The sequence below is a fragment of the Rhizophagus irregularis genome, chromosome 22 (genome assembly GCF_026210795.1).
Source record: "Rhizophagus irregularis chromosome 22, complete sequence".
Lineage (NCBI taxonomy): Eukaryota > Fungi > Glomeromycota > Glomeromycetes > Glomerales > Glomeraceae > Rhizophagus > Rhizophagus irregularis.
In genome coordinates, this window is record NC_089450.1 from 1,736,458 (window position 1) to 1,808,546 (window position 72,089).

The 72,089-nt window shown below is 24.7% G+C and overlaps 12 protein-coding genes across 12 annotated transcripts in view; 4 read left to right on the forward strand and 8 right to left on the reverse strand.

Moving 5' to 3' along the window:
* Nucleotides 1-9,659: 9,659 nt before the first annotated feature.
* Nucleotides 9,660-12,026, reverse strand: OCT59_014644 (uncharacterized protein; the record flags this gene model as incomplete). The annotated part of the gene is made up of 5 exons (XM_025312252.2): nt 9,660-10,291; nt 10,377-10,417; nt 10,499-10,731; nt 10,821-11,823; nt 11,897-12,026. The coding sequence occupies 5 exons, from the start codon at nt 12,024-12,026 to the stop codon at nt 10,055-10,057; spliced, it is 1,644 nt and encodes a 547-aa protein (XP_025190096.1). The 3' UTR covers nt 9,660-10,054.
* A 12,287-nt stretch (nt 12,027-24,313) lies between these two features.
* On the reverse strand, nt 24,314-25,252 carry OCT59_014645 (uncharacterized protein; the record flags this gene model as incomplete). The annotated part of the gene is made up of 2 exons (XM_025309728.1): nt 24,314-25,137; nt 25,207-25,252. The coding sequence occupies 2 exons, from the start codon at nt 25,250-25,252 to the stop codon at nt 24,314-24,316; spliced, it is 870 nt and encodes a 289-aa protein (XP_025190095.1).
* Nucleotides 25,253-27,960: 2,708 nt separating this feature from the next.
* Nucleotides 27,961-29,680, reverse strand: OCT59_014646 (uncharacterized protein). Its single transcript, XM_066150156.1, has 6 exons — nt 29,595-29,680; nt 29,314-29,522; nt 29,115-29,211; nt 28,818-29,055; nt 28,688-28,745; nt 27,961-28,615 (listed from the first exon to the last, which is right to left on the reverse strand). The coding sequence occupies exons 1-6, from the start codon at nt 29,673-29,675 to the stop codon at nt 28,099-28,101; spliced, it is 1,200 nt and encodes a 399-aa protein (XP_066002351.1). The 5' UTR covers nt 29,676-29,680; the 3' UTR covers nt 27,961-28,098.
* A 562-nt stretch (nt 29,681-30,242) lies between these two features.
* On the forward strand, nt 30,243-31,535 carry OCT59_014647 (uncharacterized protein; the record flags this gene model as incomplete). The annotated part of the gene is made up of 5 exons (XM_025312250.2): nt 30,243-30,398; nt 30,466-30,604; nt 30,673-31,207; nt 31,282-31,380; nt 31,466-31,535. The coding sequence occupies 5 exons, from the start codon at nt 30,243-30,245 to the stop codon at nt 31,533-31,535; spliced, it is 999 nt and encodes a 332-aa protein (XP_025190093.1).
* Nucleotides 31,536-32,093: 558 nt separating this feature from the next.
* OCT59_014648 (uncharacterized protein) lies at nt 32,094-33,161 on the reverse strand (the record flags this gene model as incomplete). Its single annotated transcript, XM_025309727.1, has 2 exons — nt 32,094-32,965; nt 33,053-33,161. 2 exons carry the CDS (start codon nt 33,159-33,161, stop codon nt 32,094-32,096), a joined length of 981 nt encoding a protein of 326 aa, XP_025190092.1.
* A 1,805-nt stretch (nt 33,162-34,966) lies between these two features.
* Nucleotides 34,967-35,962, reverse strand: OCT59_014649 (uncharacterized protein; the record flags this gene model as incomplete). Its single annotated transcript, XM_025309726.1, has 3 exons — nt 34,967-35,195; nt 35,402-35,713; nt 35,796-35,962. The coding sequence occupies 3 exons, from the start codon at nt 35,960-35,962 to the stop codon at nt 34,967-34,969; spliced, it is 708 nt and encodes a 235-aa protein (XP_025190091.1).
* Nucleotides 35,963-36,338: 376 nt separating this feature from the next.
* On the reverse strand, nt 36,339-39,803 carry OCT59_014650 (uncharacterized protein; the record flags this gene model as incomplete). The annotated part of the gene is made up of 10 exons (XM_025323723.2): nt 36,339-36,854; nt 36,926-37,472; nt 37,537-37,620; nt 37,823-38,101; nt 38,184-38,332; nt 38,433-38,655; nt 38,719-38,891; nt 38,964-39,095; nt 39,171-39,384; nt 39,465-39,803. 10 exons carry the CDS (start codon nt 39,801-39,803, stop codon nt 36,379-36,381), a joined length of 2,616 nt encoding a protein of 871 aa, XP_025190090.1. The 3' UTR covers nt 36,339-36,378.
* A 211-nt stretch (nt 39,804-40,014) lies between these two features.
* OCT59_014651 (uncharacterized protein) lies at nt 40,015-42,551 on the reverse strand. The gene is made up of 9 exons (XM_025312249.2): nt 42,540-42,551; nt 42,319-42,442; nt 41,814-42,225; nt 41,443-41,603; nt 41,283-41,361; nt 40,817-41,180; nt 40,714-40,735; nt 40,554-40,644; nt 40,015-40,470 (listed from the first exon to the last, which is right to left on the reverse strand). Exons 3-9 carry the CDS (start codon nt 42,189-42,191, stop codon nt 40,372-40,374), a joined length of 1,194 nt encoding a protein of 397 aa, XP_025190089.1. The 5' UTR covers nt 42,192-42,225; nt 42,319-42,442; nt 42,540-42,551; the 3' UTR covers nt 40,015-40,371.
* Nucleotides 42,552-42,818: 267 nt separating this feature from the next.
* OCT59_014652 (uncharacterized protein) lies at nt 42,819-43,699 on the forward strand. Its single transcript, XM_025331017.2, has 3 exons — nt 42,819-42,919; nt 43,008-43,254; nt 43,351-43,699. Exons 1-3 carry the CDS (start codon nt 42,827-42,829, stop codon nt 43,362-43,364), a joined length of 354 nt encoding a protein of 117 aa, XP_025190088.1. The 5' UTR covers nt 42,819-42,826; the 3' UTR covers nt 43,365-43,699.
* Nucleotides 43,700-56,309: 12,610 nt separating this feature from the next.
* Nucleotides 56,310-58,235, forward strand: OCT59_014653 (uncharacterized protein; the record flags this gene model as incomplete). Its single annotated transcript, XM_066150157.1, has 10 exons — nt 56,310-56,370; nt 56,573-56,606; nt 57,406-57,440; nt 57,529-57,562; nt 57,649-57,682; nt 57,770-57,803; nt 57,890-57,902; nt 57,973-58,006; nt 58,086-58,114; nt 58,193-58,235. 10 exons carry the CDS (start codon nt 56,310-56,312, stop codon nt 58,233-58,235), a joined length of 351 nt encoding a protein of 116 aa, XP_066002352.1.
* A 9,921-nt stretch (nt 58,236-68,156) lies between these two features.
* Nucleotides 68,157-68,558, reverse strand: OCT59_014654 (uncharacterized protein; the record flags this gene model as incomplete). Its single annotated transcript, XM_066150158.1, has 3 exons — nt 68,157-68,176; nt 68,255-68,308; nt 68,411-68,558. 3 exons carry the CDS (start codon nt 68,556-68,558, stop codon nt 68,157-68,159), a joined length of 222 nt encoding a protein of 73 aa, XP_066002353.1.
* A 2,724-nt stretch (nt 68,559-71,282) lies between these two features.
* OCT59_014655 (uncharacterized protein) overlaps nt 71,283-72,089 on the forward strand; it is a gene marked incomplete at both ends in the record, with an annotated part of 4,893 nt that continues 4,086 nt past the window's right edge. The window contains 2 exons of the mRNA XM_025333499.2: nt 71,283-71,367; nt 71,444-72,089. The exon at nt 71,444-72,089 is cut by the window's right edge and continues 1,991 nt beyond it. Of these exons, the coding sequence (XP_025190086.2) occupies nt 71,283-71,367; nt 71,444-72,089 (731 nt within the window). The remainder of the gene's footprint in view (nt 71,368-71,443) is intronic.

Consider the following 72,089-nt stretch of genomic DNA (forward strand, 5'->3'; position numbering starts at 1 on the left):
AAATAATTATATAATTTTTTATAAATTTTTTTTTAAAGCATTTTTTTAAAAAAAACTTTTAAATATAAAATTATATTTAATAAATAAAATCAAATATATTAATAAATTTTCAAAAAAACATATAATATACTTATAATTCATAAAAAACAATTAAAATAATTATATAATTTTTTTATAAATATAAAAATTTTTTTTTAAAAAAATCAGAAAAAAAGTGATAAATTTTAAAAGTATTTTTTTTAAAAAAAACAAACTTTTAAATATAATAATTTATATATTTAATAATAGTATTAATGATGTATTATTTATTAATACTTATACTTTTTATACTTTTTTATCTTTTATACTATATTTAATAATTAGTTATAATTTTATTAAGCATTTTTTTTATAAAAAACTTTTAAACACAAAAACTTTTAAATATAAAATTATATTTAATAAAAAGTTTAATAAAATTTATTTTACAATTATTTTACAATTTATATAAAAAAATAAAATAATATTTGATAATAAAAAAATCAGAAAATAACAAAAAACTTTTGAATATAAAATTATATTTAGTAAAATAATTTAATAAAATTTATTTTACAATTATTTCATAATTTATATAAAAATAAAAGAATATTTGATAATTTATTTTTTATTAAATAAAATTTCTTATTTAATAATTTAATAAAATTTATTTTACAATTATTTCATAATTTATATAAAAAATAAAATAATATTTAATAATAATAAAAAATCAGAAAATAAAAAGTGATGAATTAAAAAACTTTTAAATATAAAATTACATTTAGTAAAATAATTTAATACAATTATTTCATAGTTCATATAAAAAATAAAAATAATATTTAATAATAAAAAGATTAGAAAATAAAAAGTGATGAATTTAAAAAACATTTTTTTTAAAAAAAATTTATAATTTATATAAAAATAAAAGAATATTTATTTTTTTATTAAATAAAATTTCTTATTTAATAATTTAATAAAATTTATAATAAAAAAATCAGAAAATAAAGAAAATAAAAAGTAATGAATTTCAAAAAACATTTTATTTAAAAAAAACTTTTAAATATAAATTTATATTTAGTAAAATAATTTAATAAATTTTATTTTACAATTATTTCATAATTTATATAAAAAAAAAAAATATTTTCCAAATTGAATCTATGTAGAATAGAATACACTGGCTGACACAGACTTTTTTAAGTCAGAAATGTTAATTCAAATGGAAGAAAATCTAATTATTTAATAAAAAAAAAATCAGAAAATAAAAAGTGATAAATTTCAAAACCATTTTTTTAAAAATATTATAAAATTATAATTATTAAATTTAAAAAAATATAAAAAAACTTGTTATAGTTTAATATATTTTAATTAATTACAAATATATTATTTAAATTATTTTAAAAGGTAAAATTTATACTTGCAATTATAATAAAATATTTTAACAAAAAATCACACATTTTTTGCTTATATATTTATATATAAAAAATTAAAAAAATAATTAAATTTATAAAAGTAACATAAATAAACAAATTAATTATACATTTATTATTTAATAATATAATTATATTATTTAAATTGTAAAATAAATTAAGGAAATAAAATTTGTGCGCACCCGCGCATGTGCGCACCCTCCATTTTTGGTAATTTTTATATAGTAAATTTGTCGATCATTATTTATCACGTGACTTTAGTAAAATCCTGATTTTTTTAAATATTCATGCCGCAACTCTTACGTACATATTATAGAGCCTTAATAATTTATTTACTATGCGTATTTTTGCCTATTCTACAACTTTACTTAATGAGCCATGAAGGGTTTAGAATGTCATTTTTGACTTTTATATATAATATATCCATGGGGGTGCGCACATGCGCAGGTGCGCACAAATTTTAAACCCATAAATTAATATATATAATAATTTTTATTTATTTTATTTAAAAAAATTAAAGTTTATTAAAACTTAAAATAAATGAAAAATAATCATTTATTAAAACTAAAATTTATTATTAAAATTAATAGTAAATTAATTTTTCTTATTAATATAAAGATTCTAAAAAAATAAATATCATTATTCAAGATTTTAAAGTATTTGGCAGATTTTTGTATTATTATCAGAATTAAAAAAAAGTAAAATTAAAATTATAAGTTTATTTTAATTAATTAAATAATAGGATTATAATAGGTAAATTTTTTTTAAAAATTTAAAGATTTAAAATAATACATAAAAACTTGATAAATTATTTTATTTAATTATATTAGATATTAAGCAGAAATTCAAAATATAAGCAGTGATATAAATTCAAAAAATTTTTATTGGCGCAAGTGCATATTATACATAAATAGCATATGCGTAAACTTTAAAATCATGTGCGCATTTTCCGCCTAAACAAATTTAAAAAATATGCGCAAAATAAAATTTTATATGTGCTTTATATATAAAAGTAAAATTATGATACGCGCACACAAAAAAATTATTTATTGCAAAAATGTTATTTACAAATGAAAATATTGAAAGTTTACATGATTTACCCTCCAAAAATGAAATTTACAAATGAATTCTAAGTATTTACAACATTTCCCACCCGCCTTACTTTTAAGTTAATCTAATGATCATATGCTCTTTCAAAATCAAAGTCTTCTACATCAGAGCCATTAATTAAAATCATCAGATGTTTATTCAAATTTTCTGTACAAAGCTTATTTCGGAACTTTGTTTTAATTAAATTCTGATGTAAAAAGATTCTTTCTACTATTACATTTGATAGTGGAACGATAAGAGCAATTTCTACCAGTAAGGAAATATTAGGGTAATTATTAATAAAATTGTTATCTACATCAAAAATATGTTTCCATATTTCTACAAAATTATAATCCTTATCTGAATAGGATTCTAAATAAAATTTGGCCGAATTCCATTCTTCCAACAGCTTTTCCTTATCAATAATTCCCGCAAAAATATTACAATCAACTACTTTACTATCTCCATAATAGTTACCTAAAAATTCAATTTCTTTTTGTCCATAAGTTGCCATTTGTCTTTCTGTTTTAGGAAACAATTTAATATCAAATACACTTAATTGCTAATTCGGTTAAGATCAGCAGTGTCCTACTATGTAAAATTGGGAAAATTAGTGCAAATAATAAAAATAATTATCATATGATCTAATAATCCAATTTTGATGAACTTTTTTTTGTTCTGTAAGTCTGGATTACCTTTATAAAATAAAAATAATTTCATTGAAATTGGACCATTAGGTTGTGAGATAATCACAAAAACATATTTTACTGACAACGATCAGATTCCATTAATAACAAAGTAGACAATTATCTCCCCTGATTCAGTGATCCAATTTCGATAAACTTTTTTTTGTTATTTAGATCTCAATAATCTCTACATAATAAAAAAATTTTGTCAAAATTGGGCCTCTAGATCGTGAGATAATTGCGAAAACATATTTTGCTAGACGATTTTTAGATTCATGATATGGCAAAATATATCTTTGTGATTATCTTCTGATCTAGCAGTCCAATATTGACAAACTTTTTTTTATTGTAAAGAAGAGGTTAAGACCTAAAAGATAAAAAAAGATTATTGAAATTGGATCACTGAATTAGGAATCAATTCTTTTTTTATGATTTACTAAAATTTAGTTATAATAATAATATGAAATACTTTTTCACGATTTTCTTATAATTTAGTATTTCAATTTCAATAAATTTTTTATTTTATTGAGGAAATCAAGATCTATAAAACAAAAAAAAGTTCATTGAAATTGGATCATTAGATCAAGAGATAATTATTTTCTTTTTTTGCCCCGATTTTACATAGTAAGACACTGCCGATCTTAACCGAATTAGCAATTAAAGCATTATATAAATCAGAATGTGAAAACCTTTCTTGCAATGCTTCAATCATTACTTTTGCATAATCTTCAATAAAAAAAAGAAAGAGATTCTCGATTAATATTATTACGGTCCATATAATTACGTAAAATAACACCATATGTAGGTTGTACATCAGTACTTCCAATAAAATATTCGGAAATAGAGTTAATTGCCGTTTTTAAATGAGGTTTAAGATGTGAAAGTGAGACATAATCAGATTGAAAAATATTAATCAACCTTTTCAATATTGTTGTTAGATCGGCTAAGAACATAGTAACTATAACAAAATCCTCATTTAATAATGAAAATAAATTCTCAGCTGCCTTATCTCCTGCCAATGAGTCCTTGTTCAGTGTTGATAAAACTGAATCAATAATTTTATAAAGGTTTCCTACAACATTTGATAGCAAAAGCCATCTAGTTTCAACAGGATTTTGTAATTCTAAATTTGGCTCATCGTTTATATCCTATTTAGCAAAAAAAAATTTAAAATTATTAATATTTTTCATGTGTGATATTAGATTATTTATATATATAAATCAACATACTATACCTGCATAAGATGTAGCATTTTTTGGCGTTTGTGAGATCGGCTAAAATATGAATAAATTTTATGTAAAATTTTTTCATACTCCTTAAAATATTCAACTTTTAAGGAAGCATCTTTGCCTGCTAAATGCAAGCAATGTGCTATACAATGGTTTGATGATATAAACGTATTCAAACTTTTCAGTTTAGCTGACACACCACTTCGATGTCCTATATAAATTAATAATTTAAATAATTAGTCAGTTATTAATTAAATTTTTAATAATTAAATTATTTAAAGAAAAATATATGTATAAATTACCTGTCATATTAGATGCACCATCCGAACCAAAATGAATTAAAGAATCAAAATTCAAATTTTTTGATTCAAGAAATGACTTTATTTGATTAAAAATATAAAGAGCGTTGGTTTCTTCTAAGTTAATCATTCCAAGATAACACATATATGGAACATTATTTATCAGATATTTAGCCACAATTGCTAAATGCTTATCATCTGATATAGTATTAAATTCATCGATCATTAAACTCCAGTAATTGGAAATATCTAGTTTTTTGAATAAATTTTCCTCAATAACGTTACAAATACTGGATAAAAATTCGGTTCCTGAATTATTGTTAGTGTAACTGCCGTATGACGCTTTCATTTTATTTTTTTCATAATATGGTGTTTTAAGGATACACATTTTGTCTGAAGTAATATATTCTTCATGATTACGAAATTGGGTTGTAACTAATTCACATAAATTAGGAAATAAATTGATAGGCAGATGATTTTTGGCATAAAAATAAACATTCCTCATAAGTGATATAATGTTTAATTTGTCAATACCCAACTGTTTCACAAAATTAGTAATAATCCTTGTTTGTTGTGACTTAGAAAGATCTTCTGATTCTTTATGCTCTATACATGCTGCCCAAATTATTTTGGGATGCCATAATTATAATTTGGGATGCCATAATTCATTCGGTTTATATATAATTTACTATGTAAAGTGCCAAAATAATTTGGGATGCCATAATTGAATTTGGGATTTTACTTATAATTACGGCAGTCCAAAATAATTTGGGTGGCATGTATATTGTGCTCAGCTGTTTTCACGTGGTTCTTAATACTTTCTAATCGATATTTTTTTGTGCCTACTGCAAATACTGTTTTCCCGTTTCTTTCTCTGCACAAAGAGCAAAATAATATAATTTTATCCTCTTCTACTTCTTTTTTTAGCCATGGATATATCTTAAACCAGTTTTGATTTGGTTCTTTGCGGACATGAGATCTTTTAGCAGATGCTTGTTCTGTATCTGATATATCTGAACTAGAAGATAATTCTTCTTGATTTTCTCCTTGATTTTTTTCTTGCGATAAACTTGTTCTTCCTCTTTTCTTATTCATTGATTCGGTAGAAGGAAAAAAACGTTTTTAAACTATTTTTGCTTTTTTTAGAACTAGACATTGTTGGTGAAAGACAAATAAAGAATTGAAAACAAAAAAAAAATGAAACAAAAAAAAATCTCGAGGTTTAATACAAGATTATCGAATTACATGGTAATTATTTATTGGATAATCAAATTACACAAAACTGAAATTATTTTATTAATTATTAGATGATCAAATTATAATTTATTATACGCATATAGGGCAAATTTTGCACATATGAGACGAATTTTACGCACATGAGGCAAATTCTGCGCATATGAGGCAAATTTTGCGCACATAAGGCAAATTTTGCGCTATATACGGTGTACACAGAGCGCCAATCATTTTTAACAAAATATGCGCAAATTTAAATTAATGTGCGCTGCGCATACTGCGCTGATCCAATTTACATCACTGTCGGTGACCTTGTTAATAAGGTCAATAATATTAGTGTATTTTCCTGTCAAACCACTTTTGAAGCTGTATACACTCATTAGAGAATATGTTTATTTATTCTGCAAAAAAAATGGTCATAGTAATCATTCCACTTATTTTTTTTTTGTATAATGATTAATTTTATCAATAAATTAAATATTATTATTAAGATTTTAGAAAAAATTCATACAAATTATATTATAAAAATTAAATTCATTTTTTTATTTGGTAATTTTAATGCTCATCCCAGGTGAAAATCACCAATCACGTGACATCAAATTTTACGTTCCAAAAAAAAAGTTTTTTTTTCATTTTTAATATAAAAAATACACATATTATTTATGTAATAAAATGTACAAATAATAATTAATAAAGTAATTACTAAAGTAAACTGTTTTATTAGATAAAAACATGTTTGAATTATATTAAAATGCGTAATTATTTATAAAAACTGTGAATTACATTAAAAATGCGTAAAAATTATTCTACTGTTCTTTTTCAATCATCCACTCCTCTATTCTTCATTCCTTTATTTGATTTTTCGAATTAAAGTTTGACATTATATGCATATGAGTAATCTTTAATATTGATTATAAAAAAACTAAACTGTTCTTAAACCAATTAGATTAACCGTTAGTACAGTAAAAATCAAATAAAAAATTGCGTTTTTATGACATTTTAATAATAAAAACAGATTACAGAAGTATAATATACCTCTATATTGATCATTTTTCTTAGCATTTGGACATTTTTTCTGATAATAACCAGATTTTCCACATAATAAGCACTTTCGTTGACTTCTTATTTGATTATTAGGTTCATTTAAGTTTTCTTGTATCAGAACTTTCTTTTTTGATAATTTTATAGCGCTCTTTAATCTCTTTTTTGAGGGTGCTCTAGTACTTCTCTTAAAGGTTTATCTGTTAGATGATTTTCTGCAGCTTGAGATCTAAAGTAATGTAAAAAACGTGAGAAATTCCAAGCAGTTTTATTGGATATTTTCAAATTCTTGATAATTGAAGAATTATATTTTGCAGTTAATCATTATTTTTATCTATAAGATATAAAGTTTTTAAGATTGTTTAAGAAAAAGAGCATTCAAAGTTAATTACGTATTATGACTTGTAAGTCAATTTAAATAAAATTACTAATATAAAATTTAACTTTGGCGAATATAAAGATGTATAAATAAAATATTTTGCATCCAAATTGAATAAACCTTGTAATAAGTTACCAAAGAATAAGGACTTACAACAGAAGCAGAACCAAGATGTAAATCTGAAGGTAATATTGAAGAATTTGAATGATAAGAAGCAGATGGAAAGATTTTTTGAAAAAACATATTACTAAAATAATAAAAACTATGAAAAAAGACTTTGAAGCTAATATTATTATTAGCTGAAATATGAAATTTACTTAATAGACTTGCTAATTAATAGGAAAACTAGACAAATTAGGAGAGTTATTGGTAGAGTAAATGGAACATTATAGTAGTTATTTCAAATTATTTTACTAATCTCATTTTTCATTTTTATATTTTTATTGGCTTTTATTTTGTTATTTCTTTTATTTTTTTTTTATTCATTAGTTAGTAGCTATAGGTTTTATGTTGCAATTATACTAGTAAGTCTTAAGGGCATTTAGACGTAGATTTGGAAGAGGAGAATTTTTCTAAAAAAGGTTAATTATACATTAAATTTATTTCACCAGTCTGAAGTTTCCTTTGATAGTGCACATATGGTTATTCCGTCATAAATTAATAGGTAGTTTAGGGTTTTATGAAATTAGATGCAATTTTTTTTCACTATATTACTTATATATTAAATTTTAAAATTCTAATAAAAATTCTTAATATGCTGCAGCCAAAAAAAAAAAGTTTGGTACATTTTACTTTTTTATTTAAAACAAAAAATAAAAAGCATGTAAAGTCAATTAATTGCCGGTTTGCCACTCAACGGTACAAAATGATCAGCAATTTATAATTAATTTTGATGGACTTTTATATATTAAATACTATTGCTTTAGAATGGTGTTTGCACTATCTTAAAAATACGTCATAACAATATAAATACTTCAAAAATTTGCTAGAAAAAGGTATTACATTACCTGGATGTGTTTTCCAAAACCGGTAGGATTAAGGTGTGCCCAAAAAAAAAACTAAAAAAGAAAAATAAAAAAATATATATTTTTTTTGTTATTTTGTTAATTTGGTAAAAAAATAATATATATTTTTCAATAGTGTAAAAAAAAACCTCGTAAAATTTGCAAAATTCGTGTATAAAAAATTTTATCTTAGCTAAAATATAAGGTGGAATGGTGACTTCCTCCAAGGTAAACTTGTTAAATTCTATATTGAACGATAAAAAAATTTTTTTTTGTGACTTATTTATGTTTAATATTGTTGATTGGTGAGTCATCGTTACATTTAAACGTGACCTTGTGAGACAAAATCGACATTAAAATATGCCAATTAATGTAATTCATATAAAATCTGCACCAGATCTACAAATTAATTTTGTACCATTGAATGACAGACCGGCAATTAAATATTTTCAATTTATAAAAGATTCTTTAATCAAAAAATTTAAAGATTTGCAATATATAAATTATTAATTTCAATTTATATCACTCTTTTGAAGTATTTGAAATTGATCTTAAAACTGAAGAATATAAAATTTTTGTAAAAGATCTTAAATGGAAATTATCAACTATAAATATTTTCTTTTTATTTGTTATACTTTAATTGTTTTAATTTGATGTTAACTATTTTAATTAAGTTACATTTATTATTACACAATTATATTAATTGATTAAAAGCAAAATAGCTAAATAGTAAAAAAATATATGAACAAATTATTAAGCCTGATGATTTTAATAAAAATAAAGTTTTAGTGTCTTTATTAACATCATTTTGAACCTATACTCAATAGAGCTATTTAAAAAATGCAGTTTTTAAGACCTGTAATTAGATAATAAAGGATCCAATATTAGCAGTTAAAATAACAAGATAAATTAGTAGATTTGAAACAACTAGATATATATAATATAGCTATAGCTAGTGTTTTGACTAATTTATGTCTACCATTGATTGGTACCAAGATGGTTTGAATACAACTTTTTTTTTCGGTTTTGTTAAATCACGTGACGTATTAATTCTGGCCAGAATTAAATGATCGGCATAATAATTTCCTTTTTTGGGATATAGTGAGATTTAAGCAATACACGTCCAATAATCTATATTTGATGAATGCTATTAGTATTTTTAATTTGTAATCTGTGAACTATTTCATTAGTCGTTATGAAATCAATGCAGATATGTAAATTAAAATTTATAATTATATCTGCTCCCAGTGAGAATAATTTAAAAAAAAAAGAATTTATAATTATATTGTAAAGTTATTATTACAAATATTATAAATTTGATCTATTGATAAAAATAGATTATAATAGTAAATTTACTTATTTTAGAAAATTTCCATTTTTGTGTTAAACAAAAATCTGTTGTACTAAAAAAAAATGAATTCATTATAAAAAGGGTTATATTTTGTACATGCGTGTTATAAAAATTACTTATACTAATGATATTCGGTATAACAAGAATTTTTTCATATGTTAATCATCGTATTGTGAAATTCGTATTACAGTATGTGATCATATGACTAAAAAAAGATGACTAAATTTTATTTTTTAAAAATTAAATATATTATAATAAAAACAATAAAATAAATTGGTTAATATTGTACATTATTAAAATGTGACTATTCTTCGGATTTATCGACCTGTTCTTCTTCCTCTTGTTGTTCCTCGTTATCAAATCTTTTTAAAGTGAATAATAGCAAGAACCCAGCTACAGCGACAATAACACTAAGTATAATATATAAAACAACAAGATGTGGATCTTTTGATAATGGCACAAAGGCAAATCCTAATGCTGAACCAAATGCCGACATCGTTAAGAATATAGCCATAACTGTAGATTTCATTTCATCAGGTGCCTTTTAAAAGAAATTTAAAAGATTAATTTTGTTATAATTAATATAACAAAACACATATAACATGATTTTTATGTTAAAAATTTACCCTTTCATACGCGTAGGATAATCCCGTGACACTAGCAAAAACTTTGAGTAAAAAATGTTTTATAAATTTTATAAATTAGTTACATAAGTGACAAAGTAAACATTCAAACAAATTTAACTAACCTTCTGAAAAACCAATTAAAACATAAGAAGGAGATTGTATCCAAACATTCACATTATTAGGAACAACTTGACCATCGAATTCACAGCCCGTATTGACAAAGCATGGACCGGTAGTATAAATGACATGCTGAATTATTGCGGTATATGCCATTGCCAATGAAGCTAACATAAATCCAATAAACATGCGTGTGATTGGACGAACTGTTATACCGAATCTTCGAAGTGTTGGATAGCTATTATAAATGTGGCAACAAGAAATTTATCAATTGTAAATTAAATAATATTTTCAGAAATTTGGCAATACAGTATACTGTATACTCACATGACATGATCGGTAAATGGAACTAAAATTATTAGACTAATAGGATTTAAATTCATAATCAAATCATTTGGAACATTTCCAGTTTGCATAACAGAAGCTTGTGAAACCAAATTACTGTTCATTTGTCCATAGCAAACCCAATAAATAGGGAAAAATACAAATACTTTACAAGCTTTAAGTGTTTTTTTCACTTGATTAATAAATTTATCATCCCAATTTACATTATATTTTGATATATCTTCATTTGATAAATTTGATGGCTTAACATTGTCAAGTTTTTTACCACGAATAAAGGCCATTTTAAGAACACGGAAAGATTTTAAAAGAATTGATCCTTGAGGAGGTGTTTTTATGTATCTACTCTTAAAAATAACAAGAACCGCAATAGCACCGAAAAACATGGCAAGCGGAATAAGAAAAGCCAACCAAAATGAATGATATTTTTCAATATAAGTTGTAAGAATAGGTGAAAGTGATCCAACATTAATTGCCAAATAAAACCAATGAAAAAGAGATTGAATTGTAATTTTTGGATCTACAATAACTTTTTTATTTCCCGTTGATTTAACATAAGGTTTAGTGCGAGTATATTGATCGGCAACTAGCGGACTAACATTGCTTTTGATACCTCCTGTTCCTAAACCAATAATTATCATGGAGACTATCAGACCTGGAAACGCAGCTTTTGCTGCGATAGCCATAGGAGTTGCTGTCGCTGTTAGGACGGTTAATCCAACCATGTAAATTATGCAGAATAACAATATCGTATTGTATCTTCCAAAATATTGATCTGCTACAATTGCACCTATTAAAGGAGTTATGTAGCAGAAAAACTGAAAAAAATATATTAAAGCCGTAGCAGTTTCTTGACCCGCTCCAATGGCTCCAGCTTGTCCAAACTTTACCGCTGGTGGAGGGTATTGTACATAATTTTGAAAAGGTCCTGATGCTCCATAATATGTAAACCTTTCACAAAGTTCACAAATTACAACCATCCATGCCACTAGATTGATAGGGATAAAAATATTATTATAATTGTAACAACATATATTTAATTCAAAAAAAAATTTAATTACTAATTGGTATTTTATCGGCAACTCTTGGTAAAGTTCTCCAATCTTCTAACGTCGGTAAGGTTTCATGTTCTTCGTCAACTGAACCTTTGGTTTTAGATTCTTCATCGGTTTTTTGAATGTGTCCTTCCATTATTTTTTTTTAATTAATTATTTTAGTTATATTAATTAATTCCAAGAGGCATAAAAAGTTGGAATTTATATCGAAATTTTAATTGAAGTCTGATATGCCGATTTACAAACCTAATTTTAGAATTCACATTTAAGATCAGACGACAAGTCCGATACTTATCGGTCATCAGTTTCTAAAAGAGTAAACCGTTTTGCCGCTTAGTTTGATAAAGAATTAAGATTACCAAAAAATATGCGACGGACTATCTATTAAGAATTATTGTTTCTTTTAAAGATAAGAAAAATTTGTGGCGACCTACATGCAATAATAGTCACGATAAACCAATTTTAGTTACTTAAATAAGTTTCAGTTTATAAATTGTTTAGCTCGGGATCGATACTGATTAACAATTTCTCTTTATTTGGCGATCAAAAAAAAAAGAATTAACCCCTTTCCCAATCAGGGAGATAAGTCAATTCAGCAATTGCAAATACCGATGACAAAATATTTGAAATAAAATAAACCGAGAAAATCATATTATATAACGTTCTTTCACTCTTTATATAATATAGCAGGAAATAAAAATATAATATTACCTTTTTTGGAATGATTTGACAAATCGAAGATCTAACACACAGCACACTGCGAGCACCCAAATCTTATTTGCATAAAGAAACAAAGTTTAACTGCTTAAATAATTTGTAAAAAATGTTTCGATTTTTTTGATATTTCAATAAAAAAAAACAACGAAACATAGTCTAATTGAATTACTTGAATTACATTTTCGCTACAAAATGATCGACATTTTGTTGAAAATGGAGTATAAAATGAACTACAAATTACATGCAGCACTTGATGTTCAAATTTTAAGTCATGCGTAACACCTGGCGTTTTTTGTGTTGTGATGGATTTGGAATATATGAATAAATAACTATCACGTTGAGAAACCTGAATAAATTCATACAAATCTGCACGGATAACGTCAGATTACTATAATTAGCAAATAGTAAAATTATCTGGAGCCAGGATTACGACACTAAAATTACGGATAAGTCCTATCAGATATGTTACCACGGAAAAATGGTTGAATACAGTTAAGGTTAAACCAGATATCCACTACATATTCAAACGCGAAAAACAAAATTAGGAATATTAAATTTAACTTTCTAATTGGAATATAATAATAAAAATACAGCGACGCCAAAACTATTGTAAATGTAATGCCTTAGTGTTCGGGCGAACCTATTTTTCAATATCCGAAATGTTTTCGCCATGCTTCGCCCGAAGCCTCCGTAACCCTAATCTAGAAAGATTATTTAAGTTGTCCCCCAGAACACCTAATTAAACTCATTCCAATTATCCAATTGTCCAGTTGAATAATTGGATATACAAAATGTCTAACAAGTGGGAAAACTGTTCGTCAAGATTGTATTAGATTATTAAGAGAAAACTATGAACCAAAAATTTATAAACGCCAAATGTGCATAACAGATAAGTAAAATATCTTAAAATTATCCTAATTGGACTGAAAGATACACTTCTGGATAACTCTTCAAAAATAATGGATTATAATTCAAATCTAAGTAAATAACAATAAAAATTGATTCCAATTCTTTCAAACTCATTATGCTATATTAATATTTAATACTTTAGAATTCATATACATTAAAATGTCAAGGATTTACAGTACAATGTTACAATGTATTGTATTATATTATACTATTCTGTACTATACTAAAATTTTGTTTTATATACTGTAACTTTTTCAATCCTCACTATAATAAATTCTTATTAAAAAGTTGGTGAAACTAAAGTTGCCTGCTGAAATTAATTTTAATATTTCAAATTATAAAAATTATATTGAATTATATAAAATTCTGTAGAATTGCTAAAACTATATGAAAATTATATACAAATACTTATATTTACAAGTTTTTTATGTTTTCTATATTTTACAAGTTTTGTTCTAAATATTCTAAATATAATTTTAATATAATTTCTATATTTCTACAATTTATAATTGTCAAAATTATTTAATGTTAACGGATAACTTTAGGTAAAATTATACTTTACAGTAAAATTAAAAGGTTATTATTAAAATATTATATTATAAATAAAATCAATTATATCAGTCATAATTATTATTAATAAAATATATAAATTATAATTAATTATAACATTATATTACATCTGTAATAATTCAAAAAATTAATTTTACTGGAAAGTATAAACAAACTAAACTATATCAGTGATCATAAAATTGGAGAAATTTTACCAAAATTACAGTAGTTCACAAAAGTAATGCATCACCTTGAAATTTAATTTCAAATTAAAGCCAATCAATATAAATTAATTTTTCAAGTATAACACAATTTATTAAAAATTAAAAAATATAAAAATCATAAAAGTAATGTATCAATTTATAAATTAGGTATTTTATAAAACTTGGGAATATGTTTATTATAAATGAAATAATAAATAAATATTAATAAATGGTTTAAATTATTAAAAAAAATTATAGTTTATAATTAATTTTATTTAGATAATATATTTAATAATGATTAATATATATATAGTGCATACAGTCTAAAGCCACCACTTTTTATTATGTAATTTCAAATGAATAGAAAAAAAAATTCAATCAATATTTTTTTAAAAAACTTTCTGTAATATTGTAGTTTAAACAATATACTTTTATGTATCAGAGAGTTTTTTCAAATTGAATTGCTGTAGCATAAGATATATAAGTTTTAATTTTAGTTATTTTACTATGTTTTGAATAAATTTGGAGGAATTTGGTCAGTTTAATACTAATATAATGCAGGCCAAAATTTATAAACTGGCCTAAATTAAGAATTAATATAAAAATATTTTTGTTTAAAATAACTGAATGAGAATTATTTATCTATAAACTTTATTTTTTTTTTTGGAACAAATTAAATATATATTTATTATTTTTAATGAATATAGAAAAAATTTAATGGGTATCACAATTTTATATATAATAAAATAACAGATTCTTTCTAATAATATAAATTTATAAATCATTTTAGCTAAAATTAATATTAATTCTGGCTAAACAATTGGTATTCTATTCTACAAACCTACCTATATATATATATATGATAAGTAAATATTGACCAATGAAATTTGCTCACGTGATTTTATAAAAATTTGGCCAAAAAATAAAAAAGTGGTGGCTTTAGATTGTGTGTACTATACAATTAAAAAAAAATATTTTTGTAATAAAATTACTAAGTTTTTCATAATAAAAGAAAATTTTTAAAAAAAATTTTAAAGTAATTGGATTTGTAGATTAAAAATAATTAATTGTTAAAGATTAATTGCCGATCTGCATATGATGGATAGAAAAATTACCGCCAATTTGAAATCTGTGTTTCTCCCATAGATAAGTCAATCAATTTTTAACCAAATCACTTGAAATTTTTATTGAAAGGACTTTGAGATTTGATTTTTTTTATTCAAATGTTTAATGTAATTCTTATAAAACTTAAAATTTTAAAAATCCATCTATAAATTAAACAAGTCAAAATTACATATGAAATCTGCATTTCCCCCATAAATAAATCAATCAATTTTTAATCAAATTACTTAAAATTTTTGTTGAAAAAACCTTGAGATTATATCTTCTTTATTCAAATATTTAATATTAATATTATAAAACTCAAAATTTTACAAAAAATTCTTAAACATTGCCAATTAGTCAAAATTTAGCAATATTTTGAATAAATTTGCGCCACTTTTTTTTTGCCTTATAAAAGTACTGGCTAGAAGCCTCAAATTTTATATTTACATACTTTTACATATGTATTAATATATTCTTTAAAAAAAAATTAATTGAAAAAATACAGATTTTTTTTTATATTTGATTTAATACTTCAAAATCTGTAAAAACCATCTAATTTTAAGCAATTATTGATTTTTGCGATTTTTTCAAATTTTTCAGTTTTCTAAGTTAAATAACTTTGTGGAAATAAACTTTAATGCTTTAAAATAATCTGCGTCACCCTTAAATCATATATTCTGAATGTGTACACAGTGTTTATTTTTAGATTATTAAGTAAAATCAGGTTTTCAATTAGTCTATTATTTATATGCAGATTAGCAATTAATAATAATCTACATTTTATATATAAAGAGAATATTTCATTTAATAATTTCACATTTAATAATTACAGAAAATGAAATAGTGCTCATTAGAATCATTTTATAAAGATGATTTTAAGGGTGGTAAAATTATCCTCAAAGATATAACAGATTAAAATTTATTTTAGTATTATTATATTATACAGATATTTTAGCATCTAGTATTTTACTTATCATATTTAGAGATAATATTGCTACCCAAAACTCATTTAACAATAAAATTCAAAAATCTGAAACTCAAAAACTTTATTTTTAATAAAAAAATTGATAAATCTAAAACTTTTCTAAATTATAATTAGGTTCAAAAAGGCATAAAAATAGTTTCAGCAATTAAGTTTATTATAAAAATAGTTAAAATTTTGAAAAAATAGTTTTGGCAAGCAGAGATATAAAATAATTACCATTGGATTTGTTTTAATGAAATGATATAAGACTTCAGAAAATATATAAATAGGTAAGATCTTAAGTTGCTTAAAATTTACCAAAAAAATTGTGTAAATCTTTCCTTTTTAAATAATACTAGCTAGAAATTTAATTTCTTAATTTAGAAACTAGCTAATATTATTATAATTCTGATCCTAAAAAAATGCTTAAAAATTATAGTAAAATTTTTTTAGCTGGATTTTACCTATTTATGTATTTTATTAAATCCTATAAAAAATGCTTAAAAATTATAGTAAAATTTTTTTATTTAGTTTTACTGTTATTTATGTATTTTCTGGGATTTTGATGATATCTTTTAATCTTTTTTGTATCTTTCAATCTTTTAATTTTTTTTGCATCTTTTAATTTTTTGTATCTTTTAATTTTTTAATCTTTCTTATATTTTTATCATACTATTCTTATACTATTTAAAAATCTATAAATATAATCCTTTTTCTTTTTCTATATTTTATATAACTTTTATTTTCTCTTTTACTATATCATTTTATATTACTTTTTTTTGTTATGCCATTTATTTCTTTTATTTGTAAGTAAAAAATTCAAATCTCACATCTATATATACTTTATTATACCACAATCATATAATTTTTTACTAATTAGTTGTCCTCTCTAGGATATAACTACATATATTTTTCCTTATTAACATTATATTCTTATAACATTACTTATTATTACATTTATTTTTGACTTCTATTATTTATAACTTTTATTATATATAAATTCTTTAATAATTTATATTAAACTTGTTTTTACATTCTTATCAAATTATAATAATTTTTAAGTTTGCTACTAATAATTTTTTTTATTTATATTTTTTATTATTATATTATTTAATCAGCAAATTTCAATACAATTTATTAATATTATTTTATAAATTAAATATAACTAATAAGTTTATACATATTTTGATGTTAATTTGTACATGAGATATAGTCTTTGTAAGATTTTTGAAATATAGTATTTATAAAACTTTTAGAATATAGTCTTTATTAAACTCCTATATATATAACTTATATTACAAAGGTAATTTAATATTTCTTCAGTTTTTAATTTCTTTTTATATTAACTGAAAGGTAACAGTTTTAAATTATTACAGTCTTTTTATACTAACTAAAAAAATAATAGTTTTAATTGGCATTCTTTTACATTAATTAAAATTTAGCAGTTTTAATGCTTTAAAATTTTATGTTCTGATAAGTACATCATACTCAATTATTTTACTATATTTCTTTTCTTATAATTTCTAAAGTAAGTTTATAAAATAAATATTTTATCTTATATTTAACTGAAAAATTCTAACAGTTTATATATTTAATTACTTTTATAGATTTAATATAACTCAGTACTTTAATTTATTTGTAAAGTTTTTCACAAAAATGTAAAGTTTGCTTATTATTACTTTTTTTATATTTTAATCATATTATTATTATTGCACTATTCATGCTTATAATCTTTTATTACAAAATAGTAATTTTTTATTACTAAATAATATCATATTATTTATTATTATAATCCAAATAGCTGTATATTTTTAAGATAATTAATTATTTCTTATATAGTAGATTTATATATAAAGTTCTTGCCAAAAGACAATATTTCATTAATATTTTTGCTAGTAATTGGACTATTTTCAATTTAACTTTTTATGATAAGCTTTATTTAATCCATTTTAATTAGTTTTTAAGTACTTTAAAGCCTTTTATTATTTTGAATATTTAAGTTCAAATTCTCTAAGAATACTATAAGATATTCAACTATATGAAAATAATTAGAATAATTTTTCACAAATTGCTAATTATTTCCTTTTTTAAAGTATATATCAAATTGTCACAGCATTGGCTATTTACTAATAAATAAAAATTTATGTTTATTTATATTGTTCTTAATGAAATATTATTAGTATATTTTTATTTGGTTTAAATTTTATCATTTATTTGCTAAACTTTCAAGCTTCAATAATTCTCCTTTCAAAATAATTCTACTTTATTATTTATTCTACAGGGTACTGTCAAAATTTTCTAATTATAATATTTCAGCATTATGATATATATTATAAATAATACTATAACTGTAATATACTTTTTATTTAATTGACAAATTATTAATTAAGTTGTATTTTGACAGATGTAATTAATTTATAATAATTTTATAATAAATAATGAATTGATTTGTTTACCAAAATATGATATAATTAATTAGTGGAGAAATATAAACTATAATAAAATGCTGTAATTATAATCATTACATAACTAAATGATCTATATAATTTTCTTTTATAAAAATTCATGTAACTGTATGTAACTATTTGTCTATTTCTTTCATTTTATTAAGGAATAAAATTTCCTTTTTAGATATTAGTGTAATATTATGTAATATAACTAGGAATGGTTAGGTCAGTCCTGATCCAGTCCTGGTTCTGTGACCTATAAGTCCTATTGAACGGATCTGTGAACCAGGTCCTGTTAGGACTAATCCTGAATCTGATCCCAGGACCTGGTCCTGACTAAGTTATTTATAGATTTTATGAATTTAGTGATAACTAAATATAAAACAGTGATTTGCGACATTGGAATTCACTTTTTTATATTGATTTTATATAAAAAAAGTGAGTTGCGGTATCGCGATTCACATTTTTATATTGATTTATATAAAAAAAAGTGAGTTGCGGTATCACGATTCACTTTTTTATATTAATTTTATATAAAAAAAGTGAGTTGTGATATTGCGATTCACCTTTTTATATGATTTTAATATAAAAATATGAATTGCAATATCACAACTTATTTTTTATATGATTTTAATAATATAAAGATTGTATTGCAATATTTCAGTGCACTTTTTTATAATTTATAATTACTTAAAATCAAATTTACAGTAAACTATACATATAAAATTTAAACATAATATAATCTTATATAGATCTCTTATAACATATATATTTAATATTTGATTTCTATCTAATATATATTTATACTTTATTGGCTAGAACTTTTTAGGACCTAGTCCACTTCTGGTCCAAAATTTGGACCTAAAGATCTGCAGACCAGGTTCTAAGATCAGGTCTTTAGGTCCAGGATCTAGGACTTTACTATCCCTAAATATAACATGAAAAAAATTGATTCAGTATTACAAACAGCTGAAATTAAATTTATTTATAGCATATATAGTATATTACAAAAAAAAACTGGAATTAAAAAATTGATTATAACACTATAACACTATGATGATTTCACCAAATTATATGTAAAATAGTTTATTTGAAAAATGAAAACCTACAATTTTATTAATAATATATTATGATTCAATGCAAAAAGATTTGTACATTACTAAAAAAGGATAAGATTTACATTAAAGAAAAATTTTGTAAAACTAAATATAATAGGCTGAGATTTATATATTTATCAGTAAATAATTGCCTGAATTTGCTACTAAAAATTTTTTTATTATATAATATTTTCTTCTTCCTTAAAATAAAGTGGCATATTACTAATAGATAATGAAAAACTAATGATAATAAAATATGCATAATTATCTTTTAAAGGCTAATTTTACAAAAGAAAATCATTTAGAGCTTAAATTATATAAGTAAGTTGCTGAAATACTAATTGTATTAAGAGTACAGTTGAAAGCATTGCATAGACTGGAATAAGTACAGTAATTGCATATTTACATCATATAAAATACTTTGAATGGCCTAATCCAACTTTAAGCATAAAAAACTGGAAGTCAATATTGTTTGTTTTTCAAATGAATTACAAAAAATTAGAATTATTAGAGCTGGTTTAATATACAAAAAAATGTTACCATTTTTTTGCATTAAAATAGTAAAACAATATGATTATGAAATTTTTATACAGTATATTACCTATTATTATGAATTACAACTAATTAAAAATATTTAAGCAGTTGTAAAAGGTGACATTATAAGATTCTAAATTATTACCTGTTTGAAATACACTTTTAAATACATTAAAAAATAAAGTTAATTTAAAGATTATAGTGAATTTTAAAAAAAAGTGCTTAAAATACTAAAGTAGAAGTATACTTCAAATCTGGTTAATCTGAATATTTGATTATCCATCTGAAATTTTACTGGATTCAAATTGATCCAGATGATTCATCAGATTAATTGAATAGATTATCAGATATCTGATTCACTAATTTGACTGGATAGTTGACTGGATATTTGAATAATTCAGTCAATTCGGTGAATCTGATGAATCTGAATTCAATTTTTTCTATTTCTTAATACTTTTATTAATATTAACAATTAGAATTTTTTTAATAATAAATATAGTATTTATTTTTACGTTATTACAAATGATTTTTAACAAATTAGTTAACATAATATAAAAAATTTAAGATTTGGATTGAATTGGTTTGAAGACTTCTAAAAAAAAAAGAGAACGTTAAAAACTATTTAAAGACTAAAAAAATAAAAAATTCCTTTCTAACTTATCTTTATATTTTTAACTGAAATCCAGATCTGAAAAGGCATTCCTTTAAAAAAAAAGAAGCAAAAGGAATATTAGTTACATTCCTAAAAACAAAAAAAAACAAAAATACCTTTCCTCAACTTACCTTTCATAGGTCGAAAAGTGAAGAATCAGTCACCAATCGGTCACCAATCAGGTAGCTGATTAGTGACTAATTAGTGACTGATTAGCATTTTTGCTAAATACCGTTACCAATCAGACAATTTACTAACTTTTCGATCCAATGATCAGAAAAGAATGAAATATAGCTCATTGGAATCGTCTCAACAAGACGAATCTAATGGTAGTAAAACCGCATTTTTAGGATTAATACATGATGAGAAATTATAGCTCATTGGAATCGTCTCAACAAGATGAATCTAATGGTAGTAAAACCATATTTTTAGGATTAATACGTGATGAGAAATTAAGTAAAATATAAAAATAAAAATATCTTATTTATATTTTATTTAATTTTTTATTAACTATTAATCCTAGAAATGCGATTTTATTACCATTAGATTCGTCTTGTTGAGACGATTCCAATGAGCTATATTTCATTTTTTTCTGATCACTGGATTAAAAGTTAGCAAACTGCCTGATTGGCGCATGATTTGGCGAAAATGACCAGTCACCAATCAGTCACCAATCAACTACCTAATTGGTGACCGATTGGTGACTGATTGATGCCTGATTTTTCACTTTTCGACCTGTGCCTTTTTTCTATTTTTTGTTTTGTAATGGATTTTGTGGACTTTCCGTTTAGACTACTAAGAGAAGAGGATCTCTTTAAAAATAAGTATACATATAGCACAGAATATATTCTCATGGCACAATATCCACCTAATAGTGTACATGTGAGGTCTTTGTAAGAAGATGACGAGTGGTTTAGACTTACTAAATTAGTTTAAATTTTTTGTATTTACTTGTGTATGTAGTATGAATTTATTTTTATTAATAAAGTTCTAAATACGCTGCAGTCAATAAAAAAAAAATAAGTTTATTATTAAAATTTATGTATTCTTTTAAATTATTTATTACTTATTTTATTGTCTTTTCAATATACATAGATGGAGTAGTCTTTATTATACTAGACAATTTTAATAGAAATTAATCAAGTAAGTTATTTTTTTTTTTGTATTAATTTGCATTGATAAGAAAGTTAAAAATTAGAATTATATTAGTGTTAGATTAATTAGGATTAGAATTAGGATTAAAATTAGAATTAGAGTTAGGAGGACCCCGGATATCTAATATAAAGGTCATAATGGACTTTTGGCCAAAAACACCCCTTTTTGCTGAAACTCAATAAATCGTTTTTTGTAAATATCTCAGCATCCAGTAATTCAATTTTAATGAACTTTTTTTTATTTTGTAGCCCTCATTTAGCTCTACAATTTAAAAAATAGTTCATCAAAATTGGACCACTGGATGCCGAGATATTTACAAAAAACGATTTTTTGAGCTCCTGAAAAATGGGCCAATCTGCCGAAAGTGTGACTTATGACCTGTTTTGGAGATATCCGGGGTCCTGAGTTAGGGTTAGATTAGGATTAGAGTTAGTTAGTTATAATTAGTTAGTTAGGATTAGCTAATTAGAATTGGTTTGTTAGGGTTTAAAATTAGGAATTGGAAATTAGAATTAGAAGAAATTTCATTATATTTTATTAATTTTCTATATAAGTTATGAAATCTAATTCAACATTTAGTAATATAATTAAATATGAATATGATTTACCATAAATTCAATTATATGAAATTTTATATTAGATATACTAGTTAATAATTTTTAAGAATTACTATTGAAGATTTCTTATATTACTACTACTTTTTCATAATGCTCTAAAATAAGTCAAGTTAACTTACAAATTGGTTAAGTCAAATTGAATTGAAAATTACAATCAAATCAAATTTAATAAAATTGAATTAAGTTAAGTTAAGTCAAATTTTTATAATTCTAGCCAAAATTATAAAATAAAAAATTTTTGAAATTTACAAAAATGAAATTTTGTGGAATGGCTATTATTAAAAAAGAAAATGATTAATATAGTAAAAAAATCATATGATTTAACTTAACTTAACTCAATTAATTAACCAACTCAACTCAAATCAAGTTGAGTTTATATTTTTTATAATTTTAATTTGACTTAACTCAACTCAATTTAATATAAATTAAGTTAAGTACTCAAGTTTACATATAATTCGATTTAACTTGATTCATTCAAAGTACTACTTTTTTATCACCTACTATACTATATTATATTGTAATTTTTAAGGATTCATTATCAATTTGTATCTGCATGAGTATTATAAATAAAAATATGCTACTATATAGGCATTCAAATAAGATAATATTTTATATTATATTTATTAATAATCGTTAGTTTAAAGTAATTCCATTTGATACAAATAAATATTATATATGATTATTCAGAAAATAAAAACTAGTGCAAATATTTCTTTGCAATATATTAAATAAATTAGATTTACCAATATTTGTATATTAGCTACTAAAGAAAAAGTTAATTTGGTACTGTAATGTCATTAGCAAAAATAAGTGTTTAAATTGCAATATCCATGACAGAATTTATTGGGATACTTATATAATTCAACATGAAATACTATTATAATACTGGATTTGATATAGAATAAACTTAACATTTATCTATAAAATTCAATCAAAAAGCTAGGTACTTTTGACTAACTTAGATATATATCAACAATAATTACAATATTCTAATTCAGAATATCATAGACTGAAAGGAAGACTTTCAAAAAAAAAATATAAATCATTAATAGAAGAAAATTCTATTAAAAATACTTTGTCTAAAAAGTGTAGTTATAATTTGAATAAAAGACATAATATTTGAAGTTATGCAAAATACAAGGTTGATAAGAAGAATAGTATTACAAATTATTAAAGCATTTGGGCATTAAGTTTTTTAAATTTAAAGCAATTTTCTTGATGTATTAGTATTAGCATTATATTGTTAATTGTAATATTTTTATTATTTTTATTGCATTTCATAATTAAAATATAATTTTATTATTTTGTAATGCATAATTAATAATTATTTTATTTATCACATGAATTTGCCATCAGTAAAAATTACCACCGGTTATAAATAGCAAATTTGTAAAAATTATTATTTAACTAAATATATTATAATTAATAGTAATATAAATTTCTAAAAGCTTTTACTAAAATCTCTATTTTGTAAATTAACAAAGATAAATTATGCCATATAAACGTGATGCCAATGCATTCATACCATTATCGGTTGTTGCAACAATTTGGAATTTTTCTGATTGAATTGGATTACAATAATGATAATAAATACTATTGTTATTACTAGTAATAGGTCCTTGAATAATATCTTCTTCATGTAATGGTGGACTTGGCCTTGTAATGTCTGCAATACAGATATGACCCTTAACTGTATCTGCCCATTCTTTACCACTTAGAGTCTTTGTGGTAATACTATCACCTCCTGAATCTGACCAATCATATACAAAAATAGCACCATTTCTTCCAGAATATTCAACAGCAACGTCAAAATTTGGTGTACAATAAATGCCAGGGCCAAATTCATTATTTATTGCGTTGGAATATGGTCTTGCATATGCAATAAAAAAAGGAATGATAATTGAGGTACGAACTCCATGATATAGGAAACGCTGATTTGGTTTAATTTTTAGTGGTTCAAGCATTGTAGTTTGATCCCTATATTTGGGAGGCTTTTGGACTTTATAGATGATTATATGATCTGGATAACGCTTAGTGATTCCAGGTATGAGTTTTCCGGGTTCAACAGATGCAGCTCTTTCATTTACCCAGCTAGGTATTTGTCCTTTTTTACATTCAAACTCTGGGTACAATTTTAAATGTTGAAAGTACAAACCATGAAGAATAACTTCACGTATAACAAAGGGTTCCATTGAAACTCCAATAGGAATCTCAATTTGATCTTTCCACAATCTTATTTCATAATAATCAAAACTAAATTTACTGAGTAATTTTCGAACTTGTTTACATGATAAAATCACTACAAAGTTCAAAATGTAATTTAATACATAAAATGATTAGTACAATTAAATAAAAATATTATACATACTTTCAAGATTATCATTAATGCTTTCTCTCTTTGTTTCTTTTGACATCTGGAATTGGTTTAACAAATGTTTTTTCAAAGTAAAATAATTTTGTAGGAATAATTTGATTATTCTTAAGGTGAGAATTATTTAATTGGATTAGTTATATATATATACATTTTATGCGCAGTTCAATATTAACAATTAATAATTAATAATAATTATGAGAATTTCTATGCGGCTATACCAAAATGTCCATTGCTTTTTGAGTAAACAAAGGACATGTCATTACATATCAAATTTAGTTAAAAATAATTAAAAATAATAATATTTATATTTTATATTGTTATACAAAATACAAACATGAGATTATTCACACATCTGAAAGTTGACATATTACGCCACTAGAAAGTTTCGCATTATTATTACTGTAATAAGTTAATATTGTAAAAAAAAAATATCTAATCCTACATATCTAATTCAACTTTAATATATGACATAAATATGTAAAAGTAATTTTCTTGTAACATGTTAAAATAGAAACAATCAAATTTAAAATTTAAGAATCTAATAAATACGACATCAAGATTATCTTTTTTTGCTGGTGACTACATTGTTATGATCATACAATACAAAAATTATTAAATTACGTATTCTTCAATTCTTAACTGATTTAACTGATGAAAAAAAATTTAGCTAAATAGTGAATACGCCTTCAATTGAAAAAAAATTAATAATGTTACACTTAATCCTAGAATTTCATTACGTGAAAGATACTGATTATCTGTTTGCACATATTTGATCAATGATCTGGTAATAAATAAAATTTTCACACGAAAGCATTTTATATTGCAGCAATTAAACAATGATCGATTTTTTGGGAATTAGGACGTGAATTAGGACGAATGAGCTATCAAAACTTTTGGACGAAGCCCAGTTTCACTGATCCTATTCCGAATCATGCCAAAAGAATAAAATGTAATCTAGACCCCAGATTGTCAAATCTACTTCGAATTCAACTACTGCGGACTCCGGAATTATCCTACTAAGGCCATTCCAAACTAATAATTAGTTTAACGTCCTTTCTGGCTGAAAAATTTGAGGGGGGGGAGGGGTGGGAATAATTTAAACAAATATGATATTTAAACATATTAAAATTTTCGGAAGTTTTTGGTAAAATCAGAAATATTCAGTACACCCAATTTCAGAAAAGAGAGGGGTGCTTTAAACATATGTGAACATATGTGTAAATTATTTTAAATTTTCAAAAATAGAGGGTCGTTAAACTAAAAATTAATTTGAAATAGCCTAAATAGGCATGTGATGAATTAAATAAGCTGACTGTGACCCTTGAATAACGATCTCGAAGTTGGGCAATTTTTTTACTGCGTATTAATTGTCTGATAAAACATGTTATTACATAACACAAAAGTAATGCAATTAGAATTGTAAAAAATAAAGTATTTTGATCATCATTTGATGTCAACTATCGTTGAGTAGTATTTCACAAAAACACAAAAACCCCTCGATTTTAATAGACAAAGTCTTCCATATGTCTAATGCACAATATCTCGGTTTCTGCTGATACGACCACTTTTTTAGTAGACACAAAAACCCCATATTTCTACATTGATGTATCCCTCCAGTTTTATAGTTAGAACGTATTCCGGTCAATACTTTGTTATTCATTGAGAACCTGGTGATGGTCATTAATAGGTGGATTCTGGACTAGATCATGTTTCTCTGAAACGTTCAATCCTTCGAAAGACTAAACCAAGGACAGTAGTATTCCGAGAAATAAGTGAAACGTAATCTTTTAGATACCATTCGATGAAGCATAGCGCTCAATTTCGATATTCTGAGTATTTCGATGCTCTATTAACGAAATCAAGTAGTCATCTAATTGGGATAAAAAAAGCACTGATCACGTGACCCTGTAAAAAATCATCACATCCGTCACACCCCTCAGTGTTTGCACGTCTGAAATGTGTGCCAGGTTGACGGCGCAGTGTGGCGCAGTAATTTCAAAAAGATTTAAGTTAAAGATTTTCTTTTTAATGTAAAGCTTTCAAATTTACACATTAGATGTATTTTCATCTGTTTTACAAAATTCACTTATGAATGGAAGGAGGTTTTGGAAGTAGATTTTGACTTTAGTATATAACAACCGATTTTATCGACTTTGCCGATCATTTCCAAAATTGGATTTGTCGAAAGAACAGTTTTTGTTAAATAACTCGAAAATGGCCTTCTAAACCACCCGTATATGCTCTAAGTAAATTTGCAGAGCGGACAAAAATACACCTAATGCAGGAATTTAAAGGTTTTATTTTAAATAAAAAAAATTGCAATTTATTTTTTTTAGAAAAAATCGCTGTGCCACACTGCGCCATCAACCTGGCACACATTTCAGACATGCTCAGTGTTTTCATTGTCGAGTTGATAAAAACTTATTCGTCCCACGTTATCTGTCACTGCCGCACTGTTCACGTGACTGTGCATAATTCCGCATAATGCCGGCCACCAGTACTTTTTTTGGGGTAACGCTAGGGTAGTTCTGATACTGGGGGTGTAATGTTTTAAAACCAACTCCCGTTTTTTTATTTTTAATTTAACTATTATTAAAAAAAAATTTTTTTAATATTTAATTATTGTAATTATATTAATTATATGAAAAACTAGCAATATAAAATTGTTCATTTTATCGCATTAAAATTTTGAGCAACATTATTATTAGTATATAATTTAAGTAATACTTGAATCATCATAAAAAGCTATTTTAGTGAAAAAGAATTTCTTTATTTCTTTACATTAAGAAATTATTTCTACTGAAATGGATGGCTATTAGGTTATGAAATTAATGAATTATACGTGATATATATTACTGATTATGCTAATATTAATATTCTATAATATTAAGTTAAATTATGGGATGATTGTCTACTTTTTAGAATCTTTCCAATGTAAAATTCGCCTGCTTTATAACTACTTCTCACTAAGGGTCCTGATGCAGTATATAAAAATCCCAAATCATTACCAATTTTTGCCCAATAATCAAATTTTTCCGGTGCAATATATTCATGAACTTTCATATGTCTTTTTGTTGGTCTCATATATTGACCCAAAGTAATGCAGTCAACATTAATTTTACGTAATTCTTTCATTGCATCTAAAACTTCATCATCTGTTTCACCGACACCAAGCATTATACTGGTCTTTGTAATCAAACTTGGTTTTATTTTTTTTGCATGCTCTAATACGCTCAAGCTTTGTCTAAATGTCGCTCTTCGATCTCTCACATGAGAAGTCAAATTCTCAACTGTTTCAATGTTATGTGCATAGACATCTAAACCAGAAGTTGCAACTTTCGCTACACAATCAAGATTGCCTTGAAAATCTCCGGTAAGGCATTCTATAAGGATATGTGGTGCTCTACAAAAATTATTTAATTAACAAATATTCTATATAAACAGATGAAATTATAAAATTAAAATTAAAGTATACTTTTTTTTTAGTAAACGAACAGTATTTGCAAAATGTTCTGATCCTCCATCTGATAAATCTTTAGAATTTTCAATTTTAATATCTAACATATATCATATATGCATGTTAAAGAAAAATTTGTGTACAGTACCATCTCTATCTACAGAAGTCAATACAACGTAGTCCAACCCCCATTTAGAAATCGCGTGGGCCACATTCTCTGGTTCATTTGGATCTAAAGGTTTTGGAGTTTTATTTGTTTTTACGGAACAAAATCTACAGCCTCTTGTACATTCATCACCCATTAGCATAATAGTCGCGGTAGCAGTTTTATGTTCACCTCCACCCCAACAATCACCAATGTTTGGACATCTTGCTTCTTCACAAACCTATAATATAATTTCGTGATTACACTTTATATAAACTACAAACTAATATTATTATTTACCGTATGGAGATTCAAACCTCTTAGATCACTTTTTATTCTAGCAAAGTTAGCTCCAACGGGGACTTTTGTTTTGAGCCATTCTGGAAGTCGTTGATAACTTCAGTATTTAAAAGATATCGAGAAATTTTTTGGTAATTAATCTTTGCTTTAACTTCTACTGATAAGAATAGAAATGTCTAAAAGACTATAATATGCTTACGGTGTTTTCTTGCTCCTTTTTTCATCAGATTTTAATGTATTTTTCGATTCTAAATTCAATTTTTCTGTTTTCAAACTTGTAATGATAAAATCATCTAGGCCTGGTCCAGATGCAAGCTCTTTGGAAAATTGAGAAAGTCTAGCAGAACTTCCAGTTTGATCAATATTTGTATTATGCTGTTTCGAAACAGTGGTGGAATGTTGAATTTGCTAACAGTTAAGAAGGTACAATTTCAAGTTCAATGTTTATAATAACATTTTACGAAACAAATATTAACCTACCGAGTAAGTAGAACTTGATCTTAGTAAAGATCTAAGAGCAGGAAAAGCATTTTGAACACGCGAAACTCGCACTGAAATCATATTTTTGAACTAGCACTTTTGCTCTGTAACGCAGGCAAATTTGCTTGCAAATCATAGTGGTACGATTTACATGTGATATTTAATCAGCTGATGGTGCAATTATATGTTTAAAGATTTCGATGCAGCAAATTTTAATTAATAAATAAATTCACCCTGTCATTCCATTTTCTCATTAGTAATAAATAAAAGAATTATAGATCGTAGAAGTATATTTATAGATTATGAAATTGGATGGCCTAGTGGTGGCCTGGTTCAGTTCATAGTGCAAAATTCAAAATGTTTCTAAATTATAAAAGGAAATACATTTTTACCTCGAGTTTATCCCTTAACTACTTTTTTGATTAAACCATTCTATAAATCTTAATGAGTTAATAACTAACATATTTGTTAAGATCAAAGTCACGTGAAATCAAAAAAAAAAATTAAAATAATCAGATTTTCAATTATCGAATCCACTTAACCTCTTTCGCCAAAATGCTTCTCTTAAAAAACTTTTAAAAGCTGAAGGAAACATGCTTGGCCGAATAAAAAAAATGAGAACAGCTTTTAATTAAATTCTTGATAAAAATGAACTCACAAAAAGTTTCAGGAATCTCGACATCCGTAAATCAACAAACAACAGCCAATAAGGCAAGAGCTAAAGAAACCATAAAAGCACTTCCTGGTTTTCTTATCGGTGGTGCAGCTGCATGTTCTGCAGTTACATTTACAAATCCGTGGGAGGTTGGTTGAGTTAGGATTTCATTTCTATTGACTTTTTTTAAAAAAAGTGTTAACAACATCTATTCAGGTTGTGAAAACTCGATTACAACTTCAAGGAGAATTGACACGCAGTAATTCGAATTACGTAAAACCTTATAGAAATATATTTCAAGCATTTTATGTTATTGTTAAAAATGAAGGAGTTCGTGGTATTCAAAAAGGATTAGGTAAAAAGGTATTCGGCATCAATTCACTCATTTCATTCAAGTAACAAATTTTTCTTGAAATTGTTTAGGGGCAGCCTATGCATACCAATTAGTGATGAATGGGGCTCGACTTGGATTTTATGATCCAATAAGAAATTCACTTGAAAAATTTTTTAATACGTCAAGTACTTCAATGCCAATTAGTATGCTCTCAGGATTTTTAGCAGGGTCATTTGGAGCAGCGATAGGATCTCCACTTTACCTTGTTAAAACTCGTATGCAATCATATTCAACCTTTGCAGCAATTGGGCATCAGCATAATTATAAAAATACTTTTGATGCTCTTCATAAAATAAGTAAAGAAGAAAGATACTTCAAAGGACTTTTTAGAGGAGTTGATGCTGCTATGATTAGAACTGGTGTTGGATCTTGCACTCAATTGTCAAGTTATTTTTTTATAAAACGTTCTGTGATTAAATATAGTGGAATGAGTGATGATAATATTTTGGTACACGCTCTTAGTAGTTTGGTAAGCGGTTTCTGTGTTTGTTTCACTATGAATCCTTTTGACGTAATTAGCACTCGTATGTATAACCAAAAAGCTGATCAAAGTGGAAAAGGAAGGTAAGAACATGTAAAAAACATTGATATATTATTTTTTTAAAAAAAAAATTTTAACTGGAAGTTTATTTTTGTAGTTTGTATAAGAACACGTTAGATTGTTTTATAAAAACTCTTAGAGCTGAAGGAATATTTGGATTTTACAAAGGATTCGGTGCTCATTACTTAAGGATAGGGTAAATCATGAAATCTTTTCATTTATACTTACTTTATATATTGTAAATGAGAAATGCAATTTACCTTAACTTTTTTTTTTTCTAGACCTCATACAATTTTAACTTTTGTATTTTTGGAACAGTATCGTGGTTTATACATAAAATATACAACTTAACATATTTAACAGACAATCGTTTGGTAAAATATCATTAGTTTAAATCTCTAATTTTCCTGAATAGATGAGATAATAGATATTGATCAATTTTTAAATAAAGGCACACATGGCATTTAATAATGGCTAATGCAAGATTATATTTTTTTTTAATTCAATATATATTGTATATAAACAAATACATAAAATATTCAATTACAAAATTGTTCATAAATAAAATAGTAAAAAATTAAATTACAAGTCTATTTGTCATGAATGAATTTTACAAAGTAGAGGCGGCTCCATAGAACTCTTAAAAAAAAAAGAAAAAAAAATTCGGATAAATTCTGGGCCGGCCACAGAAGAGTGTTTATTATTATTATTATGTACTATCTGTTATGCATTTATGTATACAAATATTATACGGATATATAAAACTAATAAAATATTAATATAAACATTAACATAAATATAATGACAAATTGAAATATACAAAAATGGTAAAAATTTTCAGAAAACTGTGCTTTATGCAGTGTCAAAAAAAAAAGTCCCGAAATCCAACAAACTTCGATAATTAATTAATTAATTTATATTATACAATTTCTCATAAAAATCTATTATTGTTTCGCAGTTACTATCTTGATGAGCATGAATCCAAAGATATTTTCCTCCTATATTACAATAGCGTTCTTCACGTGCAACCAAATAAGTTAATATAGCTTGATCTTGACGATGATTTTTCCTATTACTTCCAACTGGTGCAATACAATTTTTATCAAGTGCACATGTGTACCATTCATTAATAATATGTTGAGTCATTTTAGTGTCAAATGCTACAGAAGCACCACTACAATTTGGAATATTATCATATTTTGAAGCGTCATCGTTATAATATTCATAAACCCCTGGATGTGTCCAATTTTTCATAAAACCGGATGAACGAGGTGAAAGAAATCCATTATACGTTTTTAATAAAGTAGGTAATTCTTCAAAAAATATTCTTTCAGGTAATGTACCAGAATCTAACCATGTAATAATCCCTGGAAATTCTTTCGATACTTCCGCAACTATAGCAGGTTTCCATGCATATTCACCGCGTGCTTCAGAGATGTTCCAAAATGATGGAAAATTTGTAAAATCGAAGACGCGTATTTCATCAAAAAATCCATTATCCTTTAAACTTTTTAATTCATCTCGTTGAATTTCTGTTAGACCTAAATCATAAATTATCACTCTTGCATTTAAACCTTTTAGAGTACCTTTTAAATTATAAATAAATCCTTTAACTGGGCAAAAGTGGTTTTCACTTGCGCCAGTAACGACTGTAAATGCGTACTCATTTTCTTTTGGAAATTCTTGTTCTGGTTCCTCATGGTTGTTATTCGCTATTACAATCTTTACAGCTTCTGTCGATTCACCTATATCCTCTTTATTCGAAGTTTTTGCAATCACATCTAGTGGATCAACAATTTAGATTACTTTAGAATTATTTTATTTCGCATAAATTAATGTTTAATTAAGTAGATTCTCAAAAAGCTTACCTGAAAATTTTATGTTTTGATGTAAACCGGTTAGCGATATTATTATAAAGAACGTCAAAAATATGATCTGAAGTAATCTTATAGCTTTTTTTCGACCACCTCCATCCATTCTCGAAAATAATAATTATGATATAATAAAAAAAATAAAATAAGTAATAAAGAATTCTCTAGAGAAAAAAAGGAATGTATGCGTAAGACATAAAAAGTTTGGTTTTTTTTATTATTTCCAACATCTTCTGTTCAACAAATACTTATATTTCTTTTTTTTTTTTATATGTCTAATTATAACTGACGCACATCAAAGTAAGGGTTATGTGAAATGAAATTCAATTAGTACTGCATTAATATTCAATCGATCATTTGAAACTCACACCTCCAAATTTAGATAATAATTTAAATTACGGTTTTGAATCCTGTAAACAATTGGTTAAATTGGTTAATCGATTTCACAAAGGCACATTTATTTTAATTTTCCAAACTCCGAAAAAAAACAAAGATGGATTCTTGGTTCTTTTTAACTAAGAATTTATTTATTATTGTATTCCGGCCTCCGAATATTAAATAAATTATTTTTAGAACAAAATAAAAAAAATGCCAAGAAAAAAAAAAATGTAAATAATAATATACAACAATGGTCGTACCTAAACCAAAAACAGCATTTGGTTTCGTACCCGAGATCTTGTATACATATTATACAGTAAGGGATCTGTTTCAATTTTGATAGGTTCTTTCTCTTGGCAATGGATTAACCAATATCTTTAATTATACAGTCTGTAAATTAGGATAATACACTATTACTCAGAAATTACATAAATTACAGTATAATACCAATGCTACGGAAAGGAGTATCGAGTTGGCGTGATGAGTAGAGTATAACACGAACGGCCAAACACGTGATTCAAAGTGGCCGAGATGCTATTCGTCATCTGGGTATGTTTCACACCGTTTATGTTACACATGGCTAAATATCATCATACGCTACTCAACATGCCGACCCGACCATACTCCTTTCTGTAATACCGGTGAAACTTTTCAATTTTTATTGAATGTCTAATCCCACTTGTATTTCCCTTTCGAAATGTGTAATTTTGAATAAGGAAATGAATTCATTCTAATAAGGTAATATATAAATGATTTTCATTAACCGAATAAAAATAATGATTTCCAAATCGGGGTTCTTTATTTATAAAATATATATGATTGGTGAATTTTTTTTTTTGTGAATTAAAAATAACTATCTGTGGAATTTTTATCACTAATAAAATTATTATCGGTTTAAAAACAAATATTTTTTTTTTCTTACTTCTTTTATTATCTTTGAAACAACCAAGTTAAAAACTTTATCCAAATATTTTCGTATTTTCTGTGACAAAGATTGGGTTTCCACGATTTGTTTATGAAAAATAAAACACGGATCAACATTCTTTATAGGGTCTAACTTTAATGCTTTCGTTGACACTTGACAACTTTTCCGTTGTCAACATTGTCAACATTAGAATTACGTAAGCTAAATTTGTCAATATTTTTTTAAGAGGGCGGTTTTCATGAATATGAATGAATCGGATTATTAGAAATATGTGTATAAACAATGTGGTAGGTAAAACATACTAATCAGAAGATATAAAGTAGTTAACAGCATGTAAGCACAAGTTTAGTTAATAAAAAAAATGTGGCTTACTCTTTAAACTCACGCTGTGATCGTCATAGAGCATAAAATGTAAGTAATTAATATTACAATGTTTTAATAACAATAAGTACAATTATAGTAAATTATCTATTGTGTTAATAAAAATAGAAATTATTGGTCAATTATTTGTGATGTCTCGCACCTCAATGAAATTCTAATAATTAATTGACTCTAACTACGTTCAAAAGCATTGGACAATGATCACATCAACCAACTATTGAAAGTACTTATTCTAATTTCCATACTTTAAAATCATCATCATCAACATTACATCCGTTCACCTTTAATAAATCATTGTGATCTCCATTTAACCAATCATTATCAAATAAATTATTTGGAAATGTTTCTTTGATATAACACTCAACGCCAGAAATATGCAAAGAATATTCTCTCCACCAAATTTTTGTGTTCTTCCCAATATAATGTAAATGAAACGATGGTAATTTATCCAGATACCTAAAAAAGTGAATTATAAATTAAATCATTACTTTGTTTAACGTAAACCTCCCCCCCTCTTTTTTTTGGTACATAATTTAGGCCATAATGCCACCATAATTAGAAAAGATCATTTAATTTAGGCCAGAAATTAATGAATAAATCAATTCTGGTCAAAATTCCAGCCAATCTGTGTTATGTTAAACAGAGTGTTTCAAATAACTTACCTAAACAATTGACCAATTCCGAAACCATCATTTTCAATTAATTGTACAATATTATAATCTCTAATAATAACATCACTTTTAGCATTACAAACAATTTTATCTTCACAAATAAGATTTACTTCTCTATCAAATCTTTTTAAGATTGGTTTTATTTTATCATCATTTTTTTTTGTATTATTGTTATAATTAACATCATTATTCAAAATTATTGTTTCATTTATAGTGACCGAGGTTTTAACTTGTAAATCTGTTTTAGTATCAACCATATTGTTTTTTACAATGTCTACCCTAACTGTTTTATTAAACCAAGAACTATAATAATATATTATTAAATATTGTTTTCAATACATAATAATAATTATCAATTAGCATTATCGAAAGTTTTATATCAAACCTTAATATTCTTTGTAAATTTCCATTGGCAGTTAAACAAATTCTTTCTAACCCAGAAAATTCATCGGGTAATAGCAACGAAGTTGCTCTCGACGACATAACATCACCAAAATTATTAGGAATTATCTTACGAGGATCAATAATATTTTCCGATTTATTATTGGACATAATTAATTTGACGTTTATTTAAAAAATAGTAAAGTGAAAGAAAATAAAAATTAAGTAAATAAATGACCTTTTATATACAAATTATAATGTATGTAGATCTAAAAAAAAACTTATCGGATCGTACTTAAAGGAAAATAATTTTAATCCGATGATCTTAAACTGGCACATGATTTTCAATGAAATGCATGTAATAAAGTGATGGCTCTTTTGAAATCGTCAGCGATAATGCATATACGCGTGCGAATGCTGTCATTTCTAATTTTATCAGTGCAAGGACAGCAAAAGTTGACAATCTTTAAATTTTTTTTTAAATGTTTTAAATTAAGGATTTGCTTTACTATTTAAAACATAGCAGATGACAAATTATCGTTATTAATACTCAATGAAAATGAGTTGAATCCCTTTCTGATTATTAATTATTTTTTCCTTTGAATTTTTATTGGTGGAGAAATCCAAGATTCCCAATCTGATTCATTTAAAATATTTCCAAACATTTTTAAAGCACTAATTTTTAAATAATAAATTCCAACATCAAAATAACTCTTAAATCCATTTTTCTTATTTTCTAAATCAACAATATTACCATTCCATTCATAATATAATATTTGATTAAATCTAGTTTTAGTAAGATATCTAGTGATACCAACTAAATGTAAATTTACTCTTGGTATTCTTCCAATGATTTTTTTATCGAAATTTAATGCATAAATTAATAAAAGTTTTGTTGGTGTTGAAATTACCATGGTTATTATTGGTCTATTTTTCGAGTTTTCCATCGTGAATATTGTAGGTGTTGTTGTATTCGATGATATTATCTTGTTTGATTTTCTTAATTGTGGAAATTCTGGTTGTCCTAATATTGGAAGTGACTTGATATCACCAGCGAAACCAGCTAAGCAAATAAAAAAAATTTTTAAGTAATGATTATATATGATTTTTATAAAATAAAAATTTTTGATTTACCGTACGGAATTGTAACAGCTATCGCGGATTGTTTTATTGGTTTCACTTGAATGAATCCACTATAAAACCATCCATGTTCAATTAAATCCTTTGGTGATGAAATAGTAAAATAAGTTCTAACACTACTGCCAGGTTGCACGGTAACTTTATCTTTAACAAATTTTACAATCGCAGCAGAATGATTGAATTTCATATAATTAGTTCTTATACTTCTAGTTCCATTATACCCATTAATAGAAATTGCAGGACAATGTTTAAGATTATAAGTGATTACTCTTTTTCCATTATTATGGATATCTAAATATTTATAACTAAACGATTTATCATATAATAATATTCTAGTGGGAGTGATTAAAGTTGAACTTATTATGGAATTATATACATTAATTAATCCTGTTCCTTGTTGAAGAACTGACGCTTTTTCTTTATTTTTCATATCATATATTGGATTTGCGTATATAGTTAACATGTTGCGTGCATGTCGTGAATTTTTAGATGGATTCGCTTCCATATAAAGAGCTAACGCACCTGCTACACAAGCCGTTGACTGGAAATATTTTTAAAAAAAGGACAAAATATAATAATTTAATAAGTTTATAAATAAAACATACCATGCTGGAGCCTGAAAGTTGCGCATAACTTCCAAGGGGTACAGGATATGTTGAAAATATCATCCCACCTGGTGTTACAATTTCCTACCAAATTATCAATAAAATAAAAATTAAATAGAATTTAAAGCGAACGAAGCCTTATAAAGAAAAATATCATAAAAATAACTTACAGGCTAAGTAATTATCGGATTAAAAAGAATAAAAAGTAGGAAAGAAATTTAATACAAATAAAATTTTCTTATATATTGTTATACAGTATATATAGTATAACATTCAGTATTATTACCTTAATGTCTAATAAATTAGATAAACCCCAAGAAGAATAATAAGACATTGAATAACCTAAAGGATTAGGTAATACATGTCCTATTTTTTCTGAAAAATCCATTTCTAAATCATTATTTTTCTTTTTTCTTTCTTTAATTAATTGAGCAGTAATAAGGTTTATTGTAGCTGTTGGTATTTTTATTTGTTCATTATTAAAATTCGCTGTAGTTGGACCAAGTGTTTCATTTCTTATTATTATTAATATTGCTCGCGCATTAATTATTTGTAAAATTCCCAACTAAAACGAAAAAAAAAATCGAGTTAACCCTTTTTAAAATGGTAAAAAGAAAAAAAAATTGAAAAATGTGTCAGTTAGTTACCCATGGACAACTAAGAGGCGATGTTTCTAAGTTAACCATGACAACTTTATTTTCGTATATCATGAAATTTTCTGGACATATATGATCTGGAAAAATTTCTATTTTAGCTGAAGGAAAAGTAAATGCTCTCGCAGAAACAGTAACATAATCTAGGTAAGTTAAGTAAGAATTTTAAACTTGGTAATAAAGTAAAACATTTTACAAATATTCATTTCAAATATTGAAATAAATATGTTAAAAAATTATTACCGATACTAAAATTCTTATCCGAGACGTCATAAGCTTTAAAACTTAAATAATGAGTATTTTCAATTGATGCAACTGCTATGGTTTCTCTTCCAAGTAAAGTTCCTCCAGATTCAAAGATTCCTTCAGTTCCGTAATTACCATTAGCCGTAACTACAATGATTCCGTATTTCGTTAATGCATCTGCCATCTCTGAAAGTGGATTCACAGCCCATCCATTTCCTCCCTACACGTATCAACAAGATTCATTTATATAATCTTATGCGAAAAAAAAAATAATAAAATTTACCAATGATAAATTAATTATATTCATTCCATCATCTTTAGCTCTTTGCAAAGCTGTCATAATAACATCTCCTTCACCTTGCCCATTACAATTCATGACACGATAAGCTCCAAATGTAATTTGAGGTGCTATTCCGATAAATCCACTATGCATCGAATCATTAGCTCCTATTATTCCTGAAAAAGAAATTATCATAATTTAGCCCTAGACTTAATATAATGATTTAAATTGTAAAAGAAAGCACGAACCTGCAATGTGAGTTCCATGTCCAGAACATATATCACGTGGATTCCAGGTGTTTTCTAAATAATTATAACCATATTCAACTTTACATCCAGGTCCAAAACACCCTCCTAACGCTGGATGTAAATAATCAATTCCTAAAATGTAAAATTCACAAGAAAAAATAAAAATTAATTCAAGCTAAGAAAAATTTATATATATTATATAGTTACCAGTATCTATAACTCCAACTTTAATTCCTTTACCATAATATCCAAATTGTTTATGAACTAAATCTACACCAATCATTTTATGTATAGTATTCAAATTCGCTTCTTTAGTAAGATTTAATGGTGTATTCGTTGTCCAATCTCGTTTATCGAAAAACATTTGTGTGTATTTTGATTTAATCATATTGAAAGAAATTGGTGGTATTCGATGTTTTTGCTTTAAAAGAAAAAAAAAATTTTTTTTAATAAAAGATCAATCTAAATAAGATAAATATTGCGACACGAAGAAATATTTACAACAGGTTCAACGCTTTGTACTCCATTTATTTCTACAATACTTTTTAAATCATCATCTTTAGCTTCAAAAGTTATCGCATTAATTAATTCATGAAATTCATATCTAATAGTAATATTTAATCCTTTTTTCTTTATCTCATCATAAAAGTATTCATGTTGTTTAATAACATTGAGTTTTTTATTATCATCTTTATACGATGGAGGTAATGAAAATTTTAATAAATATGCATTTTCAACAATTTCTACATGTTTTGTAGCACGTTTTATTATCCCTTTAGCTTTTATCGCTTGTACACAATAAATTATTATTATTATTAAATAAATAAGAAATCGATTCATTGTGTTATTTTTGCATGATGGGACCGAAAAATGTTTAAAAGAAAAAAAAAATTTTTTATTTACATCTCATTATGTCTTTACTGTTCCTCACCTCGCGCACTTCGCGACTTCGCCACGCACTCAGCCTCAAAACTTTTTTAAATTCTAAATAATTTTCGTAGTCACAAATAATTGATTTTAATTTGTGTTATAACTAACAGCTAATGATTTTAATTATCTATTCAAAATAGCCGATGAAATTTATTAATTAACACGTGACCAGTATGCTCATGTAACCAAAATTCTAGAATAATTAGAAAATATCTACAATAAATAAAATATATATTATCTTTTTCTCATAATTCATTTTGTAATCATAATGATAATTTTTTTTTTAAATATATAGAGTATATATTAATATAATTAATTGATGAAAGTTTATGGAAGGGAGAAAAAAACAAAACCATTAAAAAAAAAGAAAAAAAATTCAAAATTGGATTGGGGATTAATACTGTTACAATATTATTATAATTGTTCTTATTTTAAACTTTAAAAAATTGTTATCCCAAATAAATGATCACCTCAAAGATCATTGCCTGCTTTCATTTGCGAATTCAGAATATTCCCTGACATGACGTGTACGTCGATGCTTTGCTCTTTGATACTTGTATGTAAGAGTCATTATATCCTAAAATTACGAAAGATTAATCGTTAAAATCATGAATCATAAAAACATGATAAAAAGAAATTCACTTAAAAATTTTAATATACCTTGAATACTATGAAAAGACATCCACCGAGTATATTTCGATGAAATGTGTCAGGAATACGCCCACGAACAAATGGGAATTTACCAAGGAAACTATAAGAGATAATACATTAATATGTGTTAAAGGATTTCAATTCAAACAATATATGACGCATTATTTACCTTCCAACCATAGCAGAGATGACTATTTTAGAAACAAGTAACGTAAGGTTAATAAATATTTAAATAGTAAGAATAAATTTATCATTAAACAATTAATACTTACATGGTAAGCATAACGCTCCAACAATTTTACGGCCAGCATTACTGCGATCTAAACGATCCAAGACATCTTGATCATTGCGAGGCCGAATATTACCGTTCTCGCCATTTTCAATTTCAGTCGGATTAATATATGGTTCAAGTTGTGAGCGCCATTCTTGTTCAAGACGACCAAATGCTCGTTGATATGACCAATTGTAAATAATTCTAGCCCATGGTAATAGGGAAATTGTAAAAGATGGATTTGGGGGCATAGTTAACCTCAGTTGGTTCATCCTTATAAATAACATGGGAATAAGAGGCATAACAGGATCGGCAAAACGAGCTCTCGAAAATATAAGAAATACAGGGACAAGAGGAAGAGTAAACTATAAATTAAAAAAAGAGTTTAATATCAAAATTCTAATATGTATAACTAAATATTACTGCGGCTGATCAACAGATAAAAAATTTATTCTTTTGAAATTTACACATATCCTCCAGCTCCATGGTTCTTCCAAAAGTCGCTCTCCTTCTTCAAGGCCTACCATTGTAATTGTGGCATATGCCCTGTAACAATTTATAAAATAAATAAGAATTACGTTTAATTAAAATAAATAAAACAAATAATTAAAATAATCATTTACTAACCCATAATGAATATTAGTAATTGCAACAGCAAATGTAACACCAAAAATGGTGAAATATGGGATTGAAGATTGAATCGTAGAATCTACGACGGTAAGGAATTTTAAAAGATATGAAGTTTGTTCGGCAAGATGATATACGGTCTTGCATTGAGGACATCGAACCTATGGAAATAATATATTTTTTTTGAAAATTTAAAAATAATTTATAATTTATCTATTTATTTGGTGGAAAAATATCGGCCATCCTGAAAGAATTATTGTATAGTCTATTTGTTAGTATCGAAAACACTATCAAATATATGATATTGTCCAAAACAATAGAAAATATAACCAATAGACTATACAATTATATTCTTTAAAATTGTTACACACCTTTCTAAGAGCTGTATTTCTCTGTTTTTCTGTTATCCAATTTAACAGGCATTCTTCATGACTTATTAATGAGCACCTGCATGCTTTAACCCATTTTCCCTCGCTATCAGAATCTTCACCAAAGCAAATCCAACATCTCTTATGTTCTGTTTCCTCAAAATTATTATTACTCGTTGTAAGATCAATACTAGTAGCTGGTTGGGTCGAAGAGGAAGTACTAGCTATTGAATTTAACTGTTCACCAAATTGACCGTCATATGTTACAAGTCGACTAGAAGAACTTTCGGAATCTTCATTAGAAAATTCTATAAGAGGTGGTGAAGAAGACGATTCAGCGCGATCAACACGAGCGTATTGAGAAAATGGTGTCGAAGACATTTTCGAACAGAAAGAGGATCAGTTATAACAGATGCTAAAAAATATTAAAAAGATCGGTTATTAAAAAAACTCAAAGAATTTAAAGATAATTAAGCTTTACACAAGAAAATCAAAGAAAACTCTGTACGTTTTGCACGATAATTCCAGAAAATTAATTGTTTTTACTAAATCCTTTAACGTCTGCTTTAAAAGATCGTCAAACTTGATTAAACTATAAAAAACCGATCCAAAACTTTTCACAAGACTTTCAACTATTAAACAAAGAAGAAATTTCCTTGAATATTTCACCAAAAGACCTCAAAGAAGACATAATCTTGCAAAAAAATAGAAAAAAAAAAATCCACTTACAAGAAAATTAGCAACATAAGAACTGTTCATGTTTTAAGAATTATTTATATAATCTTATTCCGAAATATTCCGAGATCAAGTACATGTCACAAGGGAGTGCAAAAGTTTACATTTACGTAATTAATAAGGTTACACGATATATAATTATGGACAATGGCAAAAGTAGTTAACTTTTTATACACAATCGTCATGTTTTTGTACGGCAGTCGATCTTTACCAATTATTAAATGGAGCAGCCGCATCAGTATAAAAATAGCTTTTTTTTTTTCTTTTTTTCAAATTTAATCATGTCTGCTTTAACCTATAGGACTACTATCTCACCATCCTTGAATGAGGCTAGAAAACGAGTACTCCAATTATACAGAGACTGGCAACGCGCTGTAATAAAGCTTTTTGCAAGCCTAATTTGCTTGAGTTTTATGTTACATACTAACAAATATTTAAATATTTTTATTTAATAAAAGAAAGGCTCCAAAAGTAGTTTCAAGATACCTTCTTGATGTTCCAGTATCAGCCGTACGAGCAAAAATTAGAGAAGAATTCGAAAAAAATCGAGATGTGGAAGATTTACGTGCGATTGACGTTTTGATTTTTAAAGGTCGAGCAGAATATCAAGAAACTATAAATATTTGGAAAATGGACACACACATAATGAACTATTTTTCAAAAGAAGAATCACCACCCAAACCACGAGGATTTTTAGAAAATTTTTATGGTAAATTAAAAATATTTATCATATCCGTATTCATATGCATATATATAATTATTAATTAACAATCATTTTATTATTCTTTATGATTTGATTTTTAAGAAGGTAGAGATTAATTACTTTAACGAATATAAGTCAAACTTTGCAATTATCTGTGGCAGTTTATATATTTCTTTGATGAGCACGAAGAATGTTAAAAAGAGCCAATTTAAGATAATGTTTTATTTGTCATCTGATTAAGTTTTCAATTACGATGGTTCAATAAAAATCAGGACAGGTTAAAAAATGGTTTATAAGCACAATGTAATTTTTTAATAATTTATAATTTATGATAATAAAATGAAACAATTAAAGAAGTTGAAATATAAATTTCCTTAAAGATAAAGGATTCATGTAAAAGAACTAATTAAATTATAAATAGTCTCTAATAAAGTAATTTAATTATGTATAAAATTTAATTATTTCATTTCTTTCCATTTTACAAAAATAAATGAATGTATCACCGCAATAACCATAAATTATCTCCCTAAACGAAGAAAAAAAATCAAACAACGAAAGTGCAAGTTTGACATCACACAATAAAAAGGGAGGCAGAAAAGGTTCCATTTAAATAAATGAAAAATTTTAAGAATTTTTCATACATTTGTTGTGGATAACTAAAGTTAACCATAAGATATATGAAAATTGCATGTGATTTACTTTATGGTTAACTTAGTTATCCACAACTTTTCGTGTAAAGGAGGGTTTAAATTAGTTTGAATTTGAACGTTTCACGTCGGAGTATTAAATATCTGGGTTCCGTAATGATGTAATGATGATAATGATGATGATGATAATCAATTTTACAATTGATAAAATGACGCGAACGAATTTTATCGAAGTTCGATTCTTTTATTTTCATTTATGTATTTATATTTTTAAATAGAGATTTAGAAATAAGAAAATTTATAGGATTTAGAATTAATAGAATTTTATTTTTTTTTATTTTTTTTAAAAAAATTTATAAATTTAATTTCAACTTTTCGAAGGTTTTTTTATATATTTGAATTGTGATTATTAAATAATAACGAGTGATTATGAGTGATTATTAAGAATGATAGAATATAAATATGGTAATCGCAATTAGGCAAATCAAACCCATTTTTGGTTTAATAAAAAAATTACAGTATTATAATTTATTATGTTATAATACAATGTCGATCTCCTGCATGCTATTGATTCTATCATATAAAATTAAACCTGTACACCAACTTGCATAAAGTCTTCATCACTTGTTTTTTTCATTGCCATTTTAGTTCTAATCTACAGTTTCTTTTTTTCAAATTACGCAAGTTACGCCAAGATTCTCATGAAATTACTTTAAATATACAATCTTTTTGGAAAATCATGTTCTGGACGGAATTCTTTCGCGTATTTCAAAGAAAGAACTCACTTGAATAATGGATGCAACTTAGTCACTTTGCATAATACTTCTATTGTTTCTTCGCCTGTATGAACTTCTAAAGAGATCATGATGGAATAAAGTTTTGATTTTATTTAAAAATAAGTTTGCATACAGCATACTGCCAAACTGCCTTATCTGCGCGTCAGTTTTTCAAATTTTTTAAAACAATGAAAAACATGTTTCTGTCTAATTTGAACTGTTTTCATTTATGCTCATTTTGCTTATCTGTTTATTTTAAAGTTGATTGATATCTTTACTGCGCGTTTCAATCGTTTCATTGAAAATGAGAAAAACTGTAATAAAAAAAAGGGTTAGCCCATTTTTATTACGCGTTAATGCGCTATAAATGTATCACAAACACACTTTAATGAGAAATAAAAGTGATAACTGTTAAAATTTGAAACGACGTCACAAAAAAAGAAAGTTTATGACGTTAGTCATATGTTTGGTGTAATAACTGATACCTTTATATCTCCTATATTACCATTTTTAGATATAATTCCAAGTTCTTGTTTTTTTTTACAAGTTTTTTTTTTTTCACTTCACTATTCGTTAATAACTTTCCTTGACATTCGTAAACAATTCCAAAAAATTTGTTTATGTAATTTTATGTATATATGTAAAGACGTTACTTTTTCATTTCAATTCTTTTCAAATAAAAGAATTTTGAAATCGTTAATAATAATTAATCTCGCGTTTGTGAAATTAAAATTTTTTATTTACCAAATTAATTAATTTTCCGTAAAATCTGGTGTACACAATGAATCGATATCTGGTCATGACTCTTGAACATATGCTTCTTTAAGCTTTTAACTCCGATAATTTCATGGGTTGATTTTGATTAGAGTGAGGGTTGCGTCATATCTTGTATCTTTAGCCGCGTTATCATCTTTAAATAAAAGTTTTGGAGTAGAATTTCAAATATTTTAGGTTTGTTTTGTAGTTTAAAACTCATTAAAAGGGTGTTTTTTTTATTTAACTTATTCGCCTCCATTATAATAATATGGCCTTTATTTAGCTGTACAGTCAGACCTCTATAATTGTACTCTCCATAATTGCACCCACTATGTATACCCTCTCTAAATGCACCCTCTGGTTCGGTCCTAAGCTTATATGATCTCTAATTATTTTACCTCTATAAATGCACATCCTCTTTAAATGCACTATTTTGAAAATTATGCATATGGTCCCAAGGGGTGTGCAATTATGGAGGTCTGACTGTATTATCATTTATTCCAATATTTACGAAATATTCTATTCTTTGAATATCAAATTTAGGATTCTACAAATCATGAATCTTTTTCTTAAAGATTAATTGGCTATACAACAAATTTAAAATGTAAAGATTTTAAATATAGCGTACATTCAAAAGATAATTTGACTTAGATATTGTCTATTGAACTTACAATTCATTCTAAATTTTTAATTAACAATTATTCTTCAATTTTATAGGTCTAAATATGCAATATATAATATATTCGACATATTCGAAATTTGTAACTTAACAAGGTATGATTTTATTTATTTATTACATAATAATTTTTTTTTCGCCGGTTTTTGCCACGATCTTTGGTTAATTTCTCTCTTTTTTTTCTTTAATAATATCTTTCCTACAAAACGTATACCGCAATCTTCTTATAATTTTATTTTCAAATCTAATATTAATTTTTTAAAAAAAAAAAATCGTTGTTTTAGACGTTTTATCGATTATTTAAGGATTATTTAAAGTCTATTTATGAATTCATCCATTATAATAAAAGGATGTGATATATTCGAGGATTATCCTTTTTTCCGGATTTTAAAAGATTTACCGATTTTACAGGTATCTTGCATTTTTATGCATTTAATTTTAATAAAACTAAATAGATAAAGTTAAGATTTTAAATGATTTACATTAACTGCATTCATACATTTGGTCAGACAAAATCGTAATAATGATTTTTACCCTTTTTTCTTGAAATTTTCTAAAATTTATTTTTATTTCTTTTATTTAGTTACGGCGATATAATTTTAAATAGGCAACCATCACCTTTATAAACTACCGATTTTCATTCTTCAGTTTTCGCGATCAATAACCTATTATTATGCAAGAAGATCTAACAATGGCAACATGCAACATACAAGCACTGTTAGATCTGACTAAGGGAGAACAAGGATTTGGATCTGTCATTGCACAAACTATTCTCGAAGACATTTAGTAAACAATAAAAGAACTATATTACCGTAAACACACCAAAAAACTATATAGCAAGGTAAGATCTATTTTTTTTAAAAAAAAAAAATGTTTGCGTTTTGAGAACGAAACAAACAAATACAGTCACTTTATTAATTTTTAATTTTGTATTTTAAAGCATTCTGAACTTTTTTACATAATGACATCGGTACTTTGACACAAATTGGATGATGGAATCTACTTAAATTAATACTTACTGCGGTGCAGCAATAAACCATTAATATAAATACGCGCATTAATAACACCGTTCGTTATCATCAGGTTAGTTTTATCGATGATTTTACATAATACCCGTGATATTAATTGGTGAACTAGTGAGGACTTATTGGACTTATTTAAATTTCTGCATGTACTATTAATATAGGAGAGACTATATCCATAAATTTTGAGGTTAGTAACCGTTTATATTACATGCTCGATTTGCAATAAGCGTTTAAAAGAGTAGGTAAATTACTTTTTATTTAACTAAAAAAAAATTTTCAATTATAAATTTTTTTTTCTTTGTTTCACAATTGAAAATTAATATTATATTTCACTAATTCTGAATATCAATATGAATTACGGTAAAACCCCTCTTTTTTTCGTGAATTCACAATATAATAATTAAGGACCCAATTAATAATCATAATAATTTTATTTATTCTTTTCTTTCTTCCCTTTCTTTTGAGTTAATATATTTAGTTTTAAATGGCTACTTCATAATTATAATTGAATTTATCATTTTTATTGATCTTCGTTTACGAACTTTAATCATATCTTATGATTCCTGCAAGGGCACTTTTTTTAACTTCCAAATGAGTAAAGCAAAGCCATCAATATGATTATATTAATCACTAGACTGAAAATGATTATGTTAAGAGATTAATTAATCGCTTGCTCACCAATTTATATATTAAAATAACTTTAATATCATTTTAATATTCTATCCACAAATTAAAAGATTTGGAAAGATTTTAAAAAAATTTTGACAAGTAGCCTTCTTGTTAATATGTTACTTAAATTGTTTTAATTTAATATTATAGTTTATAATGTTTTCACTATTTTTTGTAACTTAAACATTACAGCTACATTTATTATTCTTAAAGTCGAATTAAATGAAAAAAAAAACTTGATGAAATAAAGATAGTTATCTTAAAATTGCAAAGAAAAGGCAACTTATTATCTGGGCCTTTTGAGATAATTATTAAATAAAATCAAAAATTATGAATTTTAAAATATTGTTTTAAATACTGTAGAAAAGTATCATGACAATTGTTAAAGAAACTGTGAAATTGTGAAATTATTTAATATTTAAAAAATATATTGAAAAATTTAAATTTTTCATAGAATATATAGTATTTACTGAAGAATTCAATACTTGTTATTTTATATTTAATTACATAGTTTAATTATTATTTATATCAAAAGAGAAAATTCAGAATTAGTTAAAATTCAAATAATTAAATTATAATATCAATAATATCAATTTGCATTTTCACTAATATTATTATTATTTAAATTAATTTAATTTAATAATAACAGAATAGATAATAACAAATATTTTAATAATATTAATAATTATTAACTCACCAAAAATTGAAAATTTCAATATTTTATAATATTATAAATCAAATTTTATTAATATTTATTATAACTTAATACATTATTTTATATTTTTATCACTTATATCTCATATTTTAATTTAAAAAATAATTCATTTAATTATAATTTTTATAAATTCTTCAAATGGATTTTTAAAAAAGTTATTTTATAATTACCTTTAAAATTAAGTTAAAATCTTTAAATTAAGTTTGATATATGAAAAATAAAATGTTTTTTAAAGATTTTATCCTTAAATTTTATTTTATAAATTATTTTTTATAAAATATTCTTATTTAATATTTATAAAATTTTATTTTATTTAATAATTTTTTTCTTTATTTTATAATAATATATTATTGAATTAAATTCCATTTAAAAATATAATAAGTAAAAATTAAAAATTAAAGTAAAAACTGAAAATTTTATAGTTTTATATACTAATATTGAAAAAACTTATTTGTTTCTTCTTAAGCAACTCTTTTCTTTTCTCACCAATTTAAGTTTTATAAAAATATTTTGTTATTTATTCTGTAAATTCTAAAAACTATTTACTTCCTTTAATTTTTTTTTATCCTTATAAAGATTGAATTAAATGATAATTAATAATCATTTTACATGTAAAAAAATATAACAAAATTTCAAAAATACCAGTAAACGAATATGCAATCTTTCTCTTATAAATATATAGTCTATAAGGTAGTTTACTTAAACATTGCATATTAACTAACAAGCATATAGCCTTTTTCAATACCAATATATAACCAATAGAATAATTAGTAATAGTACAGAATAATATTTATAATACTGCTCACCAACAAGCATGCAGCTTTTTTTACTATTAGTATGTAACCACTTATTGATTGTACTCTATTTTTTTTTATTCTAAATCACTTTCATGTAAATAGAAATCTAAAAAATTCTTAAATAAAAGTTTTTCTAATTACTTCCAAAAAACTATATATTTTCATAAATAATAAGTTAAACTATAAAAATTACAAAAAAATCATTTCTGCATTTTACAGTTTACCTTTCTTATAGTAAATTTTGATATAATGAATTACGTGACTCTTAGTTAATAAAATATATTAATTTTCCCTCGCTATAACGAAATAACCAATCAAATTCTTCAAATTCTTCATTAACTTGCTATAATGAATTTAAGATGCAGAATGGCTTCTTTGCTATATCAAGAGTAGACTATACTTTATTATGGTATTTAAAAATATCAAAATATTTAGTCAATAATTGCATTTTTACTTTTTATATATGTTCAGAAAAAATAATATATAAATAAAATTATATCTTATAGTATTTAGTCTAATAATCTTTTTAAGTTCAGTTATAATAATTTTTAATACAATTATATGAATTTGCAACTCAATGATTTGCTTAAAATTACTTGAATCTGATTGATTATAAAGTTTAATTTTTTTTTACTATTTGCTTTATAATAAGAATTATTAAAAAAAAAATTTTTTTTTTATTATTAAATATTTAATAAGATAATGGTTTAGTAAATAATATAATATAAATTACTAGAAACCTTTTGTTTAATTTTTGTTATATTTTTAAATATTTTATTGTATAAAAATATTTATTTAAATCTATAATTAATAATTATTAAATACAAAAAAAAACTTTTTTTAGTTGATCTTACATTTACATTTTGAATATTTAAAATATTTTATAAAATAACTTTTTGTTATTGAATTACTTAAAAATATATATTTTTGCTTGCAAAAATAGAACTCTTAATCCACTGTTCATAATATTTAAAAAATATTGGCTTTTTTACTTTGAAAATGAATTTTTAGTAATAGTATTAGATTCACTGAAAAATATATATTATTTCACATAACAGACAGGTAGGATAATAACAAAATAAAAGAGTGAATATTATGAATATTATAAAAATAATTTATTAATAGTTTTTTAATAACTCTTTATTATTTTACTATTATATACATTTTTTTTATTTTCTTTATTTTGGAATAGTATTTTCATCCAAAATGATTAACAAGAAAATCAAATTATTTATCAATATTAGTACATATCTTAAAACTGAAAAGTTTAAGTATATAACTGAAGTAAATGTATTATACAATATCAATAAGAACAATTTTTACACTCTCCTAAACTTTGATTCTTTAAAAAAAGATAACATATATTTATATTTTATAAATATTCACAAATAATAAATGTGTAATAGAAAAGTAAAACTCCCATATAACATCATTAGTGACAGGAAGTATGTGAACATTAAATGTTTTTATTATTAAAAAAAAATTAAATATTAGTTAAACAGTTAACTTTGATATTAACTAGAAATAATGAAATAACCTATATTATGTTTTCAATTAAACACACTATATGATATTTTAGTTTTAGATTATTGTAACTTATGTTTGCAATTATATGCTATTATACTATCAAATAATAGAAAAGTTTGTTGAAAATATAAGAAACAGATCATTTAACCTCCTTCTAAGATTCTATTAACAAAAACAGTATTTAATAAAAACAAATATATTAAGATAAAATAGATTTATTTAATATATTAAGGAATTAGTTACTTGAAACAACTAATGTATAAAGAAAAAAGGCCTTATAAAAGATATAAAAGTAATGATTTAGTATAATACTAAGTAAATAGAATTAAATTTTAGTATAAAAAAAGCAGATTTATTTATAAAGATATGAATCAGATGTATAGTTAATAATATGAATAAATAGAAATTGTTTAGTAATAGTAATTTACTGCTAATTTCTTGCCTATTTCACTATATTTTGAAATCTAAAGAATTGATTTTAAAAGAACAATTTATCAAATTAAATGATCTTGTATATTTATATAATAAAGTCATAAGTTATTACATATTTAATAGTTTAAATCAAGAAATTATCCTTAATCATATATATGATAACAATACTATTCACCTTTTATTTCATTAGTCTAACAAAAATATCAAATTAAATAGATTTTATATTTAATTCAAGTACATTTAATATTTTTATAATACTATAAAGATAATTTTTATATAATATATCAATTTACATAAGAAAGACTTTTTGAAAAAAAATCAGTGACTAAAGTAGATTACAAATATATATATAGAATATTTATATATAAAGAGTTGTCTTTTAATTGACAAAGTAGAATAGTTAATACTGAAATGTATAATAATGATATAATTTTTAACATAAATATTATTAGTAACCAATAGTATGAGAAACTAAAACTGCCAAATATAAATGAAAAACTTGAGAGAAAAAAATAAAGTTGCATAATAAGTAATAGTTTAGTTCATCTAGCCATTTATTATTAGATTAGAAACAGAATTTTTTATTCCAAATTCATTTATTTTTTCTGTTAAGTTATATTTTTTTTTAATTTTTTTCAGTTAAATAGAATTTTTCTTAAGTTAAATTTTTACATTTAATAGTATTTATATGTAGCTAATTTTTAGTTAAAAAAAAAAATATAGGTTTTAATTAAAATTGCTTAATAGTCATCTAAATATTTGGTTTGTATCACTATTTATAATGGTAATATAATTGTATAAGTGATAAGTTGACTTTTTTTTAGAAAAGTAATTATATTTCATAATGTTTAGTCTTTATATATACCGTATTTTGCAGGTCACAGTACCCCCCCTATGCACAGTATCCTACAAAAAAGAACTCCCATTTTCTACCGATTTTATTATTTAAAATAATTTAATAAATACCTAGGTATTACTCATGATAAATACCCAATTATTATATAAGTTTTATACATATCTACTAATAATAAAAACTCACACAATGGTGGGGGGGTATAAGGTCAAAACCTCTGAAATCTGTATCATACCCGGGGTACTGTGCCCCATTATACGGTATTTATTTTTTAATAAAAAAAAAATTAAAAAATTATTAAATATAAGAAAAAAAAATAAAATACAGTAAATTTAATTTAATTTAATTAATTAAAATCAGAACTCCATTTACTACTAATAGATATTACTATAGAAAATTTCAACTTTTGTATGAAATCTTACTTTAAAATTTGTTTAAATTCTATTAGTTAATTAGTTAAAAAAAAAAAAAATTATAATAATATAATATAAGATTTCCTTTTATAGTAGAATTTTTAATAAATTTTATATATAAATTTTACTTTAGGTTTAAAGATGATCTATCTTAGAAGTAGATAAGATCCTTTAAATTATAAGATTTATAAATAAGTTGAGTTATCTAGGTATAAACTTTGTGTAATAATAGTAATAGAAATATTTATTAATACGCTTAAAATCGCTCTTATTCTTTTTATTATTTTAAATCCTAAGTAACCAGAAATTATTATATAATAAAGGAACTGTTTATATTCCTTTATTTCATATTTTTATATCCATCTAAAATCAATTAATATGTTAATTATAATGTATTTTTTCTGTATTTTAATTTTATCACAATTATATAATTCCATTTTTTCAGAATATGAGTTGAAATCAAATGGAAGGAATATTATAAACTGTTATTTATAAACTTAATGATTTATATTTGATTATAACTGAAAAAACATTTTTTTTAGAAATACATTATATTTTCTTCATTTTGGTGTTTTTTTCTTCTTATTTCTAGAAGAGGATAGTAAGCTATTCCTATTGGTATCACTACTTGCATTCTATTTGACAAAAAGAGCATTATTTCTAATAGTATAATTCAAGATAGTTAATTTCATAAATAAGAAATTATCTATATTTTTGTTATATATAAAATTTTTAATTATTTTAATAAAAACCTATTTTCTTTAATTGAGTATCTAACATCATTTCACATAATTATTTGTGATTAACTTAAAAACTTTTCTATTAAATTAAATTCCAATTAACCTATTAAAGTGTAAAGTTTTTTAGTTGCTTTAATTATTAATAGGATAACATATTAAATATTCAAACTATGATAGTTTCTTTTAAATGAATATTTATTTCATTCATACATATCATTTACTCATTACAAAATAATAATTAGGTACATTCTGTCTAGTAGAACTTTAACATTCAGACATTTCACCATATTAATATTTTATTTATTTCAATTTTTTTTTTACTCAAGTCAAAACTTGGTGAAATGGAAATCAAGTTCAAACTTTAAATTGGATCAAAAAATATAGTGAAAACTATTTTTGAAATCATTGTGATACAACAATTAAATGAATTTTAATGCCAATATTATAAAAAAGCAAGAGAAGCCAATAAATCTAAATCTATCATGAAATAGAAATTAAACTTGAAACTTTGCATTTTAAAAAACGGTAAAATACAAAATTTATATTGCAAGTATTTAACATTTTAATTAAAACAGAATTTTATTTCCTGTTGTCACTGTAATTTCCTAAAAACTTGTATAATATTTTATGTAAATGCTTTAGATATTTGATGAGTTAAATTAGTGTATTGATAATCTGTTTGATTGTTCATAAGTACAAATAAGTTCATTTTTGAAGATATCTCATTAATTTTTGAAGTGTGAAAAGTTTTATATTCAGTAAATCAAAAGATTTCTTACTTTATGTGTCTTTTAAATGATGGTATTTATTTTTACACATATTTGATTAATAAGTCTTATAATTATTTATACCACCATTATTACCATATGACTTTTACACCTACTGCAAGATTTCATATTAGTAAATCAGTGTTAGTATAAAGATATGCTGCAAGAAATTCATATATCAAACAAATTACTTCTTTAAATACATTAATATTAAAGACATATTCCCTACTAACACAATTCTTATAACCATTAAATTGGAATGGAATAGCTAATTAAGTTGAACAAAAAGCTACAATAAATAATTCAAAATAGTTAATTCTATATTAAAAAAATGAAAATTTGGAGAACTTTGGGATTTAGGAAGAAATATGATTACTAATGTAACCAGACATATTACTTTCTCTGGTTGTCTTGTTGTATATCAGCATTTTGATCTTTGCAAAACACGTATAATAGGTATAGTAAAGTATCACAAAAATATTATCTAATATAATCGTATCTCATTAGCTCAGTAAAATTGCGCATTAACAAAATTTGGCGCAGTATATCAATGGCAATGGCATCTTCACATACTGGCAATAAAAAATTCGACATACCTTTATTACTTGAATAAAAGCAACAAATTTCTTAAATATAAGATGGAGCGTAACATTGTGAAAATTAATCGTAAAGGTAAGTATGAATAGGACATATTGCATTGATTATTTTTTTATCTCAATTGCTAATTCCCGAATTTATACTATAGGTTCGAAATTAATTAATCTCTAGAAGTTCTCTTATTAGAAACAATCTTTTTCATACCTATTAGTTATGCAGATATAAATAAACAAAAATTTCGTAGATATGAGTTGGAATACTTATTTTGAAGAAATATGCCTGGAGATTATTGTTTTATAGGTTATTATCATTATCGTTTACAACAAGACGACTTACCTTCTCCTTTCAGAAGAAGTCTAACAGACTAAAAAAGAACCTTGATAATATCATGAAGAATGGATCAGATGAAATGAAAAATAGTACTAAATAGCTGAGTATAAAGCTGCCACCCGAAATTAGGGAATTTTACCATTTGCCGAAACTGAAATGGTAAAATTAATTTAGGAAAAAATACTTAATTCCGAAATGCTAAAACTATTCCAAAATTCTGATTGGCTGTTATAATATCACATGACCAAAATTAAAATTTTTACCAAAATTATAACTGTATTCTAATACTATAATTCTGGTTCTGTAGCGATCTTTCTGACACGTGTAGCTTTGATTTAAGCCTATGTTCACTTTGTATGACATATATACTATATAAGGAAATTATGCATCTTTATGCACTAATATTATACAAAGTGAACATACACTGGTCGAAATCAAAACTTTTGACTGTTAAGAGTTTTCGGCATAATTTTTGCCGATTGGTCATGTGATTCGTCACATTTTTTGACCAATGGCAAAAATCGGTAAAATCAATCACAAATCGACTGATACTGATTGTTAAACGGATACTTGTTCAGTCTTTTGGTGAAAAATCAACTTATACTGATTGTTATATGAAAAATTGTTCCTTTAAGATCATTCAGTGAAATTATACCGATTGGTCATATAAATCAACACAATTTTGCCAAATTTGCCAAACGGTAAAAATCAATAACTAATTGGCAATAATTCGGCAAATCAGTTGGTAAATGACTGAAAATCATCAGATGATCCAGATTGACATTTTACAGGTCTTTTTTAAACAAACTTTTTTAAACTTTTTGAACCTTTCGCTTCCTTCCCTCCTTCTCTTTATCCTTTCCCTTCCCTTTCTTACACCTTAGTTCTTCATGTAAATGTACACATTGAATTCGGTAACTTTTAATTAAATCAAAAAAGTTTCAAAATTTTCTTTAAAAAACGTTTTTTAACGTTAAAAAAAACGTTTCTTTTTATACTTTGTGAAGAAAATCGGTTCCGACGTGGATACCGTTTCCCTAGGTGAAGTTTCGAAGGATTTTCAAAACTTTCTTAAAAAAAAAAACGTTTTATAACTAAAAAACGTTTTTTAAATATTTTTTGTTTAGGGAATTAGTTCCGGCATGGATACCATTTCTCCAGGTGAAAGTTTCGAAGGATTTTCAAAACTTTCTTAAAAAAAAAAACATTTTATAACTAACAAACGTTTTTTTAAATATTTTTTGTTTAGGGAATTAGTTCCAACGTGGATACCGTTTCCCTAGGTAAAGTTTCGAAAAATTTCAAAACTTTCTTAAAAAAAAACGTTTTTTTAACTAAAAAATGTTTCTTTTTATTTTTTTTGCAAAGAAAATCGGTTCCGGCGTGGATACCGATATTCTAGGTAAGTTTTGAAACTCTTTCGAAACTTTCTTTTAAAAAAAAAATGTTTTAACGTAAAAAACATTTTTTTTTGTTTTTTTTTGCAGAAAATCGGCTCCGACATGGATACCGATGTTCCAGATAAGTTTTGAAAAAAAAATTCGAAACTTTATAAAAAAACATTTTTTAATATTAAAAATGTTTTTTTTTTCATTTTTGTATAGGAAATCAGCTCCAACGTGGACGCCGATATTCCAGGTAAGTTTCGAAACTAAAGTTTCAAAACTTTTTTAATAAAACGTTTTTAATGAAACGTTTTTTTTATATTTAAGAAACAGATCGTCATTCAACCGAAGAAAATGATCGACATTCTATAATTAATTTTACGGGCTTTGTAATTAATAAAAAAAAATTTTTTGGAATTTCTTGTTCTTTACTATAAATTTTTTTCCAATAAGTGAAAAAAAAACAGTATACAATAACTTTCATGTTCAAAAAAAATATTTCATAAACTTGCACTATAGGTATACATATGTAGTTTTAGTAGAAACTGTACAAGTTTAACAAAGAATGTGAATATTAAAAAGATTCAAATAAAACTAAATAAAGATTTAAAAACTTAATAAAAAACCAAATATAGCTTAGTTACAGTGAAAAATGTTCAAAAATTTTTCATCCAATATTTGGGTTAATAGGAAATTTACCGTCGGAATCTTGCATTCCTACATAGAAAAGTCAAAGACGCGAAACTCTAGCGATTTCAAACTTTGCAAGTGGCTTAGCTAGGATTGTCACTATTAATTACCGTCTTTAAAATTTGTGTATCATATCACATGATGATATGACAATCCGGTAAAAAAGGAGTATTAGCCATTTTTAGCGATAATTTGCGTAAATCGGCATTATTAAAATTCTCTGGTTGAGTGGCGACTTGTCCCTTAATTATAGGGATATCAGTTCCAGCGTGGATACCGAATCCCAAAGATAAGTTTCAAAAATTTTTGAAACTTTAATATAAAAAATGTTAATTTTTAACGTTTTTTTTATTTTGTTGTAGGGATATCGGTTCCAGCGTGAATACCATTTCCTTAGGTGAAGTTTCGATAGATTTTCGAAACTTACTTATTAAAAAAAATCGTTTTTTAGCTAAAAAATGATTTTTTTTTATATTTTTTTATAGGAAATCAGTTCCGGTGTGGATACCATTTCTCCAGGTAAAAAGTTTCAAAAGAATTTCGAAACTTTATTAAAAAACGTTTTTTAATATAAAAAACGTTATTTTTTATTTTTTTTTTTGTAGGAATTTGGTTCCGGTATGGATGCTGATATTCCAGGTAAATAAAGTTTTGAAAGATTTTGAAACTTTATTAAAAAAACGTTTTTTAATATAAAAAACGTTATTTTTTTATTTTTTTTTGTAGGAATTCAGTTCCGGTATGGATACCGATATTCCAGGTAAAGTTTTGAAAGATTTTGAAACTTTATTAAAAAAAACGTTTTTAATAACAAAAAACGATTTTTTTTATTTATTTTTTTTGCAGGAATTCAGTTTCGGTATGGGTACCATTTCCCAAGTAAAGTTTCAAAAAATTTCAAAACTTTTTTTTATTATATTTTTTTGTAGAAAATCAGTTCCAGCGTGGATACCGATATTTCAGGTAAAGTTTCAAAAATTTTTGAAACTTCTTTTTTTATTAAAGAATTGGTATACTAACCGTTTCTTTATTTTTTACTTAGGTTTTCTTTGGATTTTCATTGAATGAGCGGTAAGTTTATTTTCGAAACTAAATTTTTTTTTTAAAGGATGGGTTACTAACCGTTTTTTATTTTTTTTTGTTTTGTAGGTTTTCAGGATCTTTGTGGATTAGACTTTTATTGGGTCAGTAAGAATAGTGGTAAGGATGGTGGTGGATAGTGGGTAATGTGGCGGGTGCGTATAGTGAATGGTGAAATGGTGGACGACAGATAGTAGATAGATTTAATATGTAATTTTAATATGTAAAGCAAATTAATAGAATTTAATTAATAAATTGTTATTACAAATTAAAATTAGCTAAATATACTTTTTTTTTTTTTTTTTAAATGTTGAATCATGTATCATTTTATTAGAATATATTTGGACTACACAATAATCACAACTATTCTGTAAATGATACTCCCAGCTCCTGGCCAGTCCGATCAAACATTAATTATTATATCACAAATAAAGTAAGAACAAAATTAAAAGTAAATCAAAAGAATTAAAACCAAAATACCATACTGTAAACCAAAATTAAACTAAAAAGAGAAATAAAAGTAAAATAAAATTATAAATAAAAAGTAAATAAAAATTTTTTTTTTTTTTTTAAGTATTACTCCAATAGTTTTTTGCTTATATATAGTGTAACCTTATCAAACTTTTTCTTTATTGGGATCCAATCCTCACATATGTATTTCTTTATAAAGGTATCCATTGATTTCTTTACCAAAGGAATTGACTTTTGTACTCGATCTGCTTTTCTTGTTTTTATATCTTTTGCTTTATCTGAAGGTTGATTTAAGTTGTCCTTTATGTTATCCTTTATTTTGGATTCTGTAGTAATTTTATCTGTTCAAGTAATGCCTTTTCTTTTTTCCCATAAAATAACTTGTTTACATCTTGGTTTCCATAATAATTCTTTGAATGCTAAAATAAACCGTATTAAAATATTGGCCATAAGCATCTGTGCCTCAGTAAGAGTTATCTTAAAATCTGTTTGTAATTTTGTTGTTAAACAAGTTTCAACTTTCACTTCCAATGCCAAGTGTTGGAACTTTTGAAATTTTTTTTGATTTTGCTGTAACTCCTAATATATCTTGTAATACATTTCTAATAAAATCTTCACCTTGGCATTTAATTTGCTTTTGTTTTAAACATATAATTATAGATTCTTCTGTTGTAATCTCTAAAATTTTTTGCCAAATCAATTCATATGCTTGACATTCAAATAAGTGATTCCAATTTTCCTTTTTGTTACAGTTCATAACACATTTCATCTCCTTATACAGTTTTGGCTTTCTTAATGCTAGAATGGATCCTAAAGGAAGGATTTTATGAAACAGTTTTGCTATAAAAGTCCACAAATAGTTAGTTTGCATACTAGTGCAATGAAATCCTTTGCAATAATGAAAAATAAGCCAAGTAATTTTCCAGTCTATCTGATTGACATTTGCATAACATAATTCCTAATTATTTTTTAGTAATGACCATTCAGTAGCTTCATATGTAGCTAATATTTTCAAGATAAATCGCCTAATATTAACTTCAATAGGATTGTCTATAAAAACAGGAAAATAAGATAGTATGTTATCAATAAAATCTACATTGTTTTTAAATATATTTTTTCCACATTGGCCTTTTTTTGCCAATTTGTCAGCTATATCATTGCCTACGATGCCACTATGTCCTTTTATTTTAACCAGTTTTATATTTATTGATGCCTCTCTGATCAGCATAATTATTTTAATAATAATCAGGTTATTAGTTTTTTTGAGCCATTTTCTAGTTGTTGAATCAAAAGCTGAGTTAATTGAATTAATAGCACCTAAGCTGTCTGTATATATAGTTACATTAGAATTTTCTGGTGCTGTCAGTAATGCCAAAAAAATAGCTACTATTTCTGCTCTAGTTGATGATGGCCAGAGAGATAGACTTGAGTATACTGAATATTCTCCTTCTTCATTATTTGTGTAAAATGCTGCCCCTAAATTTATCATATTATTATCTGCCTTATTATGTGAATGATTATTGTTATCTATAATTTGATTAGCTAGTGATCCATCTGTATAATATTCAATGTTTTTTAATGACCTTAATCTATATCGTATATTTGTAAGTTCTTGTCTAAGTGTATCTTGTTCTATCCAGCGATTGATCCATGGTCCTAAATTATCTCCATTTAACTCAATTGTGGTGTTTTTTCCATTTGTTCGTATATCAACGTTAGTTGTAATATTTTCAACTCTATTTACTGAGTCTACCATATAATACCAGTCAATATGTGTAATTGCGCCTGTTGATAATCGAGTAAAGATTGGTAAAACTAATGCATTATGTTGAGCTATTGTAATAATCTTTGGACATTCCTGTTTTTGAATAATTGCTTTTTGAGGATTATCTGAACATATTTTAATATTGCATACTTCTATAATTAAACATTCAATTTCCCCCCCTTTTTTTTAATATGTGTTCTTTTCTTTACAAGTCCTATTGATAATTTATTATTTTTATCTTTTATTATCACATATGGGTGTTTTCGCTTGTCCTTTGATACTGGCTGTAATGTATTATTCAGGAAATTAGATATGGAAAATCTGGATGTTTCTATTATCGATATTCCCTTGATCCATTGGGTCAACAGCTGATACCATTTAGCTATGCGTCCTTTGGCTGATATACTGCAATAAAACGTAAGCATCGCATTCATAGTGTGTCCAGAAGGTAATATTAATTGACTAGCATATATAAGTGGGTATGAATTTGAGGTTCCAATTTTTCGTAATAAATTGAGGCATCTATGTGTTATAAATATTTCTCTAATGGGTATACTCCCTCCACTGATAGCCCATGTTGTTCTATTTATATAATCTTGTTGTATAACAATATTTAACTTTCGTGCTAAGATAATAATATTATGTAGACTTAAATTAGATTTGGCTTCTTGATGACCTAAAAATAATGATTCTGATTCATGTTCAAAAATATTATCATGTATAGCCAAACGTAGCTGCGCTGTTCTACATCTTATCATTATGGATCTAGATGCCAATAAATTGCTATTTATTAGATATGTAAAAGCAGTGATCTGATTTGCGCATATTTGATCCCATGGATTATTAATTCCTAAAATGTATCGATGATATAATGCTGATGCTGGATAACTTCTAGGCAATCCACATATTTGCTTAACTAACTTGATTACTAGTGAATAAAAGATTCCATTCATTTTCAATAACGTCATTAATGCCGTTAATACATATATTACTCTTGGGATGAGGACGTGATTAATTAGATAAGCAATGTGTCCTACTGTAATACGTTTTCGTCTGATAGGATTCAAAAATTTTTCAATTATATCCTTAATTCTTTTGATTGATCTTAATTAGCTAAATATACTAAATATACAAAATCAGTAATAATTAAGTTGATTATTAACAATCGTCAAATTTGGTTTTACCGATTTGTTACTAATTTTACTGATCGATTTGTTGACAGGTGGCAGGCATTATGGTGCAAATCGTTTATAAAATTAGTTGCCGATTTTTTTGGTACTGATCGGCTAAGGTCAGACTAAATTTCGTCCAATATTCGGCAATTTAAAATTTTGCCAAAATGGACTATTCCGACCAGTGGGCTTAAAATGAAGCTACACATGTCAGGAAGATCTCTATAGAGCCAGAATTATGGAATTAGAATATAGATAAAATTTTAGCAAAATTATAAAGTCATGTGATTTTATAATAGGCCAATCAGAAGTTTCAGACAATTTTAGGAGTTTTGGAAAGATTTCAGAATTTCGAAAGAATTTTGGGATTTCAGAATTAATTTCAAAAACAAAATTCTGGCCAAAATTATTTCAGAATTAGGAAATAATTTTGGGCGGCAGCTTTAGCTGAGTAATAGTTTTAAGGTAGTTTTTATTTGAGTTTTCTATAATTATTTTTTGCAGGAGGCTTAACATGACTAGAAGGGTTATACTTGCATGTTGGCCCATCTGATAGCTTGTCGTTACTGCATATTGAAGTTATAATGAATTCTCTTGCAGGAAAATGGAACTCCTACAACTACAGTAGCATCTTGTGTGTTATTTATTGCGTATCTGATCAAACTTATGCCTATATTAACTGTATTCTTTTTTTCATAACAATAGGAAGAAGCTTTCAGATCAATTATACAAGGACCCCAGACATCACATATATAACTCACATTTGAGTTTTAGCAAATTCAATCAAAATTAGGTTAAACTCATAATTTTAGATAGAGCAAATTGATTGAAAATTAATTAATAGTCATAATTATGAGTTTTAGCAAATTGTATTGATTTTACAAAGTCATATTTTATATTTGAGCAAATTGGTACTTTTTTTTAAATTTAACTTATCCTTTTTTTTTAACTTTATAAATAATATTTTTAAAAATATTAGTTTCAGAGTCCGGGTTATATTTTGGCCAAAATTAAGTATAATGCAGGCCAAAAACTGTCCGTTTAGTTTCGCAACATTTTATTTTTTAATAATTATTTATTTAATTTATTATTTTTATTAATTATTATTTTATCTATAATCTACATATTTTAATTATAAAAATTGGCAGTTTAATTTATATTAATCATTTATTTTTTTATTGATAATAAAAGAAAAAATTATTAACTCATATTTTGAGTTTTAGCAAATTAGTATAGATTTGAAATGTAATAATTTGATTTTTAGCAAATTAGGTCTATTTTAGCAGGAGCAAAAAGTACTTAAATTCATGCAGATTAGTTATGAGTTATATATGTGATGTCTGGGGTCCTATTATACACGATACAAAAAAGTTAATTGAAAATACTCGTTCTACAATTGGGAACATCAATAATAGACTGATATAAATAATAATAGAATTTGTATAAAAATAAAACTAAAATGACAGTTGTTTACCCCATTTTGTAGGTTAATCCAAGAAAGCATGCAAAAGACCAACCTGATTCCAAAGATATCAGGCGAGACAGTATGAAATCAATGAATGTTTATTTAGTTTACAAAAATGTTTTCTCACTTTTTCACATTTACAGATTAAAGTGACACAGAGTTCATCCGCGTCTTCTTTCTCTACAACTGGTAATAACGAATTACAAGATAGTATATATGATATAAAAGATGCGATCGTTAATGATGGGTGAGTAGTCGATGAATCTGAAGAATTTAATACCAAAAAAGCAGGAAAAATAGATAGTTCAAATTATTACGAGAAGATAAGTACTTGATGATATCACAATTTTCAACTCAGAAATAAAACTGCTAAAATGTACACCACTCCAACAAAAAAAGACATTGTGAAAATACAATGCAAATTGATTAATATGCAACTACAAAGAAAAGGTGGTCCAGCTAAAGCCAGTATATTTTGAATATGGTATGTACTTACAAAGAAGTTGTTATATTTTACAGCATGTTACTGAATTAAGATTTTGTGAATGGATAGAACCATTTTCATGGACTTACAGTATAACGAATTATACCGCCCCTAGCCACTTCTTATAACAAAGCTGAAAGTTTCAATCCCATTAGTAGAGTTTGTGATTAGTTATGTTATCGCTTTGGAAGTATGTGATATCTTCGCTTTGAGTTTATAATAAAATAATTCTCATGATTTTTACCTTTTGCAATATAGGAACGTATTGCAAATCTTACTAGAGAATTATAAATATCAAGATAATCAAAAAATCGAATTGGCCAAACTACACCACCTACATCTTTTATGCGTAGATTCCCAGATACTTCACAAGTAAAATTGTTACTTAAGTGATAAGGGTTTTAGTTATAGTAGAATTAGAATATTTTCTCCTGATAATTATTATATCTCTGTATACTTAATACATTAAGAGACTTGGACAAGTGATGAATGTAAAAGTTTATTGTATTTGATTTTACATCTGAAAGATAGTATATATATTGAAAAATGATTGGCGTTCTATTTCAAAACGTGTACGTGATTTTTTAACCAACACATATGAATGCTTCTGGGATGAAACTTGCCAAATTTTATTCAAGTACTGAAAATTTCTGATTTTGATGAATATCAAATTTTTACTCAACTGTGACTGTCTGGTTCACATTTGCTAAAGTTTTTCTATATTTTAACATTATCTAATCATATATGCTTATCATTTCTACAAATAAAATCAATATATGCGCTTATCAATTATTTTAAACTTGTATACTTCTATAAATGTTACAGTATATAAACTGCTTAATGGCTTATCTTTTTATCATAATTTTTAAAAGAAAAATACACATGCTAAATATCATTCTCTTGCAGATCAAGATGAGGCTATCAGGCTGATTTGTAACTTATCTCGTGATTTGAATTGCGAGAAAGTTGTGAGGAAGTACTTGGAAGATAGGGTGATACCTGTAATATGATATATGTCATTCAAAGCACCTCTGGCTAAATCTCCTGTTAATTATGAGAAATTCACAAACTAATTTAACCAAAAGTGCTATAGGTGCTATATATATGCATGTAAATATAAATAAAAGATAACGCTATATAAATATCTGATATACTTGTAATCAAATAAAATGAATCTGATATTTTTATGCTAAAAACACTATAATCATTATAAAATACAAAAACTGTAGATCATTATTTTATTGCTTAAACATTTATAAATATGGATTTAGATAGCAATATATACTTTAAGTTTAAGCTTGCTTCATTCATTTGATTGTAATATATTATATAAAAGGATAAGTAAAGTATTATCCCTTTTAGAAGAAAAATATGATAATGAAACACCAGAAATGTAATGCTCCTGTATCTGTGATCTATTTAGAAAAATACTTGAAGAGAATCTAGAAATATTTTTAAGAATAGATATATTAAAATACATGCAAAGTTTTATGAAAAAGATAAAAAGTTTTGTCCTAGCAGTTCTCCAACCAATTATATATATTGCAGTGTATGTGACTTCCTAGTATTTATTTTTGATAAACTTATCATTACAATGTTTACTAAAGCACTTATTAAATATTTATTAATAGCATTTATTAAATATAAGATATACTACTTACTCAAAATTTTAGGACCACCTGGTAAATTAACGAAAATTATGATTTTTTTATCATTCCGTATTTTAATAAATTACTGAAAAATTATATGTGATAATTTTATTAAATAAATTATAATTTTTCACAATTGAATAATATATTTTATAAAAGTGATCTTAATGCTCATCAGTAATAAAATTCATCAGGAATAAATTCACCAGGAGTAAAATTTACCTAAAGTTAAGGTTGCTGGAGAAACTAGAGGGTTTTAGCAAATTGGCGAAATGCCAAAATAGCGAAATTTTGCCAAAATTATATAAAAGTCTTATTAAAAAGTTGGCGAAACTCTGGAGAAAAGCGAAACTTGACAAAATTTATTATAAATGCCAAAATTGCTAAAATTGCCAAAATTTTGCCAAAACTATAATAAAACTATAGTAAAATCTTGGAAAAACTAATCGTAGAATTTTGGAGAGATTTAAGCAGGCAACCTTACCTAAAGTAAAGTTCATTTATATCATATAATTTATTAAAATTTAAATTATTTTATTTTGAAAAAACTAATAATTTTTTTAATAAAAGTATTTATATAAAATACAGTCCGACCTCTATATAATCACACCCCATATAGTCACATCATATAAAATTCCTCTATATAATCACATCTTTGGGAAATACTAATATATATAATTACTATATAAAAAAACCTTTGTATAATCACATCATAGTAAAAGCCTCTATACAGTCACTGATTTTTGCAAAACCGATTAGGTGACTATATAGAGGTCTAACTGTATATAATTTAAATATAATAATATATTATACAATAATTCATAAATTAGTATTATTATAAAAAATGTGATAAATCTTACAAATATTAAGTAGATTTTATACTGTTAAACAACTTTCAATTAATAAAGAAAGTCAATTTCACTTGACTAAAGTGGTAAAATTACACTCTAAAGTTAGTAAATGAAAAAAAATTTGAAAGTTAGTATCATTATAAAAAACATAGATTTTTCCATATGTATTATATTTATTACATCCATAAAAATTAATATACAAGTAGTTTTGATCTTGCTGAACAATTTTTAATTAATTTAAAAGTCAATTTTATTTGACTAAAGTAGCAAAATTACACTTTAAAGTTAATAAATAAAAAAAAATTTTGAAAGTTAGTACCATTATAAAAAATATGGGTTTCTTTATATATATTATATCTATACTTATAAAAATTAATATACAAGTAATTTTGGCTCTATTGAATAACTTTCAATTAATAAAAGAAGTTGATTTCATTTGACTAAAGTCGTGAAAGTAGCGAAATTACACTCTGAAGTTAGTAAATAGAAAAAAAAAAAATTCAAAAGTTAGTATCATTATGAAAAATGTTAGTTTTTCCATATGTATTATATTTATTACACCCATAAAAATTAATATACAAGTAATTTTAATCTTGCTAAACAATTTTCAATTAATTTAAAAAGTTGATTTTATTTGACTAAAGTAGTGAAATTACACTTTAAAGTTAATAAATGAAAAAAAAATTTAAAAGTTAGTACCATTATAAAAAATATGAGTTTCTTTATATGTATTATATCTACACTTATAAAAATTAATATACAAGTAGTTTTGGCTCTGTTGAATAACTTTCAATTAATAAAAGAAGTTGATTTTATTTGACTAAAGTGGTGAAATTATATTAAATAGAAAAATATAAAACTTTAGGAGTTAAACAGTTAGTAGTATTATAAAAAATACAAATTTCTCTATAAATTTCATTTCTAATTTATGAAATTGAGTTATATAGGTTTAATAGTATGTTTGGAAAGAAAGTTTCAGTTTAAAAAAATTTATAAAAAAATTTTTATTTACGTGTATACAATTGTAAAATATAATACAAATAAAACTAATATAAAATTAAAATTATATTACTGGTGAATTTACCAGATATAAAATTCACTTCCTGATGAATTAATTTAAATTAACCATTGCACAGGTCGAAGATGAAAAATCAGACATCAATCATAAGATCAATCGTACCAATCAGTCACCAATTAGTCACTGACAGGAATCGATTGCGATTGATTAATACCTGATTTTTCACTTTTCGACCTGTGACTGGTGAATATAAAATTAATCCATTTTATAAATTATTAGACAATTTGTTATATTAACAATTTTTTTAGCTATTTTTTAATAAAATAAATAAAATTAATTAGCTTAATAATAAAATTTTTTTTTATAAATTTTATTATATAAAATTATACTTATTAAAAAGTTATTATCATGTACAGCTTAATAAAAAGAATCTAGCTTATAATTTTGCATATTTAAGAATTCAATTTATTACTAAAGTTGCTTAATAAAAAAATCATTTTTTTTTAAAGAAAAATGAAAATAAAAATTAATTTCATATAAAATATTTTATTAAAAATTTAATAGAAATATCATCAATACTTTGTAAAATAACTACAAGCCTTATTATTACAATTACTTGTCGATTTATATTTTCAACAAGTTTTTGATAGACTTCATATTGAATTTGTGACTAGTATTCCTGAAGAAGTAACTCTAATTTTCCAAATTCTTTGAACTATTTGTTTTTACTTAAATACGACATTTAAATTCATCCTACATGTGTTCAATTGGGTTTAAATTGGAGCTTTATTCTGGCTATAGAAGTTGAAATCTGTGTTCTTAAATTTGTGTGTATTGGAACATTATTTTGTTAAAAAAATAATTAACATTTTCTTCTTCAAATTACTTTAAAAATGGTTTCACATGATAGCTAAAGATCTTTTATATATATCTTTTACTATCAACCTGACCATTGATTTTTACTAAAAAGCCCAACCTATATCAGTTAAAACACTATCACATCATTATACCATCTCCACTATATTTTATGATCAAAATAAAGCAACTTACATCATAGTTTTCCTTTGAAAGACACCACACGTAAATTTTTTTATTACTTTAAAATAAAGTGAATCTAGATTTATCACTTTACACAACCTTTTTCCAGTTATTTATTGTTTAAGATTGTCTTTTATGAACTTAAAATAAATAAATTAGTCAGTTAGGTTCACTTATGAAAGGTTTTTTGAGAGTAGCACAATTATGATTTACAGTACTTTTGCTTACTTCTTTTCCAGTTGATTCAATAAATTCTTTTTGCATTTTTTCTGCTAAAGTATGATGATTTTAGGTAAGAATAATTTTAAGATGGTGCTTATTATGTTCATTTAATTTTTTTGGATATCTACTTTGTAAAGTGATGGTTAAAATACCTGTTTTATGATATTTTGTTATAATATTATGGATAGTAATCTTTCTATAACCAGTTTTTCTTAAAATTGTTCTTTCTGGATTTTCAGTTTCATAAAGACCAATAATTCTTCTACACTCAAAATTTGATAGCTCTTTTGTTTTGACCATTTTATTTCACTTAATGAAGAAATGAAGAAAAAAATAAACATTACGTATGATGGTTACTATTTATTTATTATTATTGTAACAAAAAATCCCTTATTTTAGTTACACAAAATCCATTTTTGTCGTACATTTTAAAAATCATTAGAAACTTTTAAGTAAATAGTATATATTTAAAAAGTATTTATAAATACTGATTTAAAGTATTAAAAAAGTATTTAATTTTTTAAATACTTAATAAATAATCAAATTTAATATTATTAAGCATTTATTTTTTATTGTTTAATAAGTATAAAATTTTAATATTTATTAAATATTACTATTTGGTAAACATAAGGTTTTATTTGGTTTAATTTCATGATGTTATATTAATTTCTAGTATACTAATAATTTAACTTTGATTTTAAATTAATTTAATTTTTAGAATTATATTATTATTTTAATACATTAATTTAATTTTAATTCTAAAGTAAAAAAAATTATTTCTAATATTAATTTCAATAGATTTATAGATTTTAAATTAAAATTATCATTTAAATAACAGTTTTTAGTTTAAATATTATAGATATAGATTTTGTAATTTTCTTGGCTTAATTATTTAATTATTTGTATTAAAAATATTTTTAATTCCAATTTTATAGAAATAATAATATTTAGTTCAATTATAATAATAATAATAATACTATAACAAAAATAAATCAAAATATATATCATGAAGATTTAAAAATTAAAAATATATTAATTTATATTATTTCATTAAATTAATTTTTATTATATATTAGAAAATTTCTTAATTTACACTAGGTGTTTATACATATTACGTGACTTTATTAAAAAGTTATTTTAAAAAAAAAAATTTTAATAAATATAATTTTAAAAGGAACATGAAGTATGTGTATTTTTGTCTGTTCTGCAAGTTTACTTAATATATATATATACAGTATATATTGATATTGAATGTCAATTTTGATTTATATAACAAATTCTCTGTTTTTTCGTTAAATTTAATTCAACATTAAATGATCAGCATAGACAATTTACTTTTTTAGAAACCCGTGTTTGAACACCCACTGAAAATCGTAATAGGTTTAACTTTTATTTAATAAGTAAAATAAAGTTAAAATTCTTTATAATGATTAATATTTAAATAATATTAATAACTATTTATGGTTATTATGCCATATTTAGTTATAGACAATGAAAAAAGTTGTACTTTCAAAAAAACGTAAATCTATTTGTAAAAAATTAAACTATTTTTTATCTATTTATATATAGTATATAGTAGGTTACTGTAGTTATTATAGTAGAGAAGAAATAATTATGTTATTGGCTTGGAAATACTTCGCATATTTTAAATCGTTTAGTTTTAGGAATGATGTTTTTACACGTTGGTTGTAAATAATAAGTAGTGTGAAACCAGAACAAGGGTTTGTAAAAGAATCTCTAATTACAATCACGTGATAGATTATGTTTATTACACCAGGTAAATTCGTTAATAAATATTTTAAAATCAAAGCTCTGAAACATAAAAATAAAAATAAAAATAAAAATAAAATAAATATTTGAATTTCAGCAAAGGATCTGGACCATATTAAAAAACATCTTGGTAATTTCAAAAAAAAGGTTATTTTGAAATTGTAGTACAATTATTTTTTAATTCAAGTATCTTAGTTCTTGGCAATTAAACAATTAATAAATACAATCTTGATTAAACTCCGAGAAATAACAAATGTATAACGATCGAAAAGATTCTCTTTTTATTATGACTACATGTATTAATCTTTAAATTTAACGTGTAGTTGCTAAAAGATCGTAATGATTAAATTATTTAGGTAAAAAAAGGATTAGTGATAAAATATTTCTTTCTTGTACTGTATATAATAAAAGAATGTAGGATTTAGCTGTTTGAAATTAATTGTCTATTTATTGAAAATCATTCAATTTCCTTAACAGTGAATTTTTGCTTTCAATTGCCAATCTCGCATTACACGTTGATGCAAGTTTGGAGAATAAAGAGAAAAATATAAATGTTTACAGTAAATTATTGGATTTTTTTTTCTTGAAATAGAAATGATAATTATAAACAAGTCACACGGTAAAGTAATTGAAACCTATCTGCAAATTAGATGAATATTTTTATTTGTAATACAGAAATACATTGTTATTTCTCCTTTTTTATACCAAGCTTTAATTGTAAAGAGGCAGTAATGAATTCAAGCCACGAAATTTGAATGCGGAAGAAGCAGCTGCAATTAAGTAATGTTGCATTACACTTGTCTGTTTGCTTCATATAAATTTATGGCACGAAATTCCATCCAATTAGTTTTTTTTTGCTTAAAAGTATATTAAAAAAACAAAAATTACGGAGCTAAATTATTATATAAAAGATGGTGTTTGAGAAAAATTTTTCTTTTTGGTGTTCACCGTTTTCTCTCCTCGTTTTTTCCTCATCCTCATTTTCCTTGTTCTCTCTTCGAGAACATTCCACCATCCTCCTACCTATTTTACTTAATTACTAACTACTTTATGCGATACATATAATATTAACTTAGATTACGACTTTCCTTTATTACAAATCCAATTATCCTTTGTATGTCATTTGAGATTATTGCACATATCTCTTTTATTTCTATCATACAGATTTTTTTGTTGTTTCTCCATTTTGCAAGCTTAGTTTTTATTCTTTTATCTAAACCTTTCATCTTTTATTTAATATAACACTTTAACATAATGACGTATCCATATGATCATCATAAAAATAATTTTGTAATAAGTGTTAGCCCAAACGGCAAAGAACTAGCTTCTTTAGACATTTGTAAGTATGATGTTTGACATTTAACAGCATTAAATGCGTTACTAAAATAATATATTTTTTCTCTATTTAAATATAGCAAATAATACATTACAAACATGGAAATTAATAGATAAAAACTTGATTCCAATAGAGCATTTTTGGCAACATCATCAATCCTCAACCACAGATTCCGCATTATTCTCACGGTCAATTGCAATAAGTGATAGAGATAAAAACAATAATATATTTATAGTAATATCAAAAGTATATGAGCAAGACCTCCATGTAAAAGGAAAAAAGAGAAAAGAAGAAGAGAAAACCGAAGAGAGTTTACAAGAAGTAGTTAGTAGTTTATCTTCCTCTATCCCGCATCATAATAATCGCCCATCTATTGATTCAGATTCCACACTCACTTATCATAATAATTCGGCTGTTTTGGCTTCTAGACCTAACCATCATAACAATTCATCTATCAGTTCAATACCTACCCATCATAACAATTCATCTATCAGTTCAATACCTACCCATCAAAACAATTCATCTATCAGTTCAATACCTACCCATCATCACAACTCATCTGTCAGTTCAGTATCTAGATATACACATCATAACAATTCATCTGTTAGTTCGATATCTAAATATACACATCATAGCAATCCATCTGTAAGTTCTCATCCAAATTCTAGAAATACGCATCATCAAAACAATCTATCTGTTGCATCAACGCCTATATTCACGCATCA

Bases quoted from the DNA above. Each gene is read 5' to 3' on its own strand.
- OCT59_014646 (XM_066150156.1), bottom strand. From the start codon at position 29,675: ATGATTTCAGTGCGAGTTTCGCGTGTTCAAAATGCTTTTCCTGCTCTT. The intron at 29,056-29,114 runs GTAAATAATAAT...ATTATATTATAG, and splicing joins GAGGTTTGAATCTCCATACG to GTTTGTGAAGAAGCAAGATG. The intron at 28,616-28,687 runs GTATACTTTAAT...TAATTTTTGTAG, and splicing joins GTTCGTTTACTAAAAAAAAA to AGCACCACATATCCTTATAG.
- OCT59_014651 (XM_025312249.2), bottom strand. From the start codon at position 42,191: ATGTCTTCGACACCATTTTCTCAATACGCTCGTGTTGATCGCGCTGAA. The intron at 41,181-41,282 runs GTAAATTTCAAA...TTTAATTTATAG, and splicing joins CATGGAGCTGGAGGATATGT to TTTACTCTTCCTCTTGTCCC. The intron at 40,736-40,816 runs GTAAGTATTAAT...TTTCTAAAATAG, and splicing joins TGGAGCGTTATGCTTACCAT to TCATCTCTGCTATGGTTGGA.
- OCT59_014652 (XM_025331017.2), top strand. From the start codon at position 42,827: ATGTCTGCTTTAACCTATAGGACTACTATCTCACCATCCTTGAATGAG. The intron at 42,920-43,007 runs GTAATAAAGCTT...AATAAAAGAAAG, and splicing joins ACAGAGACTGGCAACGCGCT to GCTCCAAAAGTAGTTTCAAG.